This window comes from Doryrhamphus excisus, linkage group LG7 (assembly GCF_037039965.1).
Source record: "Doryrhamphus excisus strain RoL-2023G ecotype Guam linkage group LG7, RoL_Dexc_Guam_v1.1, whole genome shotgun sequence".
Taxonomy (NCBI): domain Eukaryota; kingdom Metazoa; phylum Chordata; class Actinopteri; order Syngnathiformes; family Syngnathidae; genus Doryrhamphus; species Doryrhamphus excisus.
The window spans coordinates 23,632,093-23,699,390 of NC_136363.1; the positions used below are offsets into that span (position 1 = coordinate 23,632,093).

The 67,298-nt window shown below is 58.0% G+C and overlaps 2 protein-coding genes across 2 annotated transcripts; both read right to left on the reverse strand.

The window, feature by feature from the left end:
- Window positions 1-7,396: 7,396 nt before the first annotated feature.
- On the reverse strand, window positions 7,397-10,159 carry LOC144899465 (uncharacterized). Its single transcript, XM_078791732.1, has 6 exons — window positions 10,130-10,159; window positions 8,989-9,206; window positions 8,419-8,506; window positions 7,840-8,320; window positions 7,485-7,644; window positions 7,397-7,422 (listed from the first exon to the last, which is right to left on the reverse strand). The coding sequence occupies exons 2-6, from the start codon at window positions 9,203-9,205 to the stop codon at window positions 7,397-7,399; spliced, it is 972 nt and encodes a 323-aa protein (XP_078647858.1). The 5' UTR covers window position 9,206; window positions 10,130-10,159.
- An 18,691-nt stretch (window positions 10,160-28,850) lies between these two features.
- On the reverse strand, window positions 28,851-31,613 carry LOC144899466 (uncharacterized). Its single transcript, XM_078791733.1, has 6 exons — window positions 31,584-31,613; window positions 30,443-30,660; window positions 29,873-29,960; window positions 29,294-29,774; window positions 28,939-29,098; window positions 28,851-28,876 (listed from the first exon to the last, which is right to left on the reverse strand). Exons 2-6 carry the CDS (start codon window positions 30,657-30,659, stop codon window positions 28,851-28,853), a joined length of 972 nt encoding a protein of 323 aa, XP_078647859.1. The 5' UTR covers window position 30,660; window positions 31,584-31,613.
- Between the last annotated feature and the right edge of the window lie 35,685 nt (window positions 31,614-67,298).

Below are 67,298 nucleotides of genomic sequence, written 5' to 3' on the forward strand. Positions count from 1 at the left end.
GGAGTACTAGGAGTGCTAGGGGTGCTAGGGATGCTAGGGGTGCTAGGGATGCTAGGGGTGCTAGGGGTGCTAGGGGTGCTTGGGGTGCTAGGGATGCTAGGGATGCTAGGGATGCTAGGGGTGCTAGGGGTGCTAGGGGTGCTAGGGATGGTAGGGGTGCTAGGGATGCTAAGTATGCTAGGGGTGCTAGGGATGCTAGGGATGCTAGGGGTGCTAGGGATGCTAGGGATGCTAGGGATGGTAGGGGTGCTAGGGATGCTAGGGATGCTAGGGGTGCTAGGGATGCTAGGGGTGCTCGGGGTGCTAGGGATGCTAGGGATGCTAGGAGTGCTAGGGGTGCTAGGGATGCTAAGGGTGCTAGGGGTGCTAGGGGTGCTAGGGATGGTAGGGGTGCTAGGGATGCTAGGGATGCTAGGAGTGCTAGGGATGCTAGGGGTGCTAGGGGTGCTAGGGATGCTAGGGATGCTAGGGATGCTAGGGGTGCTAGGGATGCTAGGGGTGCTAGGGATGCTAGGGGTGCTAGGGGTGCTCGGGGTGCTAGGGATGCTAGGAGTGCTAGGGGTGCTAGGGATGCTAGGGATGCTAGGGGTGCTTGGGGTGCTAGGGATGCTAGGAGTGCTAGGGGTGCTAGGGATGCTAGGGATGCTAGGAGTGCTAGGGGTGCTAGGGATGCTAAGGGTGCTAGGGGTGCTAGGGGTGCTAGGGATGCTAGGGGTGCTAGGGATGCTAGGGATGCTAGGGGTGCTAGGGATGCTAAGTATGCTAGGAGTGCTAGGGATGCTAGGGGTGCTCGGGATGCTAGGGATGCTAGGAGTGCTAGGGGTGCTAGGGATGGTAGGGGTGCTAGGGATGCTAGGAGTGCTAGGGATGCTAGGGGTGCTAGGGGTGCTAGGGATGCTAGGGATGCTAGGGATGCTAGGGATGCTAGGGGTGCTAGGGATGCTAGGGGTGCTAGGGATGCTAGGGGTGCTAGGGGTGCTCGGGGTGCTAGGAGTGCTAGGGGTGCTAGGGATGCTAGGGATGCTAGGGGTGCTCGGGGTGCTAGGGATGCTAGGGATGCTAGGAGTGCTAGGGGTGCTAGGGATGCTAAGAGTGCTAGGGGTGCTAGGGGTGCTAGGGGTGCTAGGGATGCTAGGGATGCTAGGGGTGCTAGGGATGCTAAGGGTGCTGGGGGTGCTAGGGGTGCTAGGGGTGCTAGGGATGGTAGGGGTGCTAGGGATGCTAGGGATGCTAGGGGTGCTAGGGATGCTAGGGATGCTAGGAGTGCTAGGGGTGCTAGGGATGCTAAGAGTGCTAGGGGTGCTAGGGGTGCTAGGGGTGCTAGGGATGCTAGGGATGCTAGGGATGCTAGGGGTGCTAGGGATGCTAAGGGTGCTAGGGGTGCTAGGGATGCTAGGGATGCTAGGGGTGCTGGGGATGCTAGGGGTGCTAGGGATGCTAAGTATGCTAGGAGTGCTAGGGGTGCTAGGGGTGCTAGGGGTGCTAGGGGTGCTAGGGATGCTAGGGATGCTAGGGGTGCTAGGGGTGCTCGTGGTGCTAGGGATGCTAGGAGTACTAGGAGTGCTAGGGGTGCTAGGGATGCTAGGGATGCTAGGGATGCTAGGGGTGCTAGGGATGCTAGGGGTGCTAGGGGTGCTTGTTGTGCTAGGGATGCTAGGGATGCTAGGGATGCTAGGGGTGCTAGGGGTGCTAGGGATGGTAGGGGTGCTAGGGATGCTAAGTATGCTAGGGGTGCTAGGGATGCTAGGGATGCTAGGGGTGCTAGGGATGCTAGGGATGCTAGGGGTGCTAGGGGTGCTAGGGATGGTAGGGATGGTAGGGGTGCTAGGGATGCTAGGGATGCTAGGGGTGCTAGGGATGCTAGGGGTGCTCGGGGTGCTAGGGATGCTAGGGATGCTAGGAGTGCTAGGGGTGCTAGGGATGCTAAGGGTGGTAGGGGTGCTAGGGGTGCTAGGGATGGTAGGGGTGCTAGGGATGCTAGGGATGCTAGGAGTGCTAGGGATGCTAGGGGTGCTCGGGATGCTAGGAGTGCTAGGGGTGCTAGGGATGCTAGGGATGCTAGGGGTGCTAGGGATGCTAGGGGTGCTAGGGGTGCTAGGGATGCTAGGGATGCTAGGGGTGCTTGGGGTGCTAGGGATGCTAGGGATGCTAGGGGTGCTAGGGATGCTAGGGATGATAGGGGTGCTAGGGGTGCTAGGGGTGCTAGGGGTGCTAGGGGTGCTCGTGGTGCTAGGGATGCTAGGAGTGCTAGGGATGCTAGGGATGCTAGGGGTGCTAGGGATGCTAGGGGTGCTAGGGATGCTAGGGATGCTAGGGGTGCTAGGGGTGCTTGGGGTGCTAGGGATGCTAGGGATGCTAGGGGTGCTCAGGGTGCTCGGGGTGCTAGGGATGCTAGGGATGCTAGGGATGCTAGGGATGCTAGGGGTGCTAGGGGTGATAGGGGTGCTTGGGGTGCTAGGGATGCTAGGGATGCTAGGGATGCTAGGGGTGCTAGGGGTGCTAGGGGTGCTAGGGATGGTAGGGGTGCTAGGGATGCTAAGTATGCTAGGGGTGCTAGGGATGCTAGGGATGCTAGGGATGGTAGGGGTGCTAGGGATGCTAGGGATGCTAGGGGTGCTCGGGGTGCTAGGGATGCTAGGGATGCTAGGAGTGCTAGGGGTGCTAGGGATGCTAGGGGTGCTAGGGATGCTAGGGGTGCTAGGGGTGCTAGGGGTGCTTGGGGTGCTAGGGATGCTAGGGATGCTAGGGGTGCTAGGGGTGCTAGGGATGCTAGGGATGCTAGGGGTGCTAGGGGTGCTAGGGATGCTAGGGATGCTAGGGGTGCTAGGGATGCTAGGGGTGCTAGGGGTGCTAGGGGTGCTAGGGATGCTAGAGATGCTAGGGGTGCTAGGGGTGCTAGGGGTGCTCGTGGTGCTAGGGATGCTAGGAGTACTAGGAGTGCTAGGGGTGCTAGGGATGCTAGGGATGCTAGGGATGCTAGGGGTGCTAGGGGTGCTAGGGGTGCTTGGGGCGCTAGGGATGCTAGGGATGCTAGGGGTGCTAGGGGTGCTAGGGGTGCTAGGGATGGTAGGGGTGCTAGGGGTGCTCGGGGTGCTAGGGATGCTGGGAGTGCTAGGGGTGCTAGGGATGCTAGGGATGCTAGGGGTGCTAGGGGTGCTAGGGATGCTAGGGATGCTAGGGGTGCTAGGGATGCTAAGTATGCTAGGAGTGCTAGGGATGCTAGGGGTGCTCGGGGTGCTGGGGATGCTAGGAGTGCTAGGGGTGCTAGGGATGCTAGGGATGCTAAGGGTGGTAGGGGTGCTAGGGATGGTAGGGGTGCTAGGGATGCTAGGAGTGCTAGGGATGCTAGGGGTGCTAGGGATGCTAGGGATGCTAGGGATGCTAGGGGTGCTAGGGATGCTAGGGGTGCTAGGGATGCTAGGGGTGCTAGGGGTGCTAGGGGTGCTAGGGGTGCTCGTGGTGCTAGGGATGCTAGGAGTACTAGGAGTGCTAGGGGTGCTAGGGGTGCTAGGGATGCTAGGGATGGTAGGGATGCTAGGGGTGCTAGGGGTGCTAGGGATGCTAGGGGTGCTAGGGGTGCTAGGGGTGCTAGGGATGCTAGGGATGCTAGGGGTGCTAGGGGTGCTCGTGGTGCTAGGGATGCTAGGAGTACTAGGAGTGCTAGGGGTGCTAGGGGTGCTAGGGATGCTAGGGGTGCACGGGGTGCTCGGGGTGCTAGGGATGCTAGGAGTGCTAGGGGTGCTAGGGATGCTAAGGGTGCTAGGGGTGCTGGGGATGGTAGGGGTGTTAGGGATGCTAGGGATGCTAGGGGTGCTAGGGATGCTAGGGATGCTAGGGGTGCTAGGGGTGCTTGGGGTGCTAGGGATGCTAGGGATGCTCGGGGTGCTAGGGATGCTAGGGGTGCTAGGGGTGCTAGGGGTGCTAGGGATGCTAGGGGTGCTAGGGGTGCTAGGGGTGCTCGTGGTGCTAGGGATGCTAGGAGTGCTAGGGATGCTAGGGATGCTAGGGGTGCTAGGGGTGCTTGGGATGCTAGGGGTGCTAGGGATGCTAGGGGTGCTAGGGGTGCTAGGGATGCTAGGGATGCTAGGGGTGCTAGGGGTGCTAGGGGTGCTCGTGGTGCTAGGGATGCTAGGAGTGCTAGGGGTGCTAGGGATGCTAGGGATGCTAGGGGTGCTAGGGGTGCTAGGGGTGCTAGGGATGCTAGGGATGCTAGGGGTGCTAGGGGTGCTAGGGATGCTAGGAGTACTAGGAGTGCTAGGGGTGCTAGGGGTGCTAGGGATGCTAGGGATGCTAGGGGTGCTCGGGGTGCTCGGGGTGCTAGGGATGCTAAGAGTGCTAGGGGTGCTAGGGATGCTAAGGGTGCTAGGGGTGCTGGGGATGGTAGGGGTGCTAGGGATGCTAGGAATGCTAGGGGTGCTAGGGATGCTAGGGATGCTAGGGGTGCTAGGGGTGCTAGGGATGCTAGGGATGCTAGGGGTGCTAGGGATGCTAGGGATGCTAGGGGTGCTAGGGGTGCTAGGGGTGCTAGGGATGCTAGGGATGCTAGGGGTGCTAGGGGTGCTAGGGGTGCTCGTGGTGCTAGGGATGCTAGGAGTGCTAGGGATGCTAGGGATGCTAGGGATGCTAGGGGTGCTGGGGATGCTAGGGGTGCTAGGGGTGCTAGGGGTGCTAGGGATGCTAGGGGTGCTAGGGGTGCTAGGGATGCTAGGGGTGCTAGGGGTGCTAGGGGTGCTAGGGATGCTAGGGATGCTAGGGATGCTAGGGGTGCTAGGGGTGCTAGGGGTGCTCGTGGTGCTAGGGATGCTAGGAGTACTAGGAGTGCTAGGGGTGCTAGGGATGCTAGGGATGCTAGGGGTGCTAGGGATGCTAGGGGTGCTAGGGGTGCTAGGGGTGCTTGGAGTGCTAGGGATGCTAGGGATGCTAGGGATGCTAGGGGTGCTAGGGGTGCTAGGGATGGTAGGGGTGCTAGGGATGCTAGGGGTGCTAGGGGTGCTTGGGGTGCTAGGGATGCTAGGGATGCTAGGGGTGCTAGGGATGCTAGGGGTGCTAGGGGTGCTAGGGGTGCACGGGGTGCTCGGGGTGCTAGGGATGCTAGGAGTGCTAGGGGTGCTAGGGATGCTAAGGGTGCTAGGGGTGCTGGGGATGGTAGGGGTGCTAGGGATGCTAGGGATGCTAGGGGTGCTAGGGATGCTAGGGATGCTAGGGGTGCTTGGGGTGCTAGGGATGCTAGGGATGCTAGGGGTGCTAGGGATGCTAGGGATGATAGGGGTGCTAGGGGTGCTAGGGATGCTAGGGGGTGCTAGGGTGCTCGGGGTGCTAGGGATGCTAGGGATGCTAGGGGTGCTAGGGATGCTAGGGGTGCTAGGGATGCTAGGGGTGCTAGGGGTGCTAGGGATGCTAGGGATGCTAGGGGTGCTAGGGGTGCTAGGGATGCTAGGGATGCTAGGGGTGCTAGGGATGCTAGGGATGCTAGGGGTGCTCGGGGTGCTAGGGATGCTAGGGATGCTAGGAGTGCTAGGGGTGCTAGGGATGCTAAGGGTGGTAGGGGTGCTAGGGGTGCTAGGGATGGTAGGGGTGCTAGGGATGCTAGGAGTGCTAGGGATGCTAGGGGTGCTAGGGGTGCTAGGGATGCTAGGGATGCTAGGGATGCTAGGGGTGCTAGGGATGCTAGGGGTGCTAGGGGTGCTCGGGGTGCTAGGAGTGCTAGGGGTGCTAGGGATGCTAGGGATGCTAGGGGTGCTAGGGATGCTAGGGATGCTAGGGGTGCTAGGGATGCTAGGGATGCTAGGGGTGCTAGGGCTGCTTGGGGTGCTAGGGATGCTAGGGATGCTAGGGGTGCTCAGGGTGCTCGGGGTGCTAGGGATGCTAGGGATGCTAGGGGTGCTAGGGGTGCTAGGGATGCTAGGGGTGCTAGGGATGCTAGGGGTGCTAGGGGTGCTAGGGATGCTAGGGGTCCTAGGGGTGCTAGGGATGCTAGGGATGCTAGGGGTGCTAGGGGTGCTAGGGATGCTAGGGGTGCTAGGGGTGCTAGGGGTGCTAGGGATGCTAGGGGTGCTCGGGGTGCTCGGGATGCTAGGGATGCTAGGGGTGCTAGGGGTGCTAGGGGTGCTCGTGGTGCTAGGGATGCTAGGAGTACTAGGAGTGCTAGGGGTGCTAGGGATGCTAGGGATGCTAGGGATGCTAGGGATGCTAGGGGTGCTAGGGATGCTAGGGATGCTAGGGGTGCTAGGGGTGCTTGGGGTGCTAGGGATGCTAGGGATGCTAGGGATGCTAGGGGATCTAGGGGTGCTAGGGGTGCTAGGGGTGCTAGGGATGGTAGGGGTGCAAGGGATGCTAGGGATGCTAGGGGTGCTCAGGGTGCTCGGGGTGCTAGGGATGCTAGGGATGCTAGGGGTGCTAGGGGTGCTAGGGATGCTAGGGGTGCTAGGGATGCTAGGGGTGCTAGGGGTGCTAGGGGTGCTAGGGATGCTAGGGGTGCTAGGGATGCTAGGGATGCTAGGGGTGCTAGGGGTGCTAGGGATGCTAGGGGTGCTAGGGGTGCTAGGGGTGCTAGGGATGCTAGGGGTGCTCGGGGTGCTCGGGATGCTAGGGATGCTAGGGGTGCTAGGGGTGCTAGGGGTGCTCGTGGTGCTAGGGATGCTAGGAGTACTAGGAGTGCTAGGGGTGCTAGGGATGCTAGGGATGCTAGGGATGCTAGGGATGCTAGGGATGCTAGGGGTGCTAGGGATGCTAGGGATGCTAGGGGTGCTAGGGGTGCTTGGGGTGCTAGGGATGCTAGGGATGCTAGGGATGCTAGGGGATCTAGGGGTGCTAGGGGTGCTAGGGGTGCTAGGGATGGTAGGGGTGCTAGGGATGCTAGGGATGCTAGGGGTGCTAGGGATGCTAGGGATGCTAGGGGTGCTCGGGGTGCTAGGGATGCTAGGGATGCTAGGGATGCTAGGGGTGCTAGGGGTGATAGGGGTGCTAGGGGTGCTAGGGGTGCTAGGGATGCTAGGGGTGCTCGGGGTGCTAGGGATGCTAGGGATGCTAGGAGTGCTAGGGGTGCTAGGGATGCTAAGGGTGCTAGGGGTGCTAGGGATGGTAGGGGTGCTAGGGATGCTAGGGATGCTAGGGGTGCTAGGGATGCTAGGGGTGCTAGGGGTGCTAGGGATGCTAGGGATGCTAGGGGTGCTAGGGATGCTAGGGATGCTAGGGGTGCTAGGGGTGCTCGGGGTGCTAGGGATGCTAGGAGTGCTAGGGGTGCTAGGGATGCTAGGGATGCTGTGACTAGCAAGGAGACGTTTTATACACGTCACTTATAGGAATGGAACATTGTTACCATATTTTTTAGGGGTTTTTTGTGAGGTCTTTAGCATAATAATTTCTTTCCTCTCATTTTTCCAACTGATGGAAATCCCTAATGGCAATGGGGAACTTTAATCCCTGCAGATGGAACGTTTTTTCAACAAAAGAACGTCTACTGATATCTACTGAAATGGACTTACCGTACACAACGTTGAAAAGACGCAGGTTCTTAAACATCCTTTTACCGTGACGGCCAAACATGTTGTACTCCAATGCCAGCTCATTTGACAGAATGTACTTCATCATTCGTCTTGTTGCATCATCAACACTTGTGCCCCCTATATCTGCCACCATGGCAACCTATGGATGAGAGCCAAAAGGAGACACAAAGGATTACATTAACTGCTAAGACAATAAGCGTCAAAGATTTAATATTGAGCCAGAAAGTCAACTAACCGTTGGAAATGAACTGTAGCCTTTATGTAATTTAGTATCATGTAATACATATTTTTATTTTGTGGGCAAATTTGAGGAAAGGTTTTAAAGAAAACTTACAACACCAGACGTGAGACTGCGGTCCCCAAGTTTCTCCTCAAGAGCCTCAACATCTGCTTGACTTTGGAGCGGGAAGACGACACCATCAGGAACCTCCATCACAGATGCATCTTGTTTCTTCAAGAGGACATTCAGCATCTTCCCATGGACCTTCTGAGTCTCCTTAATTTCCTCGAGAAGTGTCAGAATTTTTGTGAACATGGCTTCACAATTGTGGCAATTGTTTGCAACCCTCTGGAGAGTGGAACCGGTCCCTCGCTGGGCAGTGGGGCTGGTGACTTCCTGAACAGTGGGGCTGGCAACTCGCTGGGCAGTGGGGCTGGCAACTCGCTGGGCAGTGGGGCTGGCAACTCCCTGGGCAGTGGAGCTGGTGATCCATCTGGTCGTTTTCTTTGTTGCTAGCCCAAGGAGTTTTTCTGGGGGAGTGGGTGGAAGTTCCTCCTCTGAATCACTTGATACTCGTTGCTTGCTCTGTTTTACCCTGGAGAGGTATATGGAGGAATATGAATTTGTAAACCATAACTGCTACCCCAATTATGGAAATGACCTTTTAACGTCTATTACACCACCAACACCTACTTTCTCTTTATCACGACATCTTCGGTGTCAGTCAGGTCTGATGTATACTCAGCTTGATGTAGCTTTACCCTGGCCTCTGCATAAGTGGCTGTAAAATATAATGACAAAATAAAACCAGTGAAGCAGACATCAAAATATAACTAGCGTTTCATAGACATTTAGAATACGTATAATGAATCACAAAATTCACAATTTGGATCACATCACAGTTTTGAGTCACGATTCAAATATTTTTTTTCCGATCAGGACATGAGAAGAAAAGGATAGATTAGAGTTGACTGTCTGTAGTTTTTACAATGGTAAATATAATGTGAAAAAAACGACATTACGTCATCTTGGAAAGCAAGTTCTAACAATGAAAGAATAGAGAACAGGCTGGATAGGTGTAAGATATGCTAACACAATGGTTATTCAACTACACCAAAAATAAACATGAACAGAAAAAGTGTCCAGTGTTTATGTAACATAAACAGTTTTAAATAAACAGTCGATGTGGAGTATAAAGTCGCAGGAATAGCCAATCTATGAAAAAATGTGTTAAAGAGAAAGTTAATGAGAAATCAAAGTTACCTGCATTTCCCATCACTCGCACATTACAGACAATCCAGTTTTGAGCTGGTGGTGTGCACTCTTTCACGGCCTTGGTCACATTTTGGAATGTGGCTGGTGGCCACCAGCATAATTTTCTTTCAGTGTCCACGAACCACTCTGACGGAACGATGTCCACCTTCTTGTAGCCATCAGTGTCAACTTCATCCACAAACTCGACCACACTGAATGAGGGCATTCTGCAAAATTCATTGTGTTATATGCAGTGTAGCTGAGGCAAAGCCACAAACATTTTGCACAAAGGCAATAATATCAGTGGTTTTGTGAAGTCTGTCACTGGAGCACTGGCAAGCTGACCAGACAGTTTTGATAGTAAATATACTCCAAGACATGTCGAATCAATGGGGTAGCTGAAAAAACATGCCCCTGTCTCAAAAAGTTCATACACTACATGTGTTTCTGCTGCAGAATGTACAATGTTCCTCACAATTGCAACTCTGCCCCCCAGTTCAAAACAATTAGAACCATGGGAGTTTGAGATTATTGTGCCTTTGAGTTTATATAGTTTATATTGAACACTCTGATGCATGGAAAAATCCTTTGGCAGTGGTCCGCAGGCATGGGGCTGTTTCAGTTCAACACCTTCAGGCATGTCTTTTGACATGTGAGAAAGTAATTGCCTTTCATAGACACGTCTGACAATTTGTTGCACAGGACCCTGTGGTCTTCTCACCATTTTTTTCAACTGTCAAATTCAAATCAAATTCAACTTTTAGCCTTTCAGGTGGCTTAACTTAACATCACTAAGTGGGGAAAGTACTCACTACTCAGTGGCTGAAATATTTTGTTTTTAATTCACAAGGAAACCTGGCTTTAAAATTAAGAAAAGCGGGGAAGAGGGGAAAATTTTTTCAGAGAGGGATCTCTACATTACTTGGGGGTGCACAACGGTTAATATTGTTTCAGGAGTAACAACACTATTTAGCTAATTTAATTAAATATTGTGTCCATCATCAGCCTACCATCATGCACTTCACCTGGCCTATTACAATTTTGTAACTTGCGAATGCAGGAATATCAGAACTGAAAATGACAAATGAGCACAAACTGACAACATGTACATTGTGCAAATATGGCAAACTAATAAATTTAAATTACTTACGTGGCAAAGAACACTTTCTGGCGGTGTGATCTGGACAATTCTAAATGGGACAGGAAGACAATGGTTGAGAGAAGTTAACAAGGGGCACTTTCTATAATTATTGTTTTTGCACAGGTAAATGCTTTGTGGTTAACATTCACCCACCAACCATAAAATACAATTTCAGGTCAAATTCACAATTTTAGCACAAACTATATACTAGCTTTAACTGTATAGCCAGCCTAGATGTTGAACAATAGGTGACTTTTTTTCTCTCCAAGTTATTATGTCAGATGCACTCACACATATTAACTGACGAGATGATAATTAAACTCATTGAATCCCTAAATGCTACATATTAAGCTGTTAAGTAACACTCTCATAAACAAGACCAAAAAAAAGACAAAAATGTCAATATCTGCCACCATAGTACTACTGTACCTTTGTTTCTGTACTCTAGCAAGATATGTTCAAAGCTTGAGCAGCTCTGTCTACATAATAAGTTGTTTTCAATTCACCCACAGCAGTGACGAAATTCCCTCCAAAAAAATCCCACTCAAAATGAGCTTTCCAATCAAACCCACCTCACTTTGGAACCAGATTACTATCTGTCATAGACAGTGATTGGCAGAACGTTCAATGCTAAAACGCAATACTATATACATCAATATATACCCTCGACCAGTCGACTAATTACGTTTAATTAACTATAGCTGGTAGCTAAACCACAACCACTATTACACGTAGGTGCCCAAGCCTTCAGCTATCGGCACCCAGACTACACCTCCCCAAACAATCAGATTCCATCACAACATTCAAATGTCAAACTGATATACTCACTGTTGTACATTGCGCCCTGCACTTGTGCTAGGAGTGCTAGGGGTGCTAGGGGTGCTAGGGGTGCTAGGGATGCTAAGGGTGCTAGGGGTGCTAGGGGTGCTAGGGATGGTAGGGGTGCTAGGGGTGCTAGGGATGGTAGGGGTGCTAGGGATGCTAGGAGTGCTAGGGATGCTAGGGGTGCTAGGGGTGCTAGGGATGCTAGGGATGCTAGGGATGCTAGGGATGCTAGGGATGCTAGGGATGCTAGGGGTGCTAGGGATGCTAGGGGTGCTAGGGGTGCTCGGGGTGCTAGGAGTGCTAGGGGTGCTAGGGATGCTAGGGATGCTAGGGGTGCTCGGGGTGCTAGGGATGCTAGGGATGCTAGGAGTGCTAGGGGTGCTAGGGATGCTAAGAGTGCTAGGGGTGCTAGGGGTGCTAGGGGTGCTAGGGATGCTAGGGATGCTAGGGGTGCTAGGGATGCTAGGGGTGCTAGGGATGCTAGGGGTGCTAGGGGTGCTAGGGATGCTAGGGGTGCTAGGGGTGCTCGTGGTGCTAGGGATGCTAGGAGTACTAGGAGTGCTAGGGGTGCTAGGGGTGCTAGGGATGCTAGGGATGGTAGGGGTGCTAGGGATGCTAGGGGTGCTAGGGATGCTAGGGATGCTAGGGGTGCTTGGGGTGCTAGAGATGCTAGGGATGCTAGGGATGCTAGGGGTGCTAGGGGTGCTAGGGGTGCTAGGGATGCTAAGGGTGCTAGGGATGCTAGGGGTGCTAGGGATGCTAGGGATGCTAGGGGTGCTAGGGGTGCTAGGGATGCTAGGGGTGCTAGGGATGCTAGGGGTGCTAGGGATGCTAGGGATGCTAGGGATGCTAGGGGTGCTAGGGGTGCTAGGGGTGCTTGTGGTGCTAGGGATGCTAGGAGTACTAGGAGTGCTAGGGGTGCTAGGGATGCTAGGGATGCTAGGGATGCTAGGGGTGCTAGGGATGCTAGGGGTGCTAGGGGTGCTTGGGGTGCTAGGGGTGCTAGGGGTGCTAGGGATGGTAGGGGTGCTAGGGATGCTAAGTATGCTAGGGGTGCTAGGGATGCTAGGGATGCTAGGGGTGCTAGGGATGCTAGGGATGCTAGGGATGGTAGGGGTGCTAGGGATGCTAGGGATGCTAGGGGTGCTCGGGGTGCTAGGGATGCTAGGGATGCTAGGAGTGCTAGGGGTGCTAGGGATGCTAAGGGTGCTAGGGGTGCTAGGGGTGCTAGGGATGGTAGGGGTGCTAGGGATGCTAGGGATGCTAGGAGTGCTAGGGATGCTAGGGGTGCTAGGGGTGCTAGGGATGCTAGGGATGCTAGGGATGCTAAGGGTGCTAGGGATGCTAGGGGTGCTAGGGATGCTAGGGGTGCTAGGGGTGCTCGGGGTGCTAGGGATGGTAGGGGTGCTAGGGATGCTAAGTATGCTAGGGGTGCTAGGGATGCTAGGGATGCTAGGGGTGCTAGGGATGCTAGGGATGCTAGGGATGGTAGGGGTGCTAGGGATGCTAGGGATGCTAGGGGTGCTCGGGGTGCTAGGGATGCTAGGGATGCTAGGAGTGCTAGGGGTGCTAGGGATGCTAAGGGTGCTAGGGGTGCTAGGGATGCTAGGGGTGCTAGGGGTGCTAGGGATGCTAGGGGTGCTAGGGATGCTAGGGATGCTAGGGGTGCTAGGGATGCTAGGGGTGCTAGGGGTGCTAGGGGTGCTAGGGGTGCTATGGATGCTAGGGATGCTAGGGATGCTAGGGGTGCTAGGGGTGCTCGTGGTGCTAGGGATGCTAGGAGTACTAGGAGTGCTAGGGGTGCTAGGGATGCTAGGGATGCTAGGGGTGCTAGGGATGCTAGGGGTGCTAGGGGTGCTTGGGGTGCTAGGGATGCTAGGGATGCTAGGGGTGCTAGGGGTGCTAGGGATGCTAAGTATGCTAGGGATGCTAGGGATGCTAGGGGTGCTAGGGATGCTAGGGATGCTAGGGGTGCTCGGGGTGCTAGGGATGCTAGGGATGCTAGGAGTGCTAGGGGTGCTAGGGATGCTAAGAGTGCTAGGGGTGCTAGGGGTGCTAGGGGTGCTAGGGATGCTAGGGATGCTAGGGGTGCTAGGGATGCTAGGGGTGCTAGGGATGCTAGGGGTGCTAGGGGTGCTAGGGATGCTAGGGGTGCTAGGGGTGCTAGGGGTGCTCGTGGTGCTAGGGATGCTAGGAGTACTAGGAGTGCTAGGGGTGCTAGGGATGCTAGGGATGCTAGGGGTGCTAGGGGTGCTTGGGGTGCTAGAGATGCTAGGGATGCTAGGGATGCTAGGGGTGCTAGGGGTGCTAGGGGTGCTAGGGATGCTAGGGGTGCTAGGGATGCTAGGGGTGGTAGGGATGCTAGGGATGCTAGGGGTGCTAGGGATGCTAGGGATGCTAGGGGTGCTGGGGATGCTAGGGATGCTAGGGATGCTAGGGATGCTAGGGGTGCTAGGGATGCTAGGGGTGCTAGGGATGCTAGGGGTGCTAGGGATGCTAGGGGTGCTAGGGGTGCTAGGGGTGCTCGTGGTGCTAGGGATGCTAGGAGTACTAGGAGTGCTAGGGGTGCTAGGGGTGCTAGGGATGCTAGGGATGCTAGGGGTGCACGGGGTGCTCGGGGTGCTAGGGATGCTAGGAGTGCTAGGGGTGCTAGGGATGCTAAGGGTGCTAGGGGTGCTGGGGATGGTAGGGGTGCTAGGGATGCTAGGGATGCTAGGGGTGCTAGGGATGCTAGGGATGCTAGGGGTGCTAGGGGTGCTTGGGGTGCTAGGGATGCTAGGGGTGCTAGGGATGCTAGGGATGCTAGGGGTGCTAGGGGTGCTAGGGGTGCTAGGGATGCTAGGGGTGCTAGGGGTGCTAGGGGTGCTTGTGGTGCTAGGGATGCTAGGAGTGCTAGGGATGCTAGGGATGCTAGGGGTGCTAGGGATGCTAGGGGTGCTAGGGGTGCTAGGGGTGCTAGGGATGCTAGGGGTGCTAGGGGTGCTAGGGGTGCTAGGGATGCTAGGGATGCTAGGGGTGCTAGGGGTGCTAGGGATGCTAGGGGTGCTAGGGATGCTAGGGGTGCTAGGGGTGCTAGGGATGCTAGGGATGCTAGGGATGCTAGGGGTGCTAGGGGTGCTAGGGGTGCTTGTGGTGCTAAGGATGCTAGGAGTACTAGGAGTGCTAGGGGTGCTAGGGATGCTAGGGATGCTAGGGATGCTAGGGGTGCTAGGGATGCTAGGGGTGCTAGGGGTGCTTGGGGTGCTAGGGGTGCTAGGGGTGCTAGGGATGGTAGGGACGCTAAGTATGCTAGGGGTGCTAGGGATGCTAGGGATGCTAGGGGTGCTAGGGATGCTAGGGATGCTAGGGATGGTAGGGGTGCTAGGGATGCTAGGGATGCTAGGGGTGCTCGGGGTGCTAGGGATGCTAGGGATGCTAGGAGTGCTAGGGGTGCTAGGGATGCTAAGGGTGCTAGGGGTGCTAGGGGTGCTAGGGATGGTAGGGGTGCTAGGGATGCTAGGGATGCTAGGAGTGCTAGGGATGCTAGGGGTGCTAGGGGTGCTAGGGATGCTAGGGATGCTAGGGATGCTAAGGGTGCTAGGGATGCTAGGGGTGCTAGGGATGCTAGGGGTGCTAGGGGTGCTCGGGGTGCTAGGGATGCTAGGAGTGCTAGGGGTGCTAGGGATGCTAGGGATGCTAGGGGTGCTTGGGGTGCTAGGGATGCTAGGGATGCTAGGAGTGCTAGGGGTGCTAGGGATGCTAAGGGTGCTAGGAGTGGTAGGGGTGCTAGGGATGGTAGGTGTGCTAGGGATGCTAGGGATGCTAGGGGTGCTAGGGATGCTAGGGATGCTAGGGGTGCTAGGGGTGCTTGGGGTGCTAGGGATGCTAGGGATGCTAGGGGTGCTCGGGGTGCTAGGGATGCTAGGGGTGCTAGGGGTGCTAGGGATGCTAGGGGTGCTAGGGATGCTAGGGGTGCTAGGGGTGCTAGGGGTGCTTGGGGTGCTAGGGATGCTAGGGATGCTAGGGGTTCTAGGGGTGCTAGGGATGCTAGGGGTGCTAGGGGTGCTAGGGATGCTAGGGATGCTAGGGGTGCTAGGGGTGCTAGGGGTGCTAGGGGTGCTATGGATGCTAGGGATGCTAGGGATGCTAGGGGTGCTAGGGGTGCTCGTGGTGCTAGGGATGCTAGGAGTACTAGGAGTGCTAGGGATGCTAGGGATGCTAGGGATGCTAGGGGTGCTAGGGATGCTAGGGGTGCTAGGGGTGCTTGGGGTGCTAGGGATGCTAGGGATGCTAGGGGTGCTAGGGGTGCTAGGGATGCTAAGTATGCTAGGGGTGCTAGGGATGCTAGGGATGCTAGGGGTGCTAGGGATGCTAGGGATGCTAGGGGTGCTAGGGGTGCTAGGGATGGTAGGGGTGCTAGGGATGCTAGGGATGCTAGGGGTGCTAGGGATGCTAGGGGTGCTCGGGGTGCTAGGGATGCTAGGGATGCTAGGAGTGCTAGGGGTGCTAGGGATGCTAAGGGTGGTAGGGGTGCTAGGGGTGCTAGGGATGGTAGGGGTGCTAGGGATGCTAGGGATGCTAGGAGGGCTAGGGATGCTAGGGGTGCTAGGGGTGCTAGGGATGCTAGGGATGCTAAGGATGCTAGGGATGCTAGGGGTGCTAGGGATGCTAGGGGTGCTAGGGATGCTAGGGGTGCTAGGGGTGCTCGGGGTGCTAGGGATGCTAGGAGTGCTAAGGGTGCTAGGGATGCTAGGGATGCTAGGGGTGCTCGGGGTGCTAGGGATGCTAGGGATGCTAGGAGTGCTAGGGGTGCTAGGGATGCTAAGGGTGCTAGGGGTGCTAGGGGTGCTAGGGATGGTAGGGGTGCTAGGGATGCTAAGGATGCTAGGGGTGCTAGGGATGCTAGGAATGCTAGGGGTGCTAGGGGTGCTTGGGGTGCTAGGGATGCTAGGGATGCTAGGGATGCTAGGGGTGCTCGGGGTGCTAGGGATGCTAGGGATGCTAGGGGTGCTAGGGGTGCTAGGGGTGCTAGGGATGCTAGGGGTGCTAAGGATGATAGGGATGCTAGGGGTGCTAGGGGTGCTCGGGGTGCTAGGGATGCTAGGAGTGCTAGGGGTGCTAGGGATGCTAGGGGTGCTAGGGGTGCTAGGGGTGCTAGGGATGCTAGGGGTGCTAGGGATGCTAGGGATGCTAGGGGTGCTAGGGGTGCTAGGGATGCTAGGGATGCTAGGGATGCTAGGGGTGCTAGGGATGCTAGGGGTGCTAGGGATGCTAGGGGTGCTCGGGGTGCTAGGGATGCTAGGAGTGCTAGGGGTGCTAGGGATGCTAGGGATGCTAGGGGTGCTTGGGGTGCTAGGGATGCTAGGGATGCTAGGAGTGCTAGGGGTGCTAGGGATGCTAAGGGTGCTAGGGGTGCTAGGGGTGCTAGGGATGGTAGGGGTGCTAGGGATGCTAGGGATGCTAGGGGTGCTAGGGATGCTAGGGATGCTAGGGGTGCTAGGGGTGCTTGGGGTGCTAGGGATGCTAGGGATGCTAGGGGTGCTCAGGGTGCTCGGGATGCTAGGGATGCTAGGGGTGCTAGGGGTGCTCGGAGTGCTAGGGATGCTAGGAGTGCTAGGGGTGCTAGGGATGCTAGGGATGCTAGGGGTGCTTGGGGTGCTAGGGATGCTAGGGATGCTTGGAGTGCTAGGGGTGCTAGGGATGCTAAGGGTGCTAGGGGTGCTAGGGGTGCTAGGGATGGTAGGGGTGCTAGGGATGCTAGGGATGCTAGGGGTGCTAGGGATGCTAGGGATGCTAGGGGTGCTAGGGATGCTAGGGATGCTAGGGGTGCTAGGGGTGCTCGTGGTGCTAGGGATGCTAGGAGTACTATGAGTGCTAGGGGTGCTAGGGATGCTAGGGATGCTAGGGATGCTAGGGGTGCTAGGGATGCTAGGGGTGCTTGTTGTGCTAGGGATTCTAGGGATGCTAGGGATGCTAGGGGTGCTAGGGGTGCTAGGGATGGTAGGGGTGCTAGGGATGCTAAGTATGCTAGGGGTGCTAGGGATGCTAGGGATGCTAGGGGTGCTAGGGATGCTAGGGATGCTAGGGGTGCTAGGGGTGCTAGGGGTGTTAGGGATGGTAGGGGTGCTAGGGATGCTAGGGGTGCTAGGGATGCTAGGGGTGCTAGGGATGGTAGGAGTGCTAGGGATGCTAGGGATGCTAGGAGTGCTAGGGATGCTAGGGGTGCTTGGGATGCTAGGAGTGCTAGGAGTGCTAGGGATGCTAGGGATGCTAGGGGTGCTAGGGATGCTAGGGGTGCTAGGGATGCTAGGGGTGCTAGGGATGCTAGGGGTGCTAGGGGTGCTAGGGTTGCTTGGGGTGCTAGGGATGCTAGGGATGCTAGGGGTGCTAGGGCTGCTAGGGATGCTAGGGGTGCTAGGGATGCTAGGGATGCTAGGGATGCTAGGGGTGCTAGGGATGCTAGGGGTGCTAGGGGTGCTTGTTGTGCTAGGGATGCTAGGGATGCTAGGGATGCTAGGGGTGCTAGGGGTGCTAGGGTTGCTAGGGATGGTAGGGGTGCTAGGGATGCTAAGTATGCTAGGGGTGCTAGGGATGCTAGGGGTGCTAGGGATGCTAGGGATGCTAGGGGTGCTAGGGGTGCTAGGGATGGTAGGGGTGCTAGGGATGCTAGGGATGCTAGGGGTGCTAGGGATGCTAGGGGTGCTCGGGGTGCTAGGGATGCTAGGGATGCTAGGAGTGCTAGGGGTGCTAGGGATGCTAAGGGTGGTAGGGGTGCTAGGGGTGCTAGGGATGGTAGGGGTGCTAGGGATGCTAGGGATGCTAGGAGTGCTAGGGATGCTAGGGGTGCTAGGGGTGCTAGGGATGCTAGGGATGCTAGGGATGCTAGGGGTGCTAGGGATGCTAGGGGTGCTAGGGATGCTAGGGGTGCTCGGGATGCTAGGAGTGCTAGGGGTGCTAGGGATGCTAGGGATGCTAGGGGTGCTAGGGGTGCTCAGGGTGCTAGGGATGCTAGGGATGCTAGGAGTGCTAGGGGTGCTAGGGATGCTAAGGGTGCTAGGGGTGCTAGGGGTGCTAGGGATGGTAGGGGTGCTAGGGATGCTAGGGATGCTAGGAGTGCTAGGGATGCTAGGGGTGCTAGGGGTGCTAGGGATACTAGGGATGCTAGGGATGCTAGGGATGCTAGGGGTGCTAGGGGTGCTCGGGGTGCTAGGAGTGCTAGGGGTGCTAGGGATGCTAAGGGTGCTAGGGGTGTTAGGGGTGCTAGGGATGGTAGGGGTGCTAGGGATGCTAGGGATGCTAGGGATGCTAGGGATGCTAGGGGTGCTAGGGGTGCTAGGGATGCTAGGGATGCTAGGGATGCTAGGGATGCTAGGGTTGCTAGGGATGCTAGGGATGCTAGGGGTGCTAGGGGTGCTCGGGGTGCTAGGGATGCTAGGAGTGCTAGGGGTGCTAGGGATGCTAGGGATGCTAGGGGTGCTTGGGGTGCTAGGGATGCTAAGGGTGGTAGGGGTGCTAGGGGTGCTAGGGATGGTAGGAGTGCTAGGGATGCTAGGGATGCTAGGAGTGCTAGGGATGCTAGGGGTGCTCGGGATGCTAGGAGTGCTAGGAGTGCTAGGGATGCTAGGGATGCTAGGGGTGCTAGGGATGCTAGGGGTGCTAGGGATGCTAGGGGTGCTAGGGATGCTAGGGGTGCTAGGGATGCTAGGGGTGCTAGGGGTGCTAGGGTTGCTTGGGGTGCTAGGGATGCTAGGGGTGCTAGGGCTGCTAGGGATGCTAGGGGTGCTAGGGATGCTAGGGATGCTAGGGATGCTAGGGGTGCTAGGGATGCTAGGGGTGCTAGGGGTGCTTGTTGTGCTAGGGATGCTAGGGATGCTAGGGATACTAGGGGTGCTAGGGGTGCTAGGGGTGCTAGGGATGGTAGGGGTGCTAGGGATGCTAAGTATGCTAGGGGTGCTAGGGATGCTAGGGATGCTAGGGGTGCTAGGGATGCTAGGGATGCTAGGGGTGCTAGGGGTGCTAGGGATGGTAGGGGTGCTAGGGATGCTAGGGATGCTAGGGGTGCTAGGGATGCTAGGGGTGCTCGGGGTGCTAGGGATGCTAGGGATGCTAGGAGTGCTAGGGGTGCTAGGGATGCTAAGGGTGGTAGGGGTGCTAGGGGTGCTAGGGATGGTAGGGGTGCTAGGGATGCTAGGGATGCTAAGAGTGCTAGGGATGCTAGGGGTGCTAGGGGTGCTAGGGATGCTAGGGATGCTAGGGATGCTAGGGGTGCTAGGGATGCTAGGGGTGCTAGGGATGCTAGGGGTGCTCGGGATGCTAGGAGTGCTAGGGGTGCTAGGGATGCTAGGGATGCTAGGGGTGCTAGGGGTGCTCAGGGTGCTAGGGATGCTAGGAGTGCTAGGGGTGCTAGGGATGCTAAGGGTGCTAGGGGTGCTAGGGGTGCTAGGGATGGTAGGGGTGCTAGGGATGCTAGGGATGCTAGGAGTGCTAGGGATGCTAGATGTGCTAGGGGTGCTAGGGATACTAGGGATGCTAGGGATGCTAGGGATGCTAGGGGTGCTAGGGGTGCTCGGGGTGCTAGGGATGCTAGGAGTGCTAGGGGTGCTAGGGATGCTAGGGATGCTAGGGGTGCTTGGGGTGCTAGGGATGCTAGGGATGCTAGGAGTGCTAGGGGTGCTAGGGATGCTAAGGGTGCTAGGGGTGCTAGGGGTGCTAGGGATGGTAGGGGTGCTAGGGATGCTAGGGATGCTAGGGATGCTAGGGATGCTAGGGGTGCTAGGGGTGCTAGGGATGCTAGGGATGCTAGGGATGCTAGGGATGCTAGGGGTGCTAGGGATGCTAGGGATGCTAGGGGTGCTAGGGGTGCTCGGGGTGCTAGGGATGCTAGGAGTGCTAGGGGTGCTAGGGATGCTAGGGATGCTAGGGGTGCTTGGGGTGCTAGGGATGCTAGGGATGCTAGGAGTGCTAGGGGTGCTAGGGATGCTAGGAGTGCTAGGGGTGCTAGGGATGCTAAGGGTGCTAGGGGTGCTAGGGATGCTAAGGGTGCTAGGGGTGCTAGGGGTGCTAGGGATGGTAGGGGTGCTAGGGATGCTAGGGATGCTAGGGATGCTAGGGGTGCTAGGGGTGCTAGGGATGCTAGGGATGCTAGGGATGCTAGGGGTGCTAGGGATGCTAGGGATGCTAGGGGTGCTAGGGGTGCTCGGGGTGCTAGGGATGCTAGGAGTGCTAGGGGTGCTAGGGATGCTAGGGATGCTAGGGGTGCTTGGGGTGCTAGGGATGCTAGGGATGCTAGGAGTGCTAGGGGTGCTAGGGATGCTAGGAGTGCTAGGGGTGCTAGGGATGCTAAGGGTGCTAGGGGTGCTAGGGGTGCTAGGGATGGTAGGGGTGCTAGGGATGGTAGGGATGCTAAGGGTGCTAGGGATGCTAGGGATGCTAGGGGTGCTAGGGGTGCTTGGGGTGCTAGGGATGCTAGGGATGCTAGGGGTGCTCAGGGTGCTCGGGGTGCTAGGGATGCTAGGGATGCTAGGGGTGCTAGGGGTGCTCGGGGTGCTAGGGATGCTAGGAGTGCTAGGGGTGCTAGGGATGCTAGGGATGGTAGGGGTGCTTGGGGTGCTAGGGATGCTAGGGATGCTAGGAGTGCTAGGGGTGCTAGGGATGCTAAGGGTGCTAGGGGTGCTAGGGGTGCTAGGGATGGTAGGGGTGCTAGGGATGCTAGGGATGCTAAGGGTGCTAGGGATGCTAGGGATGCTAGGGGTGCTAGGGGTGCTTGGGGTGCTAGGGATGCTAGGGATGCTAGGGGTGCTCAGGGTGCTCGGGGTGCTAGGGATGCTAGGGGTGCTAGGGATGCTAGGGGTGCTAGGGATGCTAGGGGTGCTAGGGGTGCTAGGGGTGCTAGGGATGCTAGGGGTGCTAGGGGTGCTAGGGATGCTAGGGGTGCTAGGGGTGCTCGGGGTGCTAGGGATGCTAGGAATGCTAGGGGTGCTAGGGGTGCTAGGGATGCTAGGGATGCTAGGGGTGCTGGGGATGCTAGGGATGCTAGGGGTGCTAGGGATGCTAAGTATGCTAGGAGTGCTAGGGATGCAAGGGGTGCTCGGGGTGCTAGGGATGCTAGGGATGCTAGGAGTGCTAGGGGTGCTAGGGATGCTAAGGGTGGTAGGGGTGCTAGGGGTGCTAGGGATGGTAGGGGTGCTAGGGATGCTAGGAGTGCTAGGGATGCTAGGGGTGCTCAGGGTGCTCGGGATGCTAGGGATGCTAGGGGTGCTAGGGGTGCTAGGGATGCTAGGGGTGCTAGGGATGCTAGGGGTGCTAGGGGTGCTCGGGGTGCTAGGGATGCTAGGGATGCTAGGGGTGCTAGGGGTGCTAGGGATGCTAGGGGTGCTGGGGATGCTAGGGATGCTAGGGGTGCTAGGGATGCTAAGTATGCTAGGAGTGCTAGGGATGCTAGGGGTGCTCGGGGTGCTAGGGATGCTAGGGATGCTAGGAGTGCTAGGGGTGCTAGGGATGCTAAGGGTGGTAGGGGTGCTAGGGGTGCTAGGGATGGTAGGGGTGCTAGGGATGCTAGGAGTGCTAGGGATGCTAGGGGTGCTAGGGGTGCTAGGGGTGCTAGGGATGCTAGGGATGCTAGGGGTGCTAGGGATGCTAGGGGTGCTAGGGGTGCTAGGGGTGCTAGGGATGCTAGGGATGCTAGGGGTGCTAGGGGTGCTAGGGGTGCTCGTGGTGCTAGGGATGCTAGGAGTACTAGGAGTGCTAGGGGTGCTAGGGATGCTAGGGATGCTAGGGGTGCTAGGGGTGCTAGGGGTGCTAGGGGTGCTTGGGGTGCTAGGGATGCTAGGGATGCTAGGGGTGCTAGGGGTGCTAGGGGTGCTAGGGATGGTAGGGGTGCTAGGGATGCTAAGTATGCTAGGGGTGCTAGGGATGCTAGGGATGCTAGGGGTGCTAGGGATGCTAGGGATGGTAGGGGTGCTAGGGATGCTAGGGATGCTAGGGGTGCTAGGGATGCTAGGGGTGCTCGGGGTGCTAGGGATGCTAGGGATGCTAGGAGTGCTAGGGGTGCTAGGGATGCTAAGGGTGCTAGGGGTGCTAGGGGTGCTAGGGGTGCTAGGGATGCTAGGGATGCTAGGAGTGCTAGGGATGCTAGGGGTGCTAGGGATGCTAGGGATGCTAGGGATGCTAGGGGTGCTAGGGATGCTAGGGGTGCTAGGGATGCTAGGGGTGCTAGGGGTGCTCAGGGTGCTAGGGATGCTAGGAGTGCTAGGGGTGCTAGGGATGCTAGGGATGCTAGGGGTGCTTGGGGTGCTAGGGATGCTAGGGATGCTAGGAGTGCTAGGGGTGCTAGGGATGCTAGGGATGCTAGGAGTGCTAGGGGTGCTAGGGATGCTAAGGGTGCTAGGGGTGCTAGGGGTGCTAGGGATGCTAGGGATGCTAGGGATGCTAGGGGTGCTAGGGATGCTAAGTATGCTAGGAGTGCTAGGGATGCTAGGGGTGCTCGGGATGCTAGGGATGCTAGGAGTGCTAGGGGTGCTAGGGATGCTAAGGGTGGTAGGGGTGCTAGGGGTGCTAGGGATGGTAGGGGTGCTAGGGATGCTAGGAGTGCTAGGGATGCTAGGGGTGCTAGGGGTGCTAGGGATGCTAGGGATGCTAGGGGTGCTAGGGATGCTAGGGGTGCTAGGGATGCTAGGAGTGCTAGGGGTGCTAGGGATGCTAAGAGTGCTAGGGGTGCTAGGGGTGCTAGGGGTGCTAGGGATGCTAGGGGTGCTAGGGATGCTAGGGATGCTAGGGGTGCTAGGGATGCTAGGGGTGCTCGGGGTGCTAGGGATGCTAGGGATGCTAGGAGTGCTAGGGGTGCTAGGGATGCTAAGGGTGGTAGGGGTGCTAGGGGTGCTAGGGATGGTAGGGGTGCTAGGGATGCTAGGGATGCTAGGAGTGCTAGGGATGCTAGGGGTGCTCGGGATGCTAGGAGTGCTAGGGGTGCTAGGGATGCTAGGGGTGCTAGGGATGCTAGGGGTGCTAGGGGTGCTAGGGATGCTAGGGGTGCTAGGGGTGCTAGGGGTGCTAGGGGTGCTTGGGGTGCTAGGGATGCTAGGGATGCTAGAGGTGCTAGGGGTGCTAGGGATGCTAGGGATGCTAGGGGTGCTAGGGGTGCTAGGGATGCTAGGGATGCTAGGGGTGCTAGGGATGCTAGGGGTGCTAGGGGTGCTAGGGGTGCTAGGGATGCTAGGGATGCTAGGGGTGCTAGGGGTGCTCGTGGTGCTAGGGATGCTAGGAGTACTAGGAGTGCTAGGGGTGCTAGGGATGCTAGGGATGCTAGGGGTGCTAGGGATGCTAGGGGTGCTAGGGGTGCTTGTTGTGCTAGGGATGCTAGGGATGCTAGGGATGCTAGGGGTCCTAGGGGTGCTAGGGGTGCTAGGGATGGTAGGGGTGCTAGGGATGCTAAGTATGCTAGGGATGCTAGGGGTGCTAGGGATGCTAGGGGTGCTAGGGGTGCTTGTTGTGCTAGGGATGCTAGGGATGCTAGGGATGCTAGGGGTGCTAGGGGTGCTAGGAATGCTAGGGATGCTAGGGGTGCTAGGGATGCTAGGGATGCTAGGGATGGTAGGGGTGCTAGGGATGCTAGGGATGCTAGGGGTGCTAGGGGTGCTCGGGGTGCTAGGGATGCTAGGGATGTTAGGAGTGCTAGGGGTGCTAGGGATGCTAAGGGTGCTAGGGGTGCTAGGGATGGTAGGGGTGCTAGGGGTGCTAGGGATGCTAAGGGTGGTAGGGGTGCTAGGGGTGCTAGGGATGGTAGGGGTGCTAGGGATGCTAGGAGTGCTAGGGATGCTAGGGGTGCTCAGGGTGCTCGGGATGCTAGGGATGCTAGGGGTGCTAGGGGTGCTAGGGATGCTAGGGGTGCTAGGGATGCTAGGGGTGCTAGGGGTGCTCGGGGTGCTAGGGATGCTAGGGATGCTAGGGGTGCTAGGGGTGCTAGGGATGCTAGGGATGCTAGGGGTGCTGGGGATGCTAGGGATGCTAGGGGTGCTAGGGATGCTAAGTATGCTAGGAGTGCTAGGGATGCTAGGGGTGCTCGGGGTGCTAGGGATGCTAGGGATGCTAGGAGTGCTAGGGGTGCTAGGGATGCTAAGGGTGGTAGGGGTGCTAGGGGTGCTAGGGATGGTAGGGGTGCTAGGGATGCTAAGTATGCTAGGGATGCTAGGGGTGCTAGGGATGCTAGGGGTGCTAGGGGTGCTTGTTGTGCTAGGGATGCTAGGGATGCTAGGGATGCTAGGGGTGCTAGGGGTGCTAGGGATGCTAGGGATGCTAGGGGTGCTAGGGGTGCTAGGGGTGCTCGTGGTGCTAGGGATGCTAGGAGTACTAGGAGTGCTAGGGGTGCTAGGGATGCTAGGGATGCTAGGGGTGCTAGGGATGCTAGGGGTGCTAGGGGTGCTAGGGGTGCTTGGGGTGCTAGGGATGCTAGGGATGCTAGGGGTGCTAGGGGTGCTAGGGGTGCTAGGGATGGTAGGGGTGCTAGGGATGCTAAGTATGCTAGGGGTGCTAGGGATGCTAGGGATGCTAGGGGTGCTAGGGATGCTAGGGATGGTAGGGGTGCTAGGGATGCTAGGGATGCTAGGGGTGCTAGGGATGCTAGGGGTGCTCGGGGTGCTAGGGATGCTAGGGATGCTAGGAGTGCTAGGGGTGCTAGGGATGCTAAGGGTGCTAGGGGTGCTAGGGGTGCTAGGGGTGCTAGGGATGCTAGGGATGCTAGGAGTGCTAGGGATGCTAGGGGTGCTAGGGATGCTAGGGATGCTAGGGATGCTAGGGGTGCTAGGGATGCTAGGGGTGCTAGGGATGCTAGGGGTGCTCGGGGTGCTAGGGATGCTAGGAGTGCTAGGGGTGCTAGGAATGCTAGGGATGCTAGGGGTGCTTGGGGTGCTAGGGATGCTAGGGATGCTAGGAGTGCTAGGGGTGCTAGGGATGCTAGGGATGCTAGGAGTGCTAGGGGTGCTAGGGATGCTAAGGGTGCTAGGGGTGCTAGGGGTGCTAGGGATGCTAGGGATGCTAGGGATGCTAGGGATGCTAGGGGTGCTAGGGATGCTAAGTATGCTAGGAGTGCTAGGGATGCTAGGGGTGCTCGGGATGCTAGGGATGCTAGGAGTGCTAGGGGTGCTAGGGATGCTAAGGGTGGTAGGGGTGCTAGGGGTGCTAGGGATGGTAGGGGTGCTAGGGATGCTAGGAGTGCTAGGGATGCTAGGGGTGCTAGGGGTGCTAGGGATGCTAGGGATGCTAGGGGTGCTAGGGATGCTAGGGGTGCTAGGGATGCTAGGAGTGCTAGGGGTGCTAGGGATGCTAAGAGTGCTAGGGGTGCTAGGGGTGCTAGGGGTGCTAGGGATGCTAGGGATGCTAGGGGTGCTAGGGATGCTAAGGGTGCTAGGGGTGCTAGGGATGCTAGGGATGCTAGGGGTGCTGGGGATGCTAGGGATGCTAGGGGTGCTAGGGATGCTAAGTATGCTAGGAGTGCTAGGGGTGCTAGGGGTGCTAGAGGTGCTAGGGGTGCTAGGGATGCTAGGAATGCTAGGGGTGCTAGGGGTGCTCGTGGTGCTAGGGATGCTAGGAGTACTAGGAGTGCTAAGGGTGCTAGGGATGCTAGGGATGCTAGGGATGCTAGGGGTGCTAGGGATGATAGGGGGGCTAGGGGTGCTTGTTGTGCTAGGGATGCTAGGGATGCTAGGGATGCTAGGGGTGCTGGGGGTGCTAGGGGTGCTAGGGATGGTAGGGGTGCTAGGGATGCTAAGTATGCTAGGGGTGCTAGGGATGCTAGGGATGCTAGGGATGCTAGGGATGCTAGGGGTGCTAGGGGTGCTAGGGATGGTAGGGGTGCTAGGGATGCTAGGGATGCTAGGGGTGCTAGGGATGCTAGGGGTGCTCGGGGTGCTAGGGATGCTAGGGATGCTAGGAGTGCTAGGGGTGCTAGGGATGCTAAGGGTGGTAGGGGTGCTAGGGGTGCTAGGGATGGTAGGGGTGCTAGGGATGCTAGGGATGCTAGGAGTGCTAGGGATGCTAGGGGTGCTCGGGATGCTAGGAGTGCTAGGGGTGCTAGGGATGCTAGGGGTGCTAGGGATGCTAGGGGTGCTAGGGGTGCTAGGGATGCTAGGGGTGCTAGGGGTGCTAGGGGTGCTTGGGGTGCTAGGGATGCTAGGGATGCTAGAGGTGCTAGGGGTGCTAGGGATGCTAGGGATGCTAGGGGTGCTAGGGGTGCTAGGGATGCTAGGGATGCTAGGGGTGCTAGGGGTGCTAGGGGTGCTAGGGGTGCTAGGGATGCTAGGGATGCTAGGGGTGCTAGGGGTGCTCGTGGTGCTAGGGATGCTAGGAGTACTAGGAGTGCTAGGGGTGCTAGGGATGCTAGGGATGCTAGGGGTGCTAGGGATGCTAGGGGTGCTAGGGGTGCTAGGGGTGCTTGGAGTGCTAGGGATGCTAGGGATGCTAGGGATGCTAGGGGTGCTAGGGGTGCTAGGGATGGTAGGGGTGCTAGGGATGCTAGGGGTGCTAGGGGTGCTTGGGGTGCTAGGGATGCTAGGGATGCTAGGGGTGCTAGGGATGCTAGGGGTGCTAGGGGTGCTAGGGGTGCACGGGGTGCTCGGGGTGCTAGGGATGCTAGGAGTGCTAGGGGTGCTAGGGATGCTAAGGGTGCTAGGGGTGCTGGGGATGGTAGGGGTGCTAGGGATGCTAGGGATGCTAGGGGTGCTAGGGATGCTAGGGATGCTAGGGGTGCTTGGGGTGCTAGGGATGCTAGGGATGCTAGGGGTGCTAGGGATGCTAGGGATGATAGGGGTGCTAGGGGTGCTAGGGATGCTAGGGGGTGCTAGGGTGCTCGGGGTGCTAGGGATGCTAGGGATGCTAGGGGTGCTAGGGATGCTAGGGGTGCTAGGGATGCTAGGGGTGCTAGGGGTGCTAGGGATGCTAGGGATGCTAGGGGTGCTAGGGGTGCTAGGGATGCTAGGGATGCTAGGGGTGCTAGGGATGCTAGGGATGCTAGGGGTGCTCGGGGTGCTAGGGATGCTAGGGATGCTAGGAGTGCTAGGGGTGCTAGGGATGCTAAGGGTGGTAGGGGTGCTAGGGGTGCTAGGGATGGTAGGGGTGCTAGGGATGCTAGGAGTGCTAGGGATGCTAGGGGTGCTAGGGGTGCTAGGGATGCTAGGGATGCTAGGGATGCTAGGGGTGCTAGGGATGCTAGGGGTGCTAGGGGTGCTCGGGGTGCTAGGAGTGCTAGGGGTGCTAGGGATGCTAGGGATGCTAGGGGTGCTAGGGATGCTAGGGATGCTAGGGGTGCTAGGGATGCTAGGGATGCTAGGGGTGCTAGGGCTGCTTGGGGTGCTAGGGATGCTAGGGATGCTAGGGGTGCTCAGGGTGCTCGGGGTGCTAGGGATGCTAGGGATGCTAGGGGTGCTAGGGGTGCTAGGGATGCTAGGGGTGCTAGGGATGCTAGGGGTGCTAGGGGTGCTAGGGATGCTAGGGGTCCTAGGGGTGCTAGGGATGCTAGGGATGCTAGGGGTGCTAGGGGTGCTAGGGATGCTAGGGGTGCTAGGGGTGCTAGGGGTGCTAGGGATGCTAGGGGTGCTCGGGGTGCTCGGGATGCTAGGGATGCTAGGGGTGCTAGGGGTGCTAGGGGTGCTCGTGGTGCTAGGGATGCTAGGAGTACTAGGAGTGCTAGGGGTGCTAGGGATGCTAGGGATGCTAGGGATGCTAGGGATGCTAGGGGTGCTAGGGATGCTAGGGATGCTAGGGGTGCTAGGGGTGCTTGGGGTGCTAGGGATGCTAGGGATGCTAGGGATGCTAGGGGATCTAGGGGTGCTAGGGGTGCTAGGGGTGCTAGGGATGGTAGGGGTGCTAGGGATGCTAGGGATGCTAGGGGTGCTCAGGGTGCTCGGGGTGCTAGGGATGCTAGGGATGCTAGGGGTGCTAGGGGTGCTAGGGATGCTAGGGGTGCTAGGGATGCTAGGGGTGCTAGGGGTGCTAGGGGTGCTAGGGATGCTAGGGGTGCTAGGGATGCTAGGGATGCTAGGGGTGCTAGGGGTGCTAGGGATGCTAGGGGTGCTAGGGGTGCTAGGGGTGCTAGGGATGCTAGGGGTGCTCGGGGTGCTCGGGATGCTAGGGATGCTAGGGGTGCTAGGGGTGCTAGGGGTGCTCGTGGTGCTAGGGATGCTAGGAGTACTAGGAGTGCTAGGGGTGCTAGGGATGCTAGGGATGCTAGGGATGCTAGGGATGCTAGGGATGCTAGGGGTGCTAGGGATGCTAGGGATGCTAGGGGTGCTAGGGGTGCTTGGGGTGCTAGGGATGCTAGGGATGCTAGGGATGCTAGGGGATCTAGGGGTGCTAGGGGTGCTAGGGGTGCTAGGGATGGTAGGGGTGCTAGGGATGCTAGGGATGCTAGGGGTGCTAGGGATGCTAGGGATGCTAGGGGTGCTCGGGGTGCTAGGGATGCTAGGGATGCTAGGGATGCTAGGGGTGCTAGGGGTGATAGGGGTGCTAGGGGTGCTAGGGGTGCTAGGGATGCTAGGGGTGCTCGGGGTGCTAGGGATGCTAGGGATGCTAGGAGTGCTAGGGGTGCTAGGGATGCTAAGGGTGCTAGGGGTGCTAGGGATGGTAGGGGTGCTAGGGATGCTAGGGATGCTAGGGGTGCTAGGGATGCTAGGGGTGCTAGGGGTGCTAGGGATGCTAGGGATGCTAGGGGTGCTAGGGATGCTAGGGATGCTAGGGGTGCTAGGGGTGCTCGGGGTGCTAGGGATGCTAGGAGTGCTAGGGGTGCTAGGGATGCTAGGGATGCTGTGACTAGCAAGGAGACGTTTTATACACGTCACTTATAGGAATGGAACATTGTTACCATATTTTTTAGGGGTTTTTTGTGAGGTCTTTAGCATAATAATTTCTTTCCTCTCATTTTTCCAACTGATGGAAATCCCTAATGGCAATGGGGAACTTTAATCCCTGCAGATGGAACGTTTTTTCAACAAAAGAACGTCTACTGATATCTACTGAAATGGACTTACCGTACACAACGTTGAAAAGACGCAGGTTCTTAAACATCCTTTTACCGTGACGGCCAAACATGTTGTACTCCAATGCCAGCTCATTTGACAGAATGTACTTCATCATTCGTCTTGTTGCATCATCAACACTTGTGCCCCCTATATCTGCCACCATGGCAACCTATGGATGAGAGCCAAAAGGAGACACAAAGGATTACATTAACTGCTAAGACAATAAGCGTCAAAGATTTAATATTGAGCCAGAAAGTCAACTAACCGTTGGAAATGAACTGTAGCCTTTATGTAATTTAGTATCATGTAATACATATTTTTATTTTGTGGGCAAATTTGAGGAAAGGTTTTAAAGAAAACTTACAACACCAGACGTGAGACTGCGGTCCCCAAGTTTCTCCTCAAGAGCCTCAACATCTGCTTGACTTTGGAGCGGGAAGACGACACCATCAGGAACCTCCATCACAGATGCATCTTGTTTCTTCAAGAGGACATTCAGCATCTTCCCATGGACCTTCTGAGTCTCCTTAATTTCCTCGAGAAGTGTCAGAATTTTTGTGAACATGGCTTCACAATTGTGGCAATTGTTTGCAACCCTCTGGAGAGTGGAACCGGTCCCTCGCTGGGCAGTGGGGCTGGTGACTTCCTGAACAGTGGGGCTGGCAACTCGCTGGGCAGTGGGGCTGGCAACTCGCTGGGCAGTGGGGCTGGCAACTCCCTGGGCAGTGGAGCTGGTGATCCATCTGGTCGTTTTCTTTGTTGCTAGCCCAAGGAGTTTTTCTGGGGGAGTGGGTGGAAGTTCCTCCTCTGAATCACTTGATACTCGTTGCTTGCTCTGTTTTACCCTGGAGAGGTATATGGAGGAATATGAATTTGTAAACCATAACTGCTACCCCAATTATGGAAATGACCTTTTAACGTCTATTACACCACCAACACCTACTTTCTCTTTATCACGACATCTTCGGTGTCAGTCAGGTCTGATGTATACTCAGCTTGATGTAGCTTTACCCTGGCCTCTGCATAAGTGGCTGTAAAATATAATGACAAAATAAAACCAGTGAAGCAGACATCAAAATATAACTAGCGTTTCATAGACATTTAGAATACGTATAATGAATCACAAAATTCACAATTTGGATCACATCACAGTTTTGAGTCACGATTCAAATATTTTTTTTCCGATCAGGACATGAGAAGAAAAGGATAGATTAGAGTTGACTGTCTGTAGTTTTTACAATGGTAAATATAATGTGAAAAAAACGACATTACGTCATCTTGGAAAGCAAGTTCTAACAATGAAAGAATAGAGAACAGGCTGGATAGGTGTAAGATATGCTAACACAATGGTTATTCAACTACACCAAAAATAAACATGAACAGAAAAAGTGTCCAGTGTTTATGTAACATAAACAGTTTTAAATAAACAGTCGATGTGGAGTATAAAGTCGCAGGAATAGCCAATCTATGAAAAAATGTGTTAAAGAGAAAGTTAATGAGAAATCAAAGTTACCTGCATTTCCCATCACTCGCACATTACAGACAATCCAGTTTTGAGCTGGTGGTGTGCACTCTTTCACGGCCTTGGTCACATTTTGGAATGTGGCTGGTGGCCACCAGCATAATTTTCTTTCAGTGTCCACGAACCACTCTGACGGAACGATGTCCACCTTCTTGTAGCCATCAGTGTCAACTTCATCCACAAACTCGACCACACTGAATGAGGGCATTCTGCAAAATTCATTGTGTTATATGCAGTGTAGCTGAGGCAAAGCCACAAACATTTTGCACAAAGGCAATAATATCAGTGGTTTTGTGAAGTCTGTCACTGGAGCACTGGCAAGCTGACCAGACAGTTTTGATAGTAAATATACTCCAAGACATGTCGAATCAATGGGGTAGCTGAAAAAACATGCCCCTGTCTCAAAAAGTTCATACACTACATGTGTTTCTGCTGCAGAATGTACAATGTTCCTCACAATTGCAACTCTGCCCCCCAGTTCAAAACAATTAGAACCATGGGAGTTTGAGATTATTGTGCCTTTGAGTTTATATAGTTTATATTGAACACTCTGATGCATGGAAAAATCCTTTGGCAGTGGTCCGCAGGCATGGGGCTGTTTCAGTTCAACACCTTCAGGCATGTCTTTTGACATGTGAGAAAGTAATTGCCTTTCATAGACACGTCTGACAATTTGTTGCACAGGACCCTGTGGTCTTCTCACCATTTTTTTCAACTGTCAAATTCAAATCAAATTCAACTTTTAGCCTTTCAGGTGGCTTAACTTAACATCACTAAGTGGGGAAAGTACTCACTACTCAGTGGCTGAAATATTTTGTTTTTAATTCACAAGGAAACCTGGCTTTAAAATTAAGAAAAGCGGGGAAGAGGGGAAAATTTTTTCAGAGAGGGATCTCTACATTACTTGGGGGTGCACAACGGTTAATATTGTTTCAGGAGTAACAACACTATTTAGCTAATTTAATTAAATATTGTGTCCATCATCAGCCTACCATCATGCACTTCACCTGGCCTATTACAATTTTGTAACTTGCGAATGCAGGAATATCAGAACTGAAAATGACAAATGAGCACAAACTGACAACATGTACATTGTGCAAATATGGCAAACTAATAAATTTAAATTACTTACGTGGCAAAGAACACTTTCTGGCGGTGTGATCTGGACAATTCTAAATGGGACAGGAAGACAATGGTTGAGAGAAGTTAACAAGGGGCACTTTCTATAATTATTGTTTTTGCACAGGTAAATGCTTTGTGGTTAACATTCACCCACCAACCATAAAATACAATTTCAGGTCAAATTCACAATTTTAGCACAAACTATATACTAGCTTTAACTGTATAGCCAGCCTAGATGTTGAACAATAGGTGACTTTTTTTCTCTCCAAGTTATTATGTCAGATGCACTCACACATATTAACTGACGAGATGATAATTAAACTCATTGAATCCCTAAATGCTACATATTAAGCTGTTAAGTAACACTCTCATAAACAAGACCAAAAAAAAGACAAAAATGTCAATATCTGCCACCATAGTACTACTGTACCTTTGTTTCTGTACTCTAGCAAGATATGTTCAAAGCTTGAGCAGCTCTGTCTACATAATAAGTTGTTTTCAATTCACCCACAGCAGTGACGAAATTCCCTCCAAAAAAATCCCACTCAAAATGAGCTTTCCAATCAAACCCACCTCACTTTGGAACCAGATTACTATCTGTCATAGACAGTGATTGGCAGAACGTTCAATGCTAAAACGCAATACTATATACATCAATATATACCCTCGACCAGTCGACTAATTACGTTTAATTAACTATAGCTGGTAGCTAAACCACAACCACTATTACACGTAGGTGCCCAAGCCTTCAGCTATCGGCACCCAGACTACACCTCCCCAAACAATCAGATTCCATCACAACATTCAAATGTCAAACTGATATACTCACTGTTGTACATTGCGCCCTGCACTTGTGCTAGGAGTGCTAGGGGTGCTAGGGGTGCTAGGGGTGCTAGGGATGCTAAGGGTGCTAGGGGTGCTAGGGGTGCTAGGGATGGTAGGGGTGCTAGGGGTGCTAGGGATGGTAGGGGTGCTAGGGATGCTAGGAGTGCTAGGGATGCTAGGGGTGCTAGGGGTGCTAGGGATGCTAGGGATGCTAGGGATGCTAGGGATGCTAGGGATGCTAGGGATGCTAGGGGTGCTAGGGATGCTAGGGGTGCTAGGGGTGCTCGGGGTGCTAGGAGTGCTAGGGGTGCTAGGGATGCTAGGGATGCTAGGGGTGCTCGGGGTGCTAGGGATGCTAGGGATGCTAGGAGTGCTAGGGGTGCTAGGGATGCTAAGAGTGCTAGGGGTGCTAGGGGTGCTAGGGGTGCTAGGGATGCTAGGGATGCTAGGGGTGCTAGGGATGCTAGGGGTGCTAGGGATGCTAGGGGTGCTAGGGGTGCTAGGGATGCTAGGGGTGCTAGGGGTGCTCGTGGTGCTAGGGATGCTAGGAGTACTAGGAGTGCTAGGGGTGCTAGGGGTGCTAGGGATGCTAGGGATGGTAGGGGTGCTAGGGATGCTAGGGGTGCTAGGGATGCTAGGGATGCTAGGGGTGCTTGGGGTGCTAGAGATGCTAGGGATGCTAGGGATGCTAGGGGTGCTAGGGGTGCTAGGGGTGCTAGGGATGCTAAGGGTGCTAGGGATGCTAGGGGTGCTAGGGATGCTAGGGATGCTAGGGGTGCTAGGGGTGCTAGGGATGCTAGGGGTGCTAGGGATGCTAGGGGTGCTAGGGATGCTAGGGATGCTAGGGATGCTAGGGGTGCTAGGGGTGCTAGGGGTGCTTGTGGTGCTAGGGATGCTAGGAGTACTAGGAGTGCTAGGGGTGCTAGGGATGCTAGGGATGCTAGGGATGCTAGGGGTGCTAGGGATGCTAGGGGTGCTAGGGGTGCTTGGGGTGCTAGGGGTGCTAGGGGTGCTAGGGATGGTAGGGGTGCTAGGGATGCTAAGTATGCTAGGGGTGCTAGGGATGCTAGGGATGCTAGGGGTGCTAGGGATGCTAGGGATGCTAGGGATGGTAGGGGTGCTAGGGATGCTAGGGATGCTAGGGGTGCTCGGGGTGCTAGGGATGCTAGGGATGCTAGGAGTGCTAGGGGTGCTAGGGATGCTAAGGGTGCTAGGGGTGCTAGGGGTGCTAGGGATGGTAGGGGTGCTAGGGATGCTAGGGATGCTAGGAGTGCTAGGGATGCTAGGGGTGCTAGGGGTGCTAGGGATGCTAGGGATGCTAGGGATGCTAAGGGTGCTAGGGATGCTAGGGGTGCTAGGGATGCTAGGGGTGCTAGGGGTGCTCGGGGTGCTAGGGATGGTAGGGGTGCTAGGGATGCTAAGTATGCTAGGGGTGCTAGGGATGCTAGGGATGCTAGGGGTGCTAGGGATGCTAGGGATGCTAGGGATGGTAGGGGTGCTAGGGATGCTAGGGATGCTAGGGGTGCTCGGGGTGCTAGGGATGCTAGGGATGCTAGGAGTGCTAGGGGTGCTAGGGATGCTAAGGGTGCTAGGGGTGCTAGGGATGCTAGGGGTGCTAGGGGTGCTAGGGATGCTAGGGGTGCTAGGGATGCTAGGGATGCTAGGGGTGCTAGGGATGCTAGGGGTGCTAGGGGTGCTAGGGGTGCTAGGGGTGCTATGGATGCTAGGGATGCTAGGGATGCTAGGGGTGCTAGGGGTGCTCGTGGTGCTAGGGATGCTAGGAGTACTAGGAGTGCTAGGGGTGCTAGGGATGCTAGGGATGCTAGGGGTGCTAGGGATGCTAGGGGTGCTAGGGGTGCTTGGGGTGCTAGGGATGCTAGGGATGCTAGGGGTGCTAGGGGTGCTAGGGATGCTAAGTATGCTAGGGATGCTAGGGATGCTAGGGGTGCTAGGGATGCTAGGGATGCTAGGGGTGCTCGGGGTGCTAGGGATGCTAGGGATGCTAGGAGTGCTAGGGGTGCTAGGGATGCTAAGAGTGCTAGGGGTGCTAGGGGTGCTAGGGGTGCTAGGGATGCTAGGGATGCTAGGGGTGCTAGGGATGCTAGGGGTGCTAGGGATGCTAGGGGTGCTAGGGGTGCTAGGGATGCTAGGGGTGCTAGGGGTGCTAGGGGTGCTCGTGGTGCTAGGGATGCTAGGAGTACTAGGAGTGCTAGGGGTGCTAGGGATGCTAGGGATGCTAGGGGTGCTAGGGGTGCTTGGGGTGCTAGAGATGCTAGGGATGCTAGGGATGCTAGGGGTGCTAGGGGTGCTAGGGGTGCTAGGGATGCTAGGGGTGCTAGGGATGCTAGGGGTGGTAGGGATGCTAGGGATGCTAGGGGTGCTAGGGATGCTAGGGATGCTAGGGGTGCTGGGGATGCTAGGGATGCTAGGGATGCTAGGGATGCTAGGGGTGCTAGGGATGCTAGGGGTGCTAGGGATGCTAGGGGTGCTAGGGATGCTAGGGGTGCTAGGGGTGCTAGGGGTGCTCGTGGTGCTAGGGATGCTAGGAGTACTAGGAGTGCTAGGGGTGCTAGGGGTGCTAGGGATGCTAGGGATGCTAGGGGTGCACGGGGTGCTCGGGGTGCTAGGGATGCTAGGAGTGCTAGGGGTGCTAGGGATGCTAAGGGTGCTAGGGGTGCTGGGGATGGTAGGGGTGCTAGGGATGCTAGGGATGCTAGGGGTGCTAGGGATGCTAGGGATGCTAGGGGTGCTAGGGGTGCTTGGGGTGCTAGGGATGCTAGGGGTGCTAGGGATGCTAGGGATGCTAGGGGTGCTAGGGGTGCTAGGGGTGCTAGGGATGCTAGGGGTGCTAGGGGTGCTAGGGGTGCTTGTGGTGCTAGGGATGCTAGGAGTGCTAGGGATGCTAGGGATGCTAGGGGTGCTAGGGATGCTAGGGGTGCTAGGGGTGCTAGGGGTGCTAGGGATGCTAGGGGTGCTAGGGGTGCTAGGGGTGCTAGGGATGCTAGGGATGCTAGGGGTGCTAGGGGTGCTAGGGATGCTAGGGGTGCTAGGGATGCTAGGGGTGCTAGGGGTGCTAGGGATGCTAGGGATGCTAGGGATGCTAGGGGTGCTAGGGGTGCTAGGGGTGCTTGTGGTGCTAAGGATGCTAGGAGTACTAGGAGTGCTAGGGGTGCTAGGGATGCTAGGGATGCTAGGGATGCTAGGGGTGCTAGGGATGCTAGGGGTGCTAGGGGTGCTTGGGGTGCTAGGGGTGCTAGGGGTGCTAGGGATGGTAGGGACGCTAAGTATGCTAGGGGTGCTAGGGATGCTAGGGATGCTAGGGGTGCTAGGGATGCTAGGGATGCTAGGGATGGTAGGGGTGCTAGGGATGCTAGGGATGCTAGGGGTGCTCGGGGTGCTAGGGATGCTAGGGATGCTAGGAGTGCTAGGGGTGCTAGGGATGCTAAGGGTGCTAGGGGTGCTAGGGGTGCTAGGGATGGTAGGGGTGCTAGGGATGCTAGGGATGCTAGGAGTGCTAGGGATGCTAGGGGTGCTAGGGGTGCTAGGGATGCTAGGGATGCTAGGGATGCTAAGGGTGCTAGGGATGCTAGGGGTGCTAGGGATGCTAGGGGTGCTAGGGGTGCTCGGGGTGCTAGGGATGCTAGGAGTGCTAGGGGTGCTAGGGATGCTAGGGATGCTAGGGGTGCTTGGGGTGCTAGGGATGCTAGGGATGCTAGGAGTGCTAGGGGTGCTAGGGATGCTAAGGGTGCTAGGAGTGGTAGGGGTGCTAGGGATGGTAGGTGTGCTAGGGATGCTAGGGATGCTAGGGGTGCTAGGGATGCTAGGGATGCTAGGGGTGCTAGGGGTGCTTGGGGTGCTAGGGATGCTAGGGATGCTAGGGGTGCTCGGGGTGCTAGGGATGCTAGGGGTGCTAGGGGTGCTAGGGATGCTAGGGGTGCTAGGGATGCTAGGGGTGCTAGGGGTGCTAGGGGTGCTTGGGGTGCTAGGGATGCTAGGGATGCTAGGGGTTCTAGGGGTGCTAGGGATGCTAGGGGTGCTAGGGGTGCTAGGGATGCTAGGGATGCTAGGGGTGCTAGGGGTGCTAGGGGTGCTAGGGGTGCTATGGATGCTAGGGATGCTAGGGATGCTAGGGGTGCTAGGGGTGCTCGTGGTGCTAGGGATGCTAGGAGTACTAGGAGTGCTAGGGATGCTAGGGATGCTAGGGATGCTAGGGGTGCTAGGGATGCTAGGGGTGCTAGGGGTGCTTGGGGTGCTAGGGATGCTAGGGATGCTAGGGGTGCTAGGGGTGCTAGGGATGCTAAGTATGCTAGGGGTGCTAGGGATGCTAGGGATGCTAGGGGTGCTAGGGATGCTAGGGATGCTAGGGGTGCTAGGGGTGCTAGGGATGGTAGGGGTGCTAGGGATGCTAGGGATGCTAGGGGTGCTAGGGATGCTAGGGGTGCTCGGGGTGCTAGGGATGCTAGGGATGCTAGGAGTGCTAGGGGTGCTAGGGATGCTAAGGGTGGTAGGGGTGCTAGGGGTGCTAGGGATGGTAGGGGTGCTAGGGATGCTAGGGATGCTAGGAGGGCTAGGGATGCTAGGGGTGCTAGGGGTGCTAGGGATGCTAGGGATGCTAAGGATGCTAGGGATGCTAGGGGTGCTAGGGATGCTAGGGGTGCTAGGGATGCTAGGGGTGCTAGGGGTGCTCGGGGTGCTAGGGATGCTAGGAGTGCTAAGGGTGCTAGGGATGCTAGGGATGCTAGGGGTGCTCGGGGTGCTAGGGATGCTAGGGATGCTAGGAGTGCTAGGGGTGCTAGGGATGCTAAGGGTGCTAGGGGTGCTAGGGGTGCTAGGGATGGTAGGGGTGCTAGGGATGCTAAGGATGCTAGGGGTGCTAGGGATGCTAGGAATGCTAGGGGTGCTAGGGGTGCTTGGGGTGCTAGGGATGCTAGGGATGCTAGGGATGCTAGGGGTGCTCGGGGTGCTAGGGATGCTAGGGATGCTAGGGGTGCTAGGGGTGCTAGGGGTGCTAGGGATGCTAGGGGTGCTAAGGATGATAGGGATGCTAGGGGTGCTAGGGGTGCTCGGGGTGCTAGGGATGCTAGGAGTGCTAGGGGTGCTAGGGATGCTAGGGGTGCTAGGGGTGCTAGGGGTGCTAGGGATGCTAGGGGTGCTAGGGATGCTAGGGATGCTAGGGGTGCTAGGGGTGCTAGGGATGCTAGGGATGCTAGGGATGCTAGGGGTGCTAGGGATGCTAGGGGTGCTAGGGATGCTAGGGGTGCTCGGGGTGCTAGGGATGCTAGGAGTGCTAGGGGTGCTAGGGATGCTAGGGATGCTAGGGGTGCTTGGGGTGCTAGGGATGCTAGGGATGCTAGGAGTGCTAGGGGTGCTAGGGATGCTAAGGGTGCTAGGGGTGCTAGGGGTGCTAGGGATGGTAGGGGTGCTAGGGATGCTAGGGATGCTAGGGGTGCTAGGGATGCTAGGGATGCTAGGGGTGCTAGGGGTGCTTGGGGTGCTAGGGATGCTAGGGATGCTAGGGGTGCTCAGGGTGCTCGGGATGCTAGGGATGCTAGGGGTGCTAGGGGTGCTCGGAGTGCTAGGGATGCTAGGAGTGCTAGGGGTGCTAGGGATGCTAGGGATGCTAGGGGTGCTTGGGGTGCTAGGGATGCTAGGGATGCTTGGAGTGCTAGGGGTGCTAGGGATGCTAAGGGTGCTAGGGGTGCTAGGGGTGCTAGGGATGGTAGGGGTGCTAGGGATGCTAGGGATGCTAGGGGTGCTAGGGATGCTAGGGATGCTAGGGGTGCTAGGGATGCTAGGGATGCTAGGGGTGCTAGGGGTGCTCGTGGTGCTAGGGATGCTAGGAGTACTATGAGTGCTAGGGGTGCTAGGGATGCTAGGGATGCTAGGGATGCTAGGGGTGCTAGGGATGCTAGGGGTGCTTGTTGTGCTAGGGATTCTAGGGATGCTAGGGATGCTAGGGGTGCTAGGGGTGCTAGGGATGGTAGGGGTGCTAGGGATGCTAAGTATGCTAGGGGTGCTAGGGATGCTAGGGATGCTAGGGGTGCTAGGGATGCTAGGGATGCTAGGGGTGCTAGGGGTGCTAGGGGTGTTAGGGATGGTAGGGGTGCTAGGGATGCTAGGGGTGCTAGGGATGCTAGGGGTGCTAGGGATGGTAGGAGTGCTAGGGATGCTAGGGATGCTAGGAGTGCTAGGGATGCTAGGGGTGCTTGGGATGCTAGGAGTGCTAGGAGTGCTAGGGATGCTAGGGATGCTAGGGGTGCTAGGGATGCTAGGGGTGCTAGGGATGCTAGGGGTGCTAGGGATGCTAGGGGTGCTAGGGGTGCTAGGGTTGCTTGGGGTGCTAGGGATGCTAGGGATGCTAGGGGTGCTAGGGCTGCTAGGGATGCTAGGGGTGCTAGGGATGCTAGGGATGCTAGGGATGCTAGGGGTGCTAGGGATGCTAGGGGTGCTAGGGGTGCTTGTTGTGCTAGGGATGCTAGGGATGCTAGGGATGCTAGGGGTGCTAGGGGTGCTAGGGTTGCTAGGGATGGTAGGGGTGCTAGGGATGCTAAGTATGCTAGGGGTGCTAGGGATGCTAGGGGTGCTAGGGATGCTAGGGATGCTAGGGGTGCTAGGGGTGCTAGGGATGGTAGGGGTGCTAGGGATGCTAGGGATGCTAGGGGTGCTAGGGATGCTAGGGGTGCTCGGGGTGCTAGGGATGCTAGGGATGCTAGGAGTGCTAGGGGTGCTAGGGATGCTAAGGGTGGTAGGGGTGCTAGGGGTGCTAGGGATGGTAGGGGTGCTAGGGATGCTAGGGATGCTAGGAGTGCTAGGGATGCTAGGGGTGCTAGGGGTGCTAGGGATGCTAGGGATGCTAGGGATGCTAGGGGTGCTAGGGATGCTAGGGGTGCTAGGGATGCTAGGGGTGCTCGGGATGCTAGGAGTGCTAGGGGTGCTAGGGATGCTAGGGATGCTAGGGGTGCTAGGGGTGCTCAGGGTGCTAGGGATGCTAGGGATGCTAGGAGTGCTAGGGGTGCTAGGGATGCTAAGGGTGCTAGGGGTGCTAGGGGTGCTAGGGATGGTAGGGGTGCTAGGGATGCTAGGGATGCTAGGAGTGCTAGGGATGCTAGGGGTGCTAGGGGTGCTAGGGATACTAGGGATGCTAGGGATGCTAGGGATGCTAGGGGTGCTAGGGGTGCTCGGGGTGCTAGGAGTGCTAGGGGTGCTAGGGATGCTAAGGGTGCTAGGGGTGTTAGGGGTGCTAGGGATGGTAGGGGTGCTAGGGATGCTAGGGATGCTAGGGATGCTAGGGATGCTAGGGGTGCTAGGGGTGCTAGGGATGCTAGGGATGCTAGGGATGCTAGGGATGCTAGGGTTGCTAGGGATGCTAGGGATGCTAGGGGTGCTAGGGGTGCTCGGGGTGCTAGGGATGCTAGGAGTGCTAGGGGTGCTAGGGATGCTAGGGATGCTAGGGGTGCTTGGGGTGCTAGGGATGCTAAGGGTGGTAGGGGTGCTAGGGGTGCTAGGGATGGTAGGAGTGCTAGGGATGCTAGGGATGCTAGGAGTGCTAGGGATGCTAGGGGTGCTCGGGATGCTAGGAGTGCTAGGAGTGCTAGGGATGCTAGGGATGCTAGGGGTGCTAGGGATGCTAGGGGTGCTAGGGATGCTAGGGGTGCTAGGGATGCTAGGGGTGCTAGGGATGCTAGGGGTGCTAGGGGTGCTAGGGTTGCTTGGGGTGCTAGGGATGCTAGGGGTGCTAGGGCTGCTAGGGATGCTAGGGGTGCTAGGGATGCTAGGGATGCTAGGGATGCTAGGGGTGCTAGGGATGCTAGGGGTGCTAGGGGTGCTTGTTGTGCTAGGGATGCTAGGGATGCTAGGGATACTAGGGGTGCTAGGGGTGCTAGGGGTGCTAGGGATGGTAGGGGTGCTAGGGATGCTAAGTATGCTAGGGGTGCTAGGGATGCTAGGGATGCTAGGGGTGCTAGGGATGCTAGGGATGCTAGGGGTGCTAGGGGTGCTAGGGATGGTAGGGGTGCTAGGGATGCTAGGGATGCTAGGGGTGCTAGGGATGCTAGGGGTGCTCGGGGTGCTAGGGATGCTAGGGATGCTAGGAGTGCTAGGGGTGCTAGGGATGCTAAGGGTGGTAGGGGTGCTAGGGGTGCTAGGGATGGTAGGGGTGCTAGGGATGCTAGGGATGCTAAGAGTGCTAGGGATGCTAGGGGTGCTAGGGGTGCTAGGGATGCTAGGGATGCTAGGGATGCTAGGGGTGCTAGGGATGCTAGGGGTGCTAGGGATGCTAGGGGTGCTCGGGATGCTAGGAGTGCTAGGGGTGCTAGGGATGCTAGGGATGCTAGGGGTGCTAGGGGTGCTCAGGGTGCTAGGGATGCTAGGAGTGCTAGGGGTGCTAGGGATGCTAAGGGTGCTAGGGGTGCTAGGGGTGCTAGGGATGGTAGGGGTGCTAGGGATGCTAGGGATGCTAGGAGTGCTAGGGATGCTAGATGTGCTAGGGGTGCTAGGGATACTAGGGATGCTAGGGATGCTAGGGATGCTAGGGGTGCTAGGGGTGCTCGGGGTGCTAGGGATGCTAGGAGTGCTAGGGGTGCTAGGGATGCTAGGGATGCTAGGGGTGCTTGGGGTGCTAGGGATGCTAGGGATGCTAGGAGTGCTAGGGGTGCTAGGGATGCTAAGGGTGCTAGGGGTGCTAGGGGTGCTAGGGATGGTAGGGGTGCTAGGGATGCTAGGGATGCTAGGGATGCTAGGGATGCTAGGGGTGCTAGGGGTGCTAGGGATGCTAGGGATGCTAGGGATGCTAGGGATGCTAGGGGTGCTAGGGATGCTAGGGATGCTAGGGGTGCTAGGGGTGCTCGGGGTGCTAGGGATGCTAGGAGTGCTAGGGGTGCTAGGGATGCTAGGGATGCTAGGGGTGCTTGGGGTGCTAGGGATGCTAGGGATGCTAGGAGTGCTAGGGGTGCTAGGGATGCTAGGAGTGCTAGGGGTGCTAGGGATGCTAAGGGTGCTAGGGGTGCTAGGGATGCTAAGGGTGCTAGGGGTGCTAGGGGTGCTAGGGATGGTAGGGGTGCTAGGGATGCTAGGGATGCTAGGGATGCTAGGGGTGCTAGGGGTGCTAGGGATGCTAGGGATGCTAGGGATGCTAGGGGTGCTAGGGATGCTAGGGATGCTAGGGGTGCTAGGGGTGCTCGGGGTGCTAGGGATGCTAGGAGTGCTAGGGGTGCTAGGGATGCTAGGGATGCTAGGGGTGCTTGGGGTGCTAGGGATGCTAGGGATGCTAGGAGTGCTAGGGGTGCTAGGGATGCTAGGAGTGCTAGGGGTGCTAGGGATGCTAAGGGTGCTAGGGGTGCTAGGGGTGCTAGGGATGGTAGGGGTGCTAGGGATGGTAGGGATGCTAAGGGTGCTAGGGATGCTAGGGATGCTAGGGGTGCTAGGGGTGCTTGGGGTGCTAGGGATGCTAGGGATGCTAGGGGTGCTCAGGGTGCTCGGGGTGCTAGGGATGCTAGGGATGCTAGGGGTGCTAGGGGTGCTCGGGGTGCTAGGGATGCTAGGAGTGCTAGGGGTGCTAGGGATGCTAGGGATGGTAGGGGTGCTTGGGGTGCTAGGGATGCTAGGGATGCTAGGAGTGCTAGGGGTGCTAGGGATGCTAAGGGTGCTAGGGGTGCTAGGGGTGCTAGGGATGGTAGGGGTGCTAGGGATGCTAGGGATGCTAAGGGTGCTAGGGATGCTAGGGATGCTAGGGGTGCTAGGGGTGCTTGGGGTGCTAGGGATGCTAGGGATGCTAGGGGTGCTCAGGGTGCTCGGGGTGCTAGGGATGCTAGGGGTGCTAGGGATGCTAGGGGTGCTAGGGATGCTAGGGGTGCTAGGGGTGCTAGGGGTGCTAGGGATGCTAGGGGTGCTAGGGGTGCTAGGGATGCTAGGGGTGCTAGGGGTGCTCGGGGTGCTAGGGATGCTAGGAATGCTAGGGGTGCTAGGGGTGCTAGGGATGCTAGGGATGCTAGGGGTGCTGGGGATGCTAGGGATGCTAGGGGTGCTAGGGATGCTAAGTATGCTAGGAGTGCTAGGGATGCAAGGGGTGCTCGGGGTGCTAGGGATGCTAGGGATGCTAGGAGTGCTAGGGGTGCTAGGGATGCTAAGGGTGGTAGGGGTGCTAGGGGTGCTAGGGATGGTAGGGGTGCTAGGGATGCTAGGAGTGCTAGGGATGCTAGGGGTGCTCAGGGTGCTCGGGATGCTAGGGATGCTAGGGGTGCTAGGGGTGCTAGGGATGCTAGGGGTGCTAGGGATGCTAGGGGTGCTAGGGGTGCTCGGGGTGCTAGGGATGCTAGGGATGCTAGGGGTGCTAGGGGTGCTAGGGATGCTAGGGGTGCTGGGGATGCTAGGGATGCTAGGGGTGCTAGGGATGCTAAGTATGCTAGGAGTGCTAGGGATGCTAGGGGTGCTCGGGGTGCTAGGGATGCTAGGGATGCTAGGAGTGCTAGGGGTGCTAGGGATGCTAAGGGTGGTAGGGGTGCTAGGGGTGCTAGGGATGGTAGGGGTGCTAGGGATGCTAGGAGTGCTAGGGATGCTAGGGGTGCTAGGGGTGCTAGGGGTGCTAGGGATGCTAGGGATGCTAGGGGTGCTAGGGATGCTAGGGGTGCTAGGGGTGCTAGGGGTGCTAGGGATGCTAGGGATGCTAGGGGTGCTAGGGGTGCTAGGGGTGCTCGTGGTGCTAGGGATGCTAGGAGTACTAGGAGTGCTAGGGGTGCTAGGGATGCTAGGGATGCTAGGGGTGCTAGGGGTGCTAGGGGTGCTAGGGGTGCTTGGGGTGCTAGGGATGCTAGGGATGCTAGGGGTGCTAGGGGTGCTAGGGGTGCTAGGGATGGTAGGGGTGCTAGGGATGCTAAGTATGCTAGGGGTGCTAGGGATGCTAGGGATGCTAGGGGTGCTAGGGATGCTAGGGATGGTAGGGGTGCTAGGGATGCTAGGGATGCTAGGGGTGCTAGGGATGCTAGGGGTGCTCGGGGTGCTAGGGATGCTAGGGATGCTAGGAGTGCTAGGGGTGCTAGGGATGCTAAGGGTGCTAGGGGTGCTAGGGGTGCTAGGGGTGCTAGGGATGCTAGGGATGCTAGGAGTGCTAGGGATGCTAGGGGTGCTAGGGATGCTAGGGATGCTAGGGATGCTAGGGGTGCTAGGGATGCTAGGGGTGCTAGGGATGCTAGGGGTGCTAGGGGTGCTCAGGGTGCTAGGGATGCTAGGAGTGCTAGGGGTGCTAGGGATGCTAGGGATGCTAGGGGTGCTTGGGGTGCTAGGGATGCTAGGGATGCTAGGAGTGCTAGGGGTGCTAGGGATGCTAGGGATGCTAGGAGTGCTAGGGGTGCTAGGGATGCTAAGGGTGCTAGGGGTGCTAGGGGTGCTAGGGATGCTAGGGATGCTAGGGATGCTAGGGGTGCTAGGGATGCTAAGTATGCTAGGAGTGCTAGGGATGCTAGGGGTGCTCGGGATGCTAGGGATGCTAGGAGTGCTAGGGGTGCTAGGGATGCTAAGGGTGGTAGGGGTGCTAGGGGTGCTAGGGATGGTAGGGGTGCTAGGGATGCTAGGAGTGCTAGGGATGCTAGGGGTGCTAGGGGTGCTAGGGATGCTAGGGATGCTAGGGGTGCTAGGGATGCTAGGGGTGCTAGGGATGCTAGGAGTGCTAGGGGTGCTAGGGATGCTAAGAGTGCTAGGGGTGCTAGGGGTGCTAGGGGTGCTAGGGATGCTAGGGGTGCTAGGGATGCTAGGGATGCTAGGGGTGCTAGGGATGCTAGGGGTGCTCGGGGTGCTAGGGATGCTAGGGATGCTAGGAGTGCTAGGGGTGCTAGGGATGCTAAGGGTGGTAGGGGTGCTAGGGGTGCTAGGGATGGTAGGGGTGCTAGGGATGCTAGGGATGCTAGGAGTGCTAGGGATGCTAGGGGTGCTCGGGATGCTAGGAGTGCTAGGGGTGCTAGGGATGCTAGGGGTGCTAGGGATGCTAGGGGTGCTAGGGGTGCTAGGGATGCTAGGGGTGCTAGGGGTGCTAGGGGTGCTAGGGGTGCTTGGGGTGCTAGGGATGCTAGGGATGCTAGAGGTGCTAGGGGTGCTAGGGATGCTAGGGATGCTAGGGGTGCTAGGGGTGCTAGGGATGCTAGGGATGCTAGGGGTGCTAGGGATGCTAGGGGTGCTAGGGGTGCTAGGGGTGCTAGGGATGCTAGGGATGCTAGGGGTGCTAGGGGTGCTCGTGGTGCTAGGGATGCTAGGAGTACTAGGAGTGCTAGGGGTGCTAGGGATGCTAGGGATGCTAGGGGTGCTAGGGATGCTAGGGGTGCTAGGGGTGCTTGTTGTGCTAGGGATGCTAGGGATGCTAGGGATGCTAGGGGTCCTAGGGGTGCTAGGGGTGCTAGGGATGGTAGGGGTGCTAGGGATGCTAAGTATGCTAGGGATGCTAGGGGTGCTAGGGATGCTAGGGGTGCTAGGGGTGCTTGTTGTGCTAGGGATGCTAGGGATGCTAGGGATGCTAGGGGTGCTAGGGGTGCTAGGAATGCTAGGGATGCTAGGGGTGCTAGGGATGCTAGGGATGCTAGGGATGGTAGGGGTGCTAGGGATGCTAGGGATGCTAGGGGTGCTAGGGGTGCTCGGGGTGCTAGGGATGCTAGGGATGTTAGGAGTGCTAGGGGTGCTAGGGATGCTAAGGGTGCTAGGGGTGCTAGGGATGGTAGGGGTGCTAGGGGTGCTAGGGATGCTAAGGGTGGTAGGGGTGCTAGGGGTGCTAGGGATGGTAGGGGTGCTAGGGATGCTAGGAGTGCTAGGGATGCTAGGGGTGCTCAGGGTGCTCGGGATGCTAGGGATGCTAGGGGTGCTAGGGGTGCTAGGGATGCTAGGGGTGCTAGGGATGCTAGGGGTGCTAGGGGTGCTCGGGGTGCTAGGGATGCTAGGGATGCTAGGGGTGCTAGGGGTGCTAGGGATGCTAGGGATGCTAGGGGTGCTGGGGATGCTAGGGATGCTAGGGGTGCTAGGGATGCTAAGTATGCTAGGAGTGCTAGGGATGCTAGGGGTGCTCGGGGTGCTAGGGATGCTAGGGATGCTAGGAGTGCTAGGGGTGCTAGGGATGCTAAGGGTGGTAGGGGTGCTAGGGGTGCTAGGGATGGTAGGGGTGCTAGGGATGCTAAGTATGCTAGGGATGCTAGGGGTGCTAGGGATGCTAGGGGTGCTAGGGGTGCTTGTTGTGCTAGGGATGCTAGGGATGCTAGGGATGCTAGGGGTGCTAGGGGTGCTAGGGATGCTAGGGATGCTAGGGGTGCTAGGGGTGCTAGGGGTGCTCGTGGTGCTAGGGATGCTAGGAGTACTAGGAGTGCTAGGGGTGCTAGGGATGCTAGGGATGCTAGGGGTGCTAGGGATGCTAGGGGTGCTAGGGGTGCTAGGGGTGCTTGGGGTGCTAGGGATGCTAGGGATGCTAGGGGTGCTAGGGGTGCTAGGGGTGCTAGGGATGGTAGGGGTGCTAGGGATGCTAAGTATGCTAGGGGTGCTAGGGATGCTAGGGATGCTAGGGGTGCTAGGGATGCTAGGGATGGTAGGGGTGCTAGGGATGCTAGGGATGCTAGGGGTGCTAGGGATGCTAGGGGTGCTCGGGGTGCTAGGGATGCTAGGGATGCTAGGAGTGCTAGGGGTGCTAGGGATGCTAAGGGTGCTAGGGGTGCTAGGGGTGCTAGGGGTGCTAGGGATGCTAGGGATGCTAGGAGTGCTAGGGATGCTAGGGGTGCTAGGGATGCTAGGGATGCTAGGGATGCTAGGGGTGCTAGGGATGCTAGGGGTGCTAGGGATGCTAGGGGTGCTCGGGGTGCTAGGGATGCTAGGAGTGCTAGGGGTGCTAGGAATGCTAGGGATGCTAGGGGTGCTTGGGGTGCTAGGGATGCTAGGGATGCTAGGAGTGCTAGGGGTGCTAGGGATGCTAGGGATGCTAGGAGTGCTAGGGGTGCTAGGGATGCTAAGGGTGCTAGGGGTGCTAGGGGTGCTAGGGATGCTAGGGATGCTAGGGATGCTAGGGATGCTAGGGGTGCTAGGGATGCTAAGTATGCTAGGAGTGCTAGGGATGCTAGGGGTGCTCGGGATGCTAGGGATGCTAGGAGTGCTAGGGGTGCTAGGGATGCTAAGGGTGGTAGGGGTGCTAGGGGTGCTAGGGATGGTAGGGGTGCTAGGGATGCTAGGAGTGCTAGGGATGCTAGGGGTGCTAGGGGTGCTAGGGATGCTAGGGATGCTAGGGGTGCTAGGGATGCTAGGGGTGCTAGGGATGCTAGGAGTGCTAGGGGTGCTAGGGATGCTAAGAGTGCTAGGGGTGCTAGGGGTGCTAGGGGTGCTAGGGATGCTAGGGATGCTAGGGGTGCTAGGGATGCTAAGGGTGCTAGGGGTGCTAGGGATGCTAGGGATGCTAGGGGTGCTGGGGATGCTAGGGATGCTAGGGGTGCTAGGGATGCTAAGTATGCTAGGAGTGCTAGGGGTGCTAGGGGTGCTAGAGGTGCTAGGGGTGCTAGGGATGCTAGGAATGCTAGGGGTGCTAGGGGTGCTCGTGGTGCTAGGGATGCTAGGAGTACTAGGAGTGCTAAGGGTGCTAGGGATGCTAGGGATGCTAGGGATGCTAGGGGTGCTAGGGATGATAGGGGGGCTAGGGGTGCTTGTTGTGCTAGGGATGCTAGGGATGCTAGGGATGCTAGGGGTGCTGGAGGTGCTAGGGGTGCTAGGGATGGTAGGGGTGCTAGGGATGCTAAGTATGCTAGGGGTGCTAGGGATGCTAGGGATGCTAGGGATGCTAGGGATGCTAGGGGTGCTAGGGGTGCTAGGGATGGTAGGGGTGCTAGGGATGCTAGGGATGCTAGGGGTGCTAGGGATGCTAGGGGTGCTCGGGGTGCTAGGGATGCTAGGGATGCTAGGAGTGCTAGGGGTGCTAGGGATGCTAAGGGTGGTAGGGGTGCTAGGGGTGCTAGGGATGGTAGGGGTGCTAGGGATGCTAGGGATGCTAGGAGTGCTAGGGATGCTAGGGGTGCTCGGGATGCTAGGAGTGCTAGGGGTGCTAGGGATGCTAGGGGTGCTAGGGATGCTAGGGGTGCTAGGGGTGCTAGGGATGCTAGGGGTGCTAGGGGTGCTAGGGGTGCTTGGGGTGCTAGGGATGCTAGGGATGCTAGAGGTGCTAGGGGTGCTAGGGATGCTAGGGATGCTAGGGGTGCTAGGGGTGCTAGGGATGCTAGGGATGCTAGGGGTGCTAGGGATGCTAGGGGTGCTAGGGGTGCTAGGGGTGCTAGGGATGCTAGGGATGCTAGGGGTGCTAGGGGTGCTCGTGGTGCTAGGGATGCTAGGAGTACTAGGAGTGCTAGGGGTGCTAGGGATGCTAGGGATGCTAGGGGTGCTAGGGATGCTAGGGGTGCTAGGGGTGCTTGTTGTGCTAGGGATGCTAGGGATGCTAGGGATGCTAGGGGTCCTAGGGGTGCTAGGGGTGCTAGGGATGGTAGGGGTGCTAGGGATGCTAAGTATGCTAGGGATGCTAGGGGTGCTAGGGATGCTAGGGGTGCTAGGGGTGCTTGTTGTGCTAGGGATGCTAGGGATGCTAGGGATGCTAGGGGTGCTAGGGGTGCTAGGAATGCTAGGGATGCTAGGGGTGCTAGGGATGCTAGGGATGCTAGGGATGGTAGGGGTGCTAGGGATGCTAGGGATGCTAGGGGTGCTAGGGGTGCTCGGGGTGCTAGGGATGCTAGGGATGCTAGGAGTGCTAGGGGTGCTAGGGATGCTAAGGGTGCTAGGGGTGCTAGGGATGGTAGGGGTGCTAGGGATGCTAGGGATGCTAGGAGTGCTAGGGATGCTAGGGGTGCTAGGGGTGCTAGGGATGCTAGGGATGCTAGGGATGCTAGGGGTGCTAGGGATGCTAGGGGTGCTAGGGATGCTAGGGGTGCTCGGGGTGCTAGGGATGCTAGGAGTGCTAGGGGTGCTAGGGATGCTAGGGATGCTAGGGGTGCTTGGGGTGCTAGGGATGCTAGGGATGCTAGGAGTGCTAGGGGTGCTAGGGATGCTAAGGGTGCTAGGGGTGCTAGGGGTGCTAGGGATGCTAAGGGTGCTAGGGGTGCTAGGGATGCTAGGGATGCTAGGGGTGCTAGGGATGCTAGGGGTGCTCGGGGTGCTAGGGATGCTAGGGATGCTAGGAGTGCTAGGGGTGCTAGGGATGCTAAGGGTGCTAGGGGTGCTAGGGGTGCTAGGGATGCTAGGGATGCTAGGAGTGCTAGGGATGCTAGGGGTGCTAGGGATGCTAGGGATGCTAGGGATGCTAGGGGTGCTAGGGATGCTAGGGGTGCTAGGGATGCTAGGGGTGCTAGGGGTGCTCAGGGTGCTAGGGATGCTAGGAGTGCTAGGGGTGCTAGGGATGCTAGGGATGCTAGGGGTGCTTGGGGTGCTAGGGATGCTAGGGATGCTAGGAGTGCTAGGGGTGCTAGGGATGCTAGGGATGCTAGGAGTGCTAGGGGTGCTAGGGATGCTAAGGGTGCTAGGGGTGCTAGGGGTGCTAGGGATGCTAGGGATGCTAGGGATGCTAGGGGTGCTAGGGATGCTAAGTATGCTAGGAGTGCTAGGGATGCTAGGGGTGCTCGGGATGCTAGGGATGCTAGGAGTGCTAGGGGTGCTAGGGATGCTAAGGGTGGTAGGGGTGCTAGGGGTGCTAGGGATGGTAGGGGTGCTAGGGATGCTAGGAGTGCTAGGGATGCTAGGGGTGCTAGGGGTGCTAGGGATGCTAGGGATGCTAGGGGTGCTAGGGATGCTAGGGGTGCTAGGGATGCTAGGAGTGCTAGGGGTGCTAGGGATGCTAAGAGTGCTAGGGGTGCTAGGGGTGCTAGGGGTGCTAGGGATGCTAGGGGTGCTAGGGATGCTAGGGATGCTAGGGGTGCTAGGGATGCTAGGGGTGCTCGGGGTGCTAGGGATGCTAGGGATGCTAGGAGTGCTAGGGGTGCTAGGGATGCTAAGGGTGGTAGGGGTGCTAGGGGTGCTAGGGATGGTAGGGGTGCTAGGGATGCTAGGGATGCTAGGAGTGCTAGGGATGCTAGGGGTGCTCGGGATGCTAGGAGTGCTAGGGGTGCTAGGGATGCTAGGGGTGCTAGGGATGCTAGGGGTGCTAGGGGTGCTAGGGATGCTAGGGGTGCTAGGGGTGCTAGGGGTGCTAGGGGTGCTTGGGGTGCTAGGGATGCTAGGGATGCTAGAGGTGCTAGGGGTGCTAGGGATGCTAGGGATGCTAGGGGTGCTAGGGGTGCTAGGGATGCTAGGGATGCTAGGGGTGCTAGGGATGCTAGGGGTGCTAGGGGTGCTAGGGGTGCTAGGGATGCTAGGGATGCTAGGGGTGCTAGGGGTGCTCGTGGTGCTAGGGATGCTAGGAGTACTAGGAGTGCTAGGGGTGCTAGGGATGCTAGGGATGCTAGGGGTGCTAGGGATGCTAGGGGTGCTAGGGGTGCTTGTTGTGCTAGGGATGCTAGGGATGCTAGGGATGCTAGGGGTCCTAGGGGTGCTAGGGGTGCTAGGGATGGTAGGGGTGCTAGGGATGCTAAGTATGCTAGGGATGCTAGGGGTGCTAGGGATGCTAGGGGTGCTAGGGGTGCTTGTTGTGCTAGGGATGCTAGGGATGCTAGGGATGCTAGGGGTGCTAGGGGTGCTAGGAATGCTAGGGATGCTAGGGGTGCTAGGGATGCTAGGGATGCTAGGGATGGTAGGGGTGCTAGGGATGCTAGGGATGCTAGGGGTGCTAGGGGTGCTCGGGGTGCTAGGGATGCTAGGGATGTTAGGAGTGCTAGGGGTGCTAGGGATGCTAAGGGTGCTAGGGGTGCTAGGGATGGTAGGGGTGCTAGGGGTGCTAGGGATGCTAAGGGTGGTAGGGGTGCTAGGGGTGCTAGGGATGGTAGGGGTGCTAGGGATGCTAGGAGTGCTAGGGATGCTAGGGGTGCTCAGGGTGCTCGGGATGCTAGGGATGCTAGGGGTGCTAGGGGTGCTAGGGATGCTAGGGGTGCTAGGGATGCTAGGGGTGCTAGGGGTGCTCGGGGTGCTAGGGATGCTAGGGATGCTAGGGGTGCTAGGGGTGCTAGGGATGCTAGGGATGCTAGGGGTGCTGGGGATGCTAGGGATGCTAGGGGTGCTAGGGATGCTAAGTATGCTAGGAGTGCTAGGGATGCTAGGGGTGCTCGGGGTGCTAGGGATGCTAGGGATGCTAGGAGTGCTAGGGGTGCTAGGGATGCTAAGGGTGGTAGGGGTGCTAGGGGTGCTAGGGATGGTAGGGGTGCTAGGGATGCTAGGAGTGCTAGGGATGCTAGGGGTGCTAGGGGTGCTAGGGGTGCTAGGGATGCTAGGGATGCTAGGGGTGCTAGGGATGCTAGGGGTGCTAGGGGTGCTAGGGGTGCTAGGGATGCTAGGGATGCTAGGGGTGCTAGGGGTGCTAGGGGTGCTCGTGGTGCTAGGGATGCTAGGAGTACTAGGAGTGCTAGGGGTGCTAGGGATGCTAGGGATGCTAGGGGTGCTAGGGATGCTAGGGGTGCTAGGGGTGCTAGGGGTGCTTGGGGTGCTAGGGATGCTAGGGATGCTAGGGGTGCTAGGGGTGCTAGGGGTGCTAGGGATGGTAGGGGTGCTAGGGATGCTAAGTATGCTAGGGGTGCTAGGGATGCTAGGGATGCTAGGGGTGCTAGGGATGCTAGGGATGGTAGGGGTGCTAGGGATGCTAGGGATGCTAGGGGTGCTAGGGATGCTAGGGGTGCTCGGGGTGCTAGGGATGCTAGGGATGCTAGGAGTGCTAGGGGTGCTAGGGATGCTAAGGGTGCTAGGGGTGCTAGGGGTGCTAGGGGTGCTAGGGATGCTAGGGATGCTAGGAGTGCTAGGGATGCTAGGGGTGCTAGGGATGCTAGGGATGCTAGGGATGCTAGGGGTGCTAGGGATGCTAGGGGTGCTAGGGATGCTAGGGGTGCTCGGGGTGCTAGGGATGCTAGGAGTGCTAGGGGTGCTAGGAATGCTAGGGATGCTAGGGGTGCTTGGGGTGCTAGGGATGCTAGGGATGCTAGGAGTGCTAGGGGTGCTAGGGATGCTAGGGATGCTAGGAGTGCTAGGGGTGCTAGGGATGCTAAGGGTGCTAGGGGTGCTAGGGGTGCTAGGGATGCTAGGGATGCTAGGGATGCTAGGGATGCTAGGGGTGCTAGGGATGCTAAGTATGCTAGGAGTGCTAGGGATGCTAGGGGTGCTCGGGATGCTAGGGATGCTAGGAGTGCTAGGGGTGCTAGGGATGCTAAGGGTGGTAGGGGTGCTAGGGGTGCTAGGGATGGTAGGGGTGCTAGGGATGCTAGGAGTGCTAGGGATGCTAGGGGTGCTAGGGGTGCTAGGGATGCTAGGGATGCTAGGGGTGCTAGGGATGCTAGGGGTGCTAGGGATGCTAGGAGTGCTAGGGGTGCTAGGGATGCTAAGAGTGCTAGGGGTGCTAGGGGTGCTAGGGGTGCTAGGGATGCTAGGGATGCTAGGGGTGCTAGGGATGCTAAGGGTGCTAGGGGTGCTAGGGATGCTAGGGATGCTAGGGGTGCTGGGGATGCTAGGGATGCTAGGGGTGCTAGGGATGCTAAGTATGCTAGGAGTGCTAGGGGTGCTAGGGGTGCTAGAGGTGCTAGGGGTGCTAGGGATGCTAGGAATGCTAGGGGTGCTAGGGGTGCTCGTGGTGCTAGGGATGCTAGGAGTACTAGGAGTGCTAAGGGTGCTAGGGATGCTAGGGATGCTAGGGATGCTAGGGGTGCTAGGGATGATAGGGGGGCTAGGGGTGCTTGTTGTGCTAGGGATGCTAGGGATGCTAGGGATGCTAGGGGTGCTGGGGGTGCTAGGGGTGCTAGGGATGGTAGGGGTGCTAGGGATGCTAAGTATGCTAGGGGTGCTAGGGATGCTAGGGATGCTAGGGATGCTAGGGATGCTAGGGGTGCTAGGGGTGCTAGGGATGGTAGGGGTGCTAGGGATGCTAGGGATGCTAGGGGTGCTAGGGATGCTAGGGGTGCTCGGGGTGCTAGGGATGCTAGGGATGCTAGGAGTGCTAGGGGTGCTAGGGATGCTAAGGGTGGTAGGGGTGCTAGGGGTGCTAGGGATGGTAGGGGTGCTAGGGATGCTAGGGATGCTAGGAGTGCTAGGGATGCTAGGGGTGCTCGGGATGCTAGGAGTGCTAGGGGTGCTAGGGATGCTAGGGGTGCTAGGGATGCTAGGGGTGCTAGGGGTGCTAGGGATGCTAGGGGTGCTAGGGGTGCTAGGGGTGCTTGGGGTGCTAGGGATGCTAGGGATGCTAGAGGTGCTAGGGGTGCTAGGGATGCTAGGGATGCTAGGGGTGCTAGGGGTGCTAGGGATGCTAGGGATGCTAGGGGTGCTAGGGATGCTAGGGGTGCTAGGGGTGCTAGGGGTGCTAGGGATGCTAGGGATGCTAGGGGTGCTAGGGGTGCTCGTGGTGCTAGGGATGCTAGGAGTACTAGGAGTGCTAGGGGTGCTAGGGATGCTAGGGATGCTAGGGGTGCTAGGGATGCTAGGGGTGCTAGGGGTGCTTGTTGTGCTAGGGATGCTAGGGATGCTAGGGATGCTAGGGGTCCTAGGGGTGCTAGGGGTGCTAGGGATGGTAGGGGTGCTAGGGATGCTAAGTATGCTAGGGATGCTAGGGGTGCTAGGGATGCTAGGGGTGCTAGGGGTGCTTGTTGTGCTAGGGATGCTAGGGATGCTAGGGATGCTAGGGGTGCTAGGGGTGCTAGGAATGCTAGGGATGCTAGGGGTGCTAGGGATGCTAGGGATGCTAGGGATGGTAGGGGTGCTAGGGATGCTAGGGATGCTAGGGGTGCTAGGGGTGCTCGGGGTGCTAGGGATGCTAGGGATGCTAGGAGTGCTAGGGGTGCTAGGGATGCTAAGGGTGCTAGGGGTGCTAGGGATGGTAGGGGTGCTAGGGATGCTAGGGATGCTAGGAGTGCTAGGGATGCTAGGGGTGCTAGGGGTGCTAGGGATGCTAGGGATGCTAGGGATGCTAGGGGTGCTAGGGATGCTAGGGGTGCTAGGGATGCTAGGGGTGCTCGGGGTGCTAGGGATGCTAGGAGTGCTAGGGGTGCTAGGGATGCTAGGGATGCTAGGGGTGCTTGGGGTGCTAGGGATGCTAGGGATGCTAGGAGTGCTAGGGGTGCTAGGGATGCTAAGGGTGCTAGGGGTGCTAGGGGTGCTAGGGATGGTAGGGGTGCTAGGGATGCTAGGGATGCTAGGGGTGCTAGGGATGCTAGGGATGCTAGGGGTGCTAGGGGTGCTTGGGGTGCTAGGGATGCTAGGGATGCTAGGGGTGCTCAGGGTGCTCAGGATGCTAGGGATGCTAGGGGTGCTAGGGGTGCTCGGGGTGCTAGGGATGCTAGGAGTGCTAGGGGTGCTAGGGATGCTAGGGATGCTAGGGGTGCTTGGGGTGCTAGGGATGCTAGGGATGCTTGGAGTGCTAGGGGTGCTAGGGATGCTAAGGGTGCTAGGGGTGCTAGGGGTGCTAGGGATGGTAGGGATGGTAGGGATGCTAGGGATGCTAGGGGTGCTAGGGATGCTAGGGATGCTAGGGGTGCTAGGGATGCTAGGGATGCTAGGGGTGCTAGGGGTGCTCGTGGTGCTAGGGATGCTAGGAGTACTATGAGTGCTAGGGGTGCTAGGGATGCTAGGGATGCTAGGGATGCTAGGGGTGCTAGGGATGCTAGGGGTGCTTGTTGTGCTAGGGATTCTAGGGATGCTAGGGATGCTAGGGGTGCTAGGGGTGCTAGGGATGGTAGGGGTGCTAGGGATGCTAAGTATGCTAGGGGTGCTAGGGATGGTAGGGATGCTAGGGGTGCTAGGGATGCTAGGGATGCTAGGGATGCTAGGGGTGCTAGGGGTGCTAGGGGTGCTAGGGATGGTAGGGGTGCTAGGGATGCTAGGGGTGCTAGGGATGCTAGGGGTGCTCGGGGTGCTAGGGATGCTAGGAGTGCTAGGGGTGCTAGGGATGCTAAGGGTGGTAGGGGTGCTAGGGGTGCTAGGGATGGTAGGAGTGCTAGGGATGCTAGGGATGCTAGGAGTGCTAGGGATGCTAGGGGTGCTTGGGATGCTAGGAGTGCTAGGAGTGCTAGGGATGCTAGGGATGCTAGGGGTGCTAGGGATGCTAGGGGTGCTAGGGGTGCTAGGGATGCTAGGAGTGCTAGGGATGCTAGGGGTGCTAGGGGTGCTAGGGTTGCTTGGGGTGCTAGGGATGCTAGGGATGCTAGGGGTGCTAGGGCTGCTAGGGATGCTAGGGGTGCTAGGGATGCTAGGGATGCTAGGGATGCTAGGGGTGCTAGGGATGCTAGGGGTGCTAGGGGTGCTTGTTGTGCTAGGGATGCTAGGGATGCTAGGGATGCTAGGGGTGCTAGGGGTGCTAGGGTTGCTAGGGATGGTAGGGGTGCTAGGGATGCTAAGTATGCTAGGGGTGCTAGGGATGCTAGGGGTGCTAGGGATGCTAGGGATGCTAGGGGTGCTAGGGGTGCTAGGGATGGTAGGGGTGCTAGGGATGCTAGGGATGCTAGGGGTGCTAGGGATGCTAGGGGTGCTCGGGGTGCTAGGGATGCTAGGGATGCTAGGGGTGCTAGGGATGCTAAGGGTGGTAGGGGTGCTAGGGGTGCTAGGGATGGTAGGGGTGCTAGGGATGCTAGGGATGCTAGGAGTGCTAGGGATGCTAGGGGTGCTAGGGGTGCTAGGGATGCTAGGGATGCTAGGGATGCTAGGGGTGCTAGGGATGCTAGGGGTGCTAGGGATGCTAGGGGTGCTCGGGATGCTAGGAGTGCTAGGGGTGCTAGGGATGCTAGGGATGCTAGGGGTGCTAGGGGTGCTCAGGGTGCTAGGGATGCTAGGGATGCTAGGAGTGCTAGGGGTGCTAGGGATGCTAGGGATGCTAGGGATGCTAGGGGTGCTAGGGATGCTAGGGGTGCTAGGGATGCTAGGGGTGCTCGGGGTGCTAGGGATGCTAGGAGTGCTAGGGGTGCTAGGGATGCTAGGGATGCTAGGGGTGCTTGGGGTGCTAGGGATGCTAGGGATGCTAGGAGTGCTAGGGGTGCTAGGGATGCTAAGGTTGCTAGGGGTGCTAGGGATGGTAGGGGTGCTAGGGATGCTAGGGATGCTAGGGGTGCTAGGGATGCTAGGGATGCTAGGGGTGCTAGGGGTGCTTGGGGTGCTAGGGATGCTAGGGATGCTAGGGGTGCTCAGGGTGCTCGGGGTGCTCGGGATGCTAGGGATGCTAGGGGTGCTAGGGGTGCTCGGGGTGCTAGGGATGCTAGGAGTGCTAGGGGTGCTAGGGATGCTAGGGATGCTAGGGGTGCTTGGGGTGCTAGGGATGCTAGGGATGCTAGGAGTGCTAGGGGTGCTAGGGATGCTAAGGGTGCTAGGGGTGCTAGGGGTGCTAGGGATGGTAGGGGTGCTAGGGATGCTAGGGATGCTAGGGGTGCTAGGGATGCTAGGGATGCTAGGGGTGCTAGGGATGCTAGGGATGCTAGGGGTGCTAGGGGTGCTCGTGGTGCTAGGGATGCTAGGAGTACTATGAGTGCTAGGGGTGCTAGGGATGCTAGGGATGCTAGGGATGCTAGGGGTGCTAGGGATGCTAGGGGTGCTTGTTGTGCTAGGGATTCTAGGGATGCTAGGGATGCTAGGGGTGCTAGGGGTGCTAGGGATGGTAGGGGTGCTAGGGATGGTAAGTATGCTAGGGGTGCTAGGGATGCTAGGGATGCTAGGGGTGCTAGGGATGCTAGGGATGCTAGGGGTGCTAGGGGTGCTAGGGGTGCTAGGGATGGTAGGGGTGCTAGGGATGCTAGGGGTGCTAGGGATGCTAGGGGTGCTCGGGGTGCTAGGGATGCTAGGAGTGCTAGGGGTGCTAGGGATGCTAAGGGTGGTAGGGGTGCTAGGGGTGCTAGGGATGGTAGGAGTGCTAGGGATGCTAGGGATGCTAGGAGTGCTAGGGATGCTAGGGGTGCTCGGGATGCTAGGAGTGCTAGGAGTGCTAGGGATGCTAGGGATGCTAGGGGTGCTAGGGATGCTAGGGGTGCTAGGGGTGCTAGGGATGCTAGGGGTGCTAGGGATGCTAGGGGTGCTAGGGGTGCTAGGGTTGCTTGGGGTGCTAGGGATGCTAGGGATGCTAGGGGTGCTAGGGCTGCTAGGGATGCTAGGGGTGCTAGGGATGCTAGGGATGCTAGGGATGCTAGGGGTGCTAGGGATGCTAGGGGTGCTAGGGGTGCTTGTTGTGCTAGGGATGCTAGGGATGCTAGGGATGCTAGGGGTGCTAGGGGTGCTAGGGGTGCTAGGGATGGTAGGGGTGCTAGGGATGCTAAGTATGCTAGGGGTGCTAGGGATGCTAGGGATGCTAGGGGTGCTAGGGATGCTAGGGGTGCTAGGGGTGCTAGGGATGGTAGGGGTGCTAGGGATGCTAGGGATGCTAGGGGTGCTAGGGATGCTAGGGGTGCTCGGGGTGCTAGGGATGCTAGGGATGCTAGGAGTGCTAGGGGTGCTAGGGATGCTAAGGGTGGTAGGGGTGCTAGGGGTGCTAGGGATGGTAGGGGTGCTAGGGATGCTAGGGATGCTAGGAGTGCTAGGGATGCTAGGGGTGCTAGGGGTGCTAGGGATGCTAGGGATGCTAGGGATGCTAGGGGTGCTAGGGATGCTAGGGGTGCTAGGGATGCTAGGGGTGCTCGGGATGCTAGGAGTGCTAGGGGTGCTAGGGATGCTAGGGATGCTAGGGGTGCTAGGGGTGCTCAGGGTGCTAGGGATGCTAGGGATGCTAGGAGTGCTAGGGGTGCTAGGGATGCTAAGGGTGCTAGGGGTGCTAGGGGTGCTAGGGATGGTAGGGGTGCTAGGGATGCTAGGGATGCTAGGAGTGCTAGGGATGCTAGGGGTGCTAGGGGTGCTAGAGATACTAGGGATGCTAGGGATGCTAGGGATGCTAGGGGTGCTAGGGGTGCTCGGGGTGCTAGGAGTGCTAGGGGTGCTAGGGATGCTAAGGGTGCTAGGGGTGCTAGGGGTGCTAGGGATGGTAGGGGTGCTAGGGATGCTAGGGATGCTAGGGATGCTAGGGATGCTAGGGGTGCTAGGGGTGCTAGGGATGCTAGGGATGCTAGGGATGCTAGGGTTGCTAGGGATGCTAGGGATGCTAGGGGTGCTAGGGGTGCTCGGGGTGCTAGGGATGCTAGGAGTGCTAGGGGTGCTAGGGATGCTAGGGATGCTAGGGGTGCTTGGGGTGCTAGGGATGCTATGGATGCTAGGAGTGCTAGGGGTGCTAGGGATGCTAGGAGTGCTAGGGGTGCTAGGGATGCTAAGGGTGCTAGGGGTACTAGGGGTGCTAGGGATGGTAGGATGCTAGGGGTGCTAGGGATGCTAGGGGTGCTAGGGGTGCTAGGGGTGCTAGGGATGCTAGGGATGCTAGGGGTGCTAGGGGTGCTAGGGGTGCTCGTGGTGCTAGGGATGCTAGGAGTACTAGGAGTGCTATGGGTGCTAGGGATGCTAGGGATGCTAGGGGTGCTAGGGATGCTAGGGGTGCTAGGGGTGCTAGGGGTGCTTGGGGTGCTAGGGATGCTAGGGATGCTAGGGGTGCTAGGGGTGCTAGGGGTGCTAGGGATGGTAGGGGTGCTAGGGATGCTAAGTATGCTAGGGGTGCTAGGGATGCTAGGGATGCTAGGGGTGCTAGGGATGCTAGGGATGGTAGGGGTGCTAGGGATGCTAGGGATGCTAGGGGTGCTAGGGATGCTAGGGGTGCTCGGGGTGCTAGGGATGCTAGGGATGCTAGGAGTGCTAGGGGTGCTAGGGATGCTAAGGGTGCTAGGGGTGCTAGGGGTGCTAGGGGTGCTAGGGATGCTAGGGATGCTAGGAGTGCTAGGGATGCTAGGGGTGCTAGGGATGCTAGGGATGCTAGGGATGCTAGGGGTGCTAGGGATGCTAGGGGTGCTAGGGATGCTAGGGGTGCTCGGGGTGCTAGGGATGCTAGGAGTGCTAGGGGTGCTAGGAATGCTAGGGATGCTAGGGGTGCTTGGGGTGCTAGGGATGCTAGGGATGCTAGGAGTGCTAGGGGTGCTAGGGATGCTAGGGATGCTAGGAGTGCTAGGGGTGCTAGGGATGCTAAGGGTGCTAGGGATGCTAGGGATGCTAGGGATGCTAGGGATGCTAGGGGTGCTAGGGATGCTAAGTATGCTAGGAGTGCTAGGGATGCTAGGGGTGCTCGGGATGCTAGGGATGCTAGGAGTGCTAGGGGTGCTAGGGATGCTAAGGGTGGTAGGGGTGCTAGGGGTGCTAGGGATGGTAGGGGTGCTAGGGATGCTAGGAGTGCTAGGGATGCTAGGGGTGCTAGGGGTGCTAGGGATGCTAGGGATGCTAGGGGTGCTAGGGATGCTAGGGGTGCTAGGGATGCTAGGAGTGCTAGGGGTGCTAGGGATGCTAAGAGTGCTAGGGGTGCTAGGGGTGCTAGGGGTGCTAGGGATGCTAGGGATGCTAGGGGTGCTAGGGATGCTAAGGGTGCTAGGGGTGCTAGGGATGCTAGGGATGCTAGGGGTGCTGGGGATGCTAGGGATGCTAGGGATGCTAGGGGTGCTAGGGATGCTAGGGGTGCTAGGGATGCTAGGGGTGCTCGGGGTGCTAGGGATGCTAGGAGTGCTAGGGGTGCTAGGAATGCTAGGGATGCTAGGGGTGCTTGGGGTGCTAGGGATGCTAGGGATGCTAGGAGTGCTAGGGGTGCTAGGGATGCTAGGGATGCTAGGAGTGCTAGGGGTGCTAGGGATGCTAAGGGTGCTAGGGGTGCTAGGGGTGCTAGGGATGCTAGGGATGCTAGGGATGCTAGGGATGCTAGGGGTGCTAGGGATGCTAAGTATGCTAGGAGTGCTAGGGATGCTAGGGGTGCTCGGGATGCTAGGGATGCTAGGAGTGCTAGGGGTGCTAGGGATGCTAAGGGTGGTAGGGGTGCTAGGGGTGCTAGGGATGGTAGGGGTGCTAGGGATGCTAGGAGTGCTAGGGATGCTAGGGGTGCTAGGGGTGCTAGGGATGCTAGGGATGCTAGGGGTGCTAGGGATGCTAGGGGTGCTAGGGATGCTAGGAGTGCTAGGGGTGCTAGGGATGCTAAGAGTGCTAGGGGTGCTAGGGGTGCTAGGGGTGCTAGGGATGCTAGGGATGCTAGGGGTGCTAGGGATGCTAAGGGTGCTAGGGGTGCTAGGGATGCTAGGGATGCTAGGGGTGCTGGGGATGCTAGGGATGCTAGGGGTGCTAGGGATGCTAAGTATGCTAGGAGTGCTAGGGGTGCTAGGGGTGCTAGAGGTGCTAGGGGTGCTAGGGATGCTAGGAATGCTAGGGGTGCTAGGGGTGCTCGTGGTGCTAGGGATGCTAGGAGTACTAGGAGTGCTAAGGGTGCTAGGGATGCTAGGGATGCTAGGGATGCTAGGGGTGCTAGGGATGATAGGGGGGCTAGGGGTGCTTGTTGTGCTAGGGATGCTAGGGATGCTAGGGATGCTAGGGGTGCTGGGGGTGCTAGGGGTGCTAGGGATGGTAGGGGTGCTAGGGATGCTAAGTATGCTAGGGGTGCTAGGGATGCTAGGGATGCTAGGGATGCTAGGGATGCTAGGGGTGCTAGGGGTGCTAGGGATGGTAGGGGTGCTAGGGATGCTAGGGATGCTAGGGGTGCTAGGGATGCTAGGGGTGCTCGGGGTGCTAGGGATGCTAGGGATGCTAGGAGTGCTAGGGGTGCTAGGGATGCTAAGGGTGGTAGGGGTGCTAGGGGTGCTAGGGATGGTAGGGGTGCTAGGGATGCTAGGGATGCTAGGAGTGCTAGGGATGCTAGGGGTGCTCGGGATGCTAGGAGTGCTAGGGGTGCTAGGGATGCTAGGGGTGCTAGGGATGCTAGGGGTGCTAGGGGTGCTAGGGATGCTAGGGGTGCTAGGGGTGCTAGGGGTGCTTGGGGTGCTAGGGATGCTAGGGATGCTAGAGGTGCTAGGGGTGCTAGGGATGCTAGGGATGCTAGGGGTGCTAGGGGTGCTAGGGATGCTAGGGATGCTAGGGGTGCTAGGGATGCTAGGGGTGCTAGGGGTGCTAGGGGTGCTAGGGATGCTAGGGATGCTAGGGGTGCTAGGGGTGCTCGTGGTGCTAGGGATGCTAGGAGTACTAGGAGTGCTAGGGGTGCTAGGGATGCTAGGGATGCTAGGGGTGCTAGGGATGCTAGGGGTGCTAGGGGTGCTTGTTGTGCTAGGGATGCTAGGGATGCTAGGGATGCTAGGGGTCCTAGGGGTGCTAGGGGTGCTAGGGATGGTAGGAGTGCTAGGGATGCTAAGTATGCTAGGGATGCTAGGGGTGCTAGGGATGCTAGGGGTGCTAGGGGTGCTTGTTGTGCTAGGGATGCTAGGGATGCTAGGGATGCTAGGGGTGCTAGGGGTGCTAGGAATGCTAGGGATGCTAGGGGTGCTAGGGATGCTAGGGATGCTAGGGATGGTAGGGGTGCTAGGGATGCTAGGGATGCTAGGGGTGCTAGGGGTGCTCGGGGTGCTAGGGATGCTAGGGATGCTAGGAGTGCTAGGGGTGCTAGGGATGCTAAGGGTGCTAGGGGTGCTAGGGATGGTAGGGGTGCTAGGGATGCTAGGGATGCTAGGAGTGCTAGGGATGCTAGGGGTGCTAGGGGTGCTAGGGATGCTAGGGATGCTAGGGATGCTAGGGGTGCTAGGGATGCTAGGGGTGCTAGGGATGCTAGGGGTGCTCGGGGTGCTAGGGATGCTAGGAGTGCTAGGGGTGCTAGGGATGCTAGGGATGCTAGGGGTGCTTGGGGTGCTAGGGATGCTAGGGATGCTAGGAGTGCTAGGGGTGCTAGGGATGCTAAGGGTGCTAGGGGTGCTAGGGGTGCTAGGGATGGTAGGGGTGCTAGGGATGCTAGGGATGCTAGGGGTGCTAGGGATGCTAGGGATGCTAGGGGTGCTAGGGGTGCTTGGGGTGCTAGGGATGCTAGGGATGCTAGGGGTGCTCAGGGTGCTCAGGATGCTAGGGATGCTAGGGGTGCTAGGGGTGCTCGGGGTGCTAGGGATGCTAGGAGTGCTAGGGGTGCTAGGGATGCTAGGGATGCTAGGGGTGCTAGGGATGCTAGGGATGCTAGGAGTGCTAGGGATGCTAGGGGTGCTAGGGGTGCTAGGGATGCTAGGGATGCTAGGGATGCTAGGGGTGCTAGGGATGCTAGGGGTGCTAGGGATGCTAGGGGTGCTCGGGGTGCTAGGGATGCTAGGAGTGCTAGGGGTGCTAGGGATGCTAGGGATGCTAGGGGTGCTTGGGGTGCTAGGGATGCTAGGGATGCTAGGAGTGCTAGGGGTGCTAGGGATGCTAAGGGTGCTAGGGGTGCTAGGGGTGCTAGGGATGGTAGGGGTGCTAGGGATGCTAGGGATGCTAGGGGTGCTAGGGATGCTAGGGATGCTAGGGGTGCTAGGGGTGCTTGGGGTGCTAGGGATGCTAGGGATGCTAGGGGTGCTCAGGGTGCTCAGGATGCTAGGGATGCTAGGGGTGCTAGGGGTGCTCGGGGTGCTAGGGATGCTAGGAGTGCTAGGGGTGCTAGGGATGCTAGGGATGCTAGGGGTGCTTGGGGTGCTAGGGATGCTAGGGATGCTTGGAGTGCTAGGGGTGCTAGGGATGCTAAGGGTGCTAGGGGTGCTAGGGGTGCTAGGGATGGTAGGGATGGTAGGGATGCTAGGGATGCTAGGGGTGCTAGGGATGCTAGGGATGCTAGGGGTGCTAGGGATGCTAGGGATGCTAGGGGTGCTAGGGGTGCTCGTGGTGCTAGGGATGCTAGGAGTACTATGAGTGCTAGGGGTGCTAGGGATGCTAGGGATGCTAGGGATGCTAGGGGTGCTAGGGATGCTAGGGGTGCTTGTTGTGCTAGGGATTCTAGGGATGCTAGGGATGCTAGGGGTGCTAGGGGTGCTAGGGATGGTAGGGGTGCTAGGGATGCTAAGTATGCTAGGGGTGCTAGGGATGGTAGGGATGCTAGGGGTGCTAGGGATGCTAGGGATGCTAGGGATGCTAGGGGTGCTAGGGGTGCTAGGGGTGCTAGGGATGGTAGGGGTGCTAGGGATGCTAGGGGTGCTAGGGATGCTAGGGGTGCTCGGGGTGCTAGGGATGCTAGGAGTGCTAGGGGTGCTAGGGATGCTAAGGGTGGTAGGGGTGCTAGGGGTGCTAGGGATGGTAGGAGTGCTAGGGATGCTAGGGATGCTAGGAGTGCTAGGGATGCTAGGGGTGCTTGGGATGCTAGGAGTGCTAGGAGTGCTAGGGATGCTAGGGATGCTAGGGGTGCTAGGGATGCTAGGGGTGCTAGGGGTGCTAGGGATGCTAGGAGTGCTAGGGATGCTAGGGGTGCTAGGGGTGCTAGGGTTGCTTGGGGTGCTAGGGATGCTAGGGATGCTAGGGGTGCTAGGGCTGCTAGGGATGCTAGGGGTGCTAGGGATGCTAGGGATGCTAGGGATGCTAGGGGTGCTAGGGATGCTAGGGGTGCTAGGGGTGCTTGTTGTGCTAGGGATGCTAGGGATGCTAGGGATGCTAGGGGTGCTAGGGGTGCTAGGGTTGCTAGGGATGGTAGGGGTGCTAGGGATGCTAAGTATGCTAGGGGTGCTAGGGATGCTAGGGGTGCTAGGGATGCTAGGGATGCTAGGGGTGCTAGGGGTGCTAGGGATGGTAGGGGTGCTAGGGATGCTAGGGATGCTAGGGGTGCTAGGGATGCTAGGGGTGCTCGGGGTGCTAGGGATGCTAGGGATGCTAGGGGTGCTAGGGATGCTAAGGGTGGTAGGGGTGCTAGGGGTGCTAGGGATGGTAGGGGTGCTAGGGATGCTAGGGATGCTAGGAGTGCTAGGGATGCTAGGGGTGCTAGGGGTGCTAGGGATGCTAGGGATGCTAGGGATGCTAGGGGTGCTAGGGATGCTAGGGGTGCTAGGGATGCTAGGGGTGCTCGGGATGCTAGGAGTGCTAGGGGTGCTAGGGATGCTAGGGATGCTAGGGGTGCTAGGGGTGCTCAGGGTGCTAGGGATGCTAGGGATGCTAGGAGTGCTAGGGGTGCTAGGGATGCTAGGGATGCTAGGGATGCTAGGGGTGCTAGGGATGCTAGGGGTGCTAGGGATGCTAGGGGTGCTCGGGGTGCTAGGGATGCTAGGAGTGCTAGGGGTGCTAGGGATGCTAGGGATGCTAGGGGTGCTTGGGGTGCTAGGGATGCTAGGGATGCTAGGAGTGCTAGGGGTGCTAGGGATGCTAAGGTTGCTAGGGGTGCTAGGGATGGTAGGGGTGCTAGGGATGCTAGGGATGCTAGGGGTGCTAGGGATGCTAGGGATGCTAGGGGTGCTAGGGGTGCTTGGGGTGCTAGGGATGCTAGGGATGCTAGGGGTGCTCAGGGTGCTCGGGGTGCTCGGGATGCTAGGGATGCTAGGGGTGCTAGGGGTGCTCGGGGTGCTAGGGATGCTAGGAGTGCTAGGGGTGCTAGGGATGCTAGGGATGCTAGGGGTGCTTGGGGTGCTAGGGATGCTAGGGATGCTAGGAGTGCTAGGGGTGCTAGGGATGCTAAGGGTGCTAGGGGTGCTAGGGGTGCTAGGGATGGTAGGGGTGCTAGGGATGCTAGGGATGCTAGGGGTGCTAGGGATGCTAGGGATGCTAGGGGTGCTAGGGATGCTAGGGATGCTAGGGGTGCTAGGGGTGCTCGTGGTGCTAGGGATGCTAGGAGTACTATGAGTGCTAGGGGTGCTAGGGATGCTAGGGATGCTAGGGATGCTAGGGGTGCTAGGGATGCTAGGGGTGCTTGTTGTGCTAGGGATTCTAGGGATGCTAGGGATGCTAGGGGTGCTAGGGGTGCTAGGGATGGTAGGGGTGCTAGGGATGGTAAGTATGCTAGGGGTGCTAGGGATGCTAGGGATGCTAGGGGTGCTAGGGATGCTAGGGATGCTAGGGGTGCTAGGGGTGCTAGGGGTGCTAGGGATGGTAGGGGTGCTAGGGATGCTAGGGGTGCTAGGGATGCTAGGGGTGCTCGGGGTGCTAGGGATGCTAGGAGTGCTAGGGGTGCTAGGGATGCTAAGGGTGGTAGGGGTGCTAGGGGTGCTAGGGATGGTAGGAGTGCTAGGGATGCTAGGGATGCTAGGAGTGCTAGGGATGCTAGGGGTGCTCGGGATGCTAGGAGTGCTAGGAGTGCTAGGGATGCTAGGGATGCTAGGGGTGCTAGGGATGCTAGGGGTGCTAGTGGTGCTAGGGATGCTAGGGGTGCTAGGGATGCTAGGGGTGCTAGGGGTGCTAGGGTTGCTTGGGGTGCTAGGGATGCTAGGGATGCTAGGGGTGCTAGGGCTGCTAGGGATGCTAGGGGTGCTAGGGATGCTAGGGATGCTAGGGATGCTAGGGGTGCTAGGGATGCTAGGGGTGCTAGGGGTGCTTGTTGTGCTAGGGATGCTAGGGATGCTAGGGATGCTAGGGGTGCTAGGGGTGCTAGGGGTGCTAGGGATGGTAGGGGTGCTAGGGATGCTAAGTATGCTAGGGGTGCTAGGGATGCTAGGGATGCTAGGGGTGCTAGGGATGCTAGGGGTGCTAGGGGTGCTAGGGATGGTAGGGGTGCTAGGGATGCTAGGGATGCTAGGGGTGCTAGGGATGCTAGGGGTGCTCGGGGTGCTAGGGATGCTAGGGATGCTAGGAGTGCTAGGGGTGCTAGGGATGCTAAGGGTGGTAGGGGTGCTAGGGGTGCTAGGGATGGTAGGGGTGCTAGGGATGCTAGGGATGCTAGGAGTGCTAGGGATGCTAGGGGTGCTAGGGGTGCTAGGGATGCTAGGGATGCTAGGGATGCTAGGGGTGCTAGGGATGCTAGGGGTGCTAGGGATGCTAGGGGTGCTCGGGATGCTAGGAGTGCTAGGGGTGCTAGGGATGCTAGGGATGCTAGGGGTGCTAGGGGTGCTCAGGGTGCTAGGGATGCTAGGGATGCTAGGAGTGCTAGGGGTGCTAGGGATGCTAAGGGTGCTAGGGGTGCTAGGGGTGCTAGGGATGGTAGGGGTGCTAGGGATGCTAGGGATGCTAGGAGTGCTAGGGATGCTAGGGGTGCTAGGGGTGCTAGAGATACTAGGGATGCTAGGGATGCTAGGGATGCTAGGGGTGCTAGGGGTGCTCGGGGTGCTAGGAGTGCTAGGGGTGCTAGGGATGCTAAGGGTGCTAGGGGTGCTAGGGGTGCTAGGGATGGTAGGGGTGCTAGGGATGCTAGGGATGCTAGGGATGCTAGGGATGCTAGGGGTGCTAGGGGTGCTAGGGATGCTAGGGATGCTAGGGATGCTAGGGTTGCTAGGGATGCTAGGGATGCTAGGGGTGCTAGGGGTGCTCGGGGTGCTAGGGATGCTAGGAGTGCTAGGGGTGCTAGGGATGCTAGGGATGCTAGGGGTGCTTGGGGTGCTAGGGATGCTATGGATGCTAGGAGTGCTAGGGGTGCTAGGGATGCTAGGAGTGCTAGGGGTGCTAGGGATGCTAAGGGTGCTAGGGGTACTAGGGGTGCTAGGGATGGTAGGATGCTAGGGGTGCTAGGGATGCTAGGGGTGCTAGGGGTGCTAGGGGTGCTAGGGATGCTAGGGATGCTAGGGGTGCTAGGGGTGCTAGGGGTGCTCGTGGTGCTAGGGATGCTAGGAGTACTAGGAGTGCTATGGGTGCTAGGGATGCTAGGGATGCTAGGGGTGCTAGGGATGCTAGGGGTGCTAGGGGTGCTAGGGGTGCTTGGGGTGCTAGGGATGCTAGGGATGCTAGGGGTGCTAGGGGTGCTAGGGGTGCTAGGGATGGTAGGGGTGCTAGGGATGCTAAGTATGCTAGGGGTGCTAGGGATGCTAGGGATGCTAGGGGTGCTAGGGATGCTAGGGATGGTAGGGGTGCTAGGGATGCTAGGGATGCTAGGGGTGCTAGGGATGCTAGGGGTGCTCGGGGTGCTAGGGATGCTAGGGATGCTAGGAGTGCTAGGGGTGCTAGGGATGCTAAGGGTGCTAGGGGTGCTAGGGGTGCTAGGGGTGCTAGGGATGCTAGGGATGCTAGGAGTGCTAGGGATGCTAGGGGTGCTAGGGATGCTAGGGATGCTAGGGATGCTAGGGGTGCTAGGGATGCTAGGGGTGCTAGGGATGCTAGGGGTGCTCGGGGTGCTAGGGATGCTAGGAGTGCTAGGGGTGCTAGGAATGCTAGGGATGCTAGGGGTGCTTGGGGTGCTAGGGATGCTAGGGATGCTAGGAGTGCTAGGGGTGCTAGGGATGCTAGGGATGCTAGGAGTGCTAGGGGTGCTAGGGATGCTAAGGGTGCTAGGGATGCTAGGGATGCTAGGGATGCTAGGGATGCTAGGGGTGCTAGGGATGCTAAGTATGCTAGGAGTGCTAGGGATGCTAGGGGTGCTCGGGATGCTAGGGATGCTAGGAGTGCTAGGGGTGCTAGGGATGCTAAGGGTGGTAGGGGTGCTAGGGGTGCTAGGGATGGTAGGGGTGCTAGGGATGCTAGGAGTGCTAGGGATGCTAGGGGTGCTAGGGGTGCTAGGGATGCTAGGGATGCTAGGGGTGCTAGGGATGCTAGGGGTGCTAGGGATGCTAGGAGTGCTAGGGGTGCTAGGGATGCTAAGAGTGCTAGGGGTGCTAGGGGTGCTAGGGGTGCTAGGGATGCTAGGGATGCTAGGGGTGCTAGGGATGCTAAGGGTGCTAGGGGTGCTAGGGATGCTAGGGATGCTAGGGGTGCTGGGGATGCTAGGGATGCTAGGGATGCTAGGGGTGCTAGGGATGCTAGGGGTGCTAGGGATGCTAGGGGTGCTCGGGGTGCTAGGGATGCTAGGAGTGCTAGGGGTGCTAGGAATGCTAGGGATGCTAGGGGTGCTTGGGGTGCTAGGGATGCTAGGGATGCTAGGAGTGCTAGGGGTGCTAGGGATGCTAGG

Coding starts and splice junctions, on each gene's coding strand:
- LOC144899466 (XM_078791733.1), bottom strand. CDS start 30,659: ATGCCCTCATTCAGTGTGGTCGAGTTTGTGGATGAAGTTGACACTGAT. Junction 29,961..30,442: donor GCGAGTGATGGGAAATGCAG/GTAACTTTGATT, acceptor TATATTTTACAG/CCACTTATGCAGAGGCCAGG. Junction 29,775..29,872: donor GATGTCGTGATAAAGAGAAA/GTAGGTGTTGGT, acceptor ATACCTCTCCAG/GGTAAAACAGAGCAAGCAAC.
- LOC144899465 (XM_078791732.1), bottom strand. CDS start 9,205: ATGCCCTCATTCAGTGTGGTCGAGTTTGTGGATGAAGTTGACACTGAT. Junction 8,507..8,988: donor GCGAGTGATGGGAAATGCAG/GTAACTTTGATT, acceptor TATATTTTACAG/CCACTTATGCAGAGGCCAGG. Junction 7,645..7,839: donor GCAGTCTCACGTCTGGTGTT/GTAAGTTTTCTT, acceptor TCTCATCCATAG/GTTGCCATGGTGGCAGATAT.